The sequence below is a fragment of the Dreissena polymorpha genome, chromosome 7 (genome assembly GCF_020536995.1).
Source record: "Dreissena polymorpha isolate Duluth1 chromosome 7, UMN_Dpol_1.0, whole genome shotgun sequence".
Taxonomy (NCBI): Eukaryota; Metazoa; Mollusca; class Bivalvia; order Myida; family Dreissenidae; genus Dreissena; species Dreissena polymorpha.
The window spans coordinates 102,274,597-102,346,685 of NC_068361.1; the positions used below are offsets into that span (position 1 = coordinate 102,274,597).

The 72,089-nt window shown below is 35.8% G+C and overlaps 2 protein-coding genes, 1 long non-coding RNA gene, 4 other non-coding genes and 1 pseudogene across 7 annotated transcripts; 7 read left to right on the forward strand and 1 right to left on the reverse strand.

Annotated features, from left to right (window-relative positions):
- Positions 1-8,319: 8,319 nt before the first annotated feature.
- LOC127837100 (60S ribosomal protein L7a-like) lies at positions 8,320-30,886 on the forward strand. The gene is made up of 7 exons (XM_052363943.1): positions 8,320-8,350; positions 8,585-8,705; positions 13,644-13,793; positions 16,281-16,501; positions 26,420-26,550; positions 27,245-27,314; positions 30,726-30,886. The coding sequence occupies exons 1-7, from the start codon at positions 8,348-8,350 to the stop codon at positions 30,828-30,830; spliced, it is 801 nt and encodes a 266-aa protein (XP_052219903.1). The 5' UTR covers positions 8,320-8,347; the 3' UTR covers positions 30,831-30,886.
- On the forward strand, positions 20,815-20,888 carry LOC127840236 (small nucleolar RNA SNORD36). Its single transcript, XR_008030498.1, has one exon. It is a non-coding gene; the product is annotated as a small nucleolar RNA SNORD36 (small nucleolar RNA).
- On the forward strand, positions 24,088-24,164 carry LOC127840234 (small nucleolar RNA SNORD36). The gene has a single exon (XR_008030496.1). It is a non-coding gene; the product is annotated as a small nucleolar RNA SNORD36 (small nucleolar RNA).
- Positions 25,632-25,708, forward strand: LOC127840232 (small nucleolar RNA SNORD36). The gene has a single exon (XR_008030495.1). It is a non-coding gene; the product is annotated as a small nucleolar RNA SNORD36 (small nucleolar RNA).
- Positions 26,123-26,198, forward strand: LOC127840235 (small nucleolar RNA SNORD36). The gene has a single exon (XR_008030497.1). It is a non-coding gene; the product is annotated as a small nucleolar RNA SNORD36 (small nucleolar RNA).
- A 3,705-nt stretch (positions 30,887-34,591) lies between the features above and the next one.
- LOC127837093 (endoplasmic reticulum chaperone BiP-like) lies at positions 34,592-39,537 on the forward strand (annotated as a pseudogene).
- A 2,769-nt stretch (positions 39,538-42,306) lies between these two features.
- LOC127837092 (endoplasmic reticulum chaperone BiP-like) lies at positions 42,307-47,791 on the reverse strand. Its single transcript, XM_052363931.1, has 6 exons — positions 47,619-47,791; positions 46,619-46,752; positions 45,554-46,033; positions 44,831-45,221; positions 44,340-44,489; positions 42,307-44,058 (listed from the first exon to the last, which is right to left on the reverse strand). The coding sequence occupies exons 2-6, from the start codon at positions 46,747-46,749 to the stop codon at positions 43,234-43,236; spliced, it is 1,977 nt and encodes a 658-aa protein (XP_052219891.1). The 5' UTR covers positions 46,750-46,752; positions 47,619-47,791; the 3' UTR covers positions 42,307-43,233.
- A 6,874-nt stretch (positions 47,792-54,665) lies between these two features.
- On the forward strand, positions 54,666-59,478 carry LOC127837117 (uncharacterized). Its single transcript, XR_008029114.1, has 2 exons — positions 54,666-54,777; positions 57,885-59,478. It is a non-coding gene; the product is annotated as an uncharacterized LOC127837117 (long non-coding RNA).
- The last annotated feature ends 12,611 nt before the right edge of the window (positions 59,479-72,089 follow it).

Genomic DNA, 72,089 nt, shown 5'->3' on the forward strand with positions numbered 1-72,089 from the left:
TAAACACAAAAGATGCACGCTGCGCCCAAATTCCCACAAATATTCAAATATATCCATGGCAACGTTACACTCAAAAGCTAGTGTGTGAGAATGTCAAAAAGATATGCCGCTAATAACGCGATATCGAGACATTGTGGAGACTCGTGTGTGATAAAACATTGGACAGTCAGTCGACCTATACCTATGCTTGAAAGTATAAGGTAGCCTAATTTTTCGTAAATATCGTTCAAAATGTGTTAAGGTAGTGCAATACAATGACATGGTAGTACAAGGATCACACACGCATATAAGAGAAGTAGCGTTTTGGTTAAGCAGGATTTTTCTAAATTAACCCATATATTGCCCACATAAAAAAAAGAATATCAGTATATATGATATATTATAGTTGTTAAATTTATTCAACTACGCAATCATTTTGAATAGTTTTCATAAAAGCACAAAAATATAACATCTTTCCTGTATTCAAGTGGCACGAGTAATTAATTTTTTTTTCAAAAAAGGACAGACACATTGGAAAACATGATGATAAATATTGAATAACACGTAAGTTTAAAATACAAAAAAATTATGTTTGCTTGACATGAAGACATGAACCACTCGCCATGACTTGGTTCAGGTTCGATAATCCATGCGTATTACACACAACGCAATCTGTTTTAAAGATCTTATATGTATGTAAAAGTTTCTCTGACGTGGATACATGCATTAAACGAAAATAATATAACAAATTTGACTATAGATATTCAAATTGTATATAGTCTTATGTAAATTTCCATCGCACTGTTGTTATATTTCATTTCTAAAGATCTTATAATCTTAGCATAAGTGTTTTTGGCTTTTTGTCTAAGCGTCTATGAACTAAAGCGCAGACTTGATAATCTATGAACACTGTCAGCTTGGACATGCACATGCAATAAACACCAAAATTAAATTACTTACAGTACACATGCACAACTTGCGTAATTTGTGGTTGTCGATTATTTGTCAACATTAATTCCCATGCTTGCATTACATACGTGTGCATGAAAAATATGTAAAGCATACTGAAACAACGAAATAGGTTAACATGATTATCATACGACAAAAGAACAACGCTGCTTAGCTTTGTTTTAAAATGCGCATTTTCCTTCACTGCACATCATAGCCATGACAATAGTGTTGTCATCATCTTGTTGTTAGGCTCATGATAACCGCAACAATATACACACAACATACACAACATATACAGTTTATAAAATACATGGCGGTGTTATTATTCGTGCGACAAAAAGGAATAATACACTATCGGTAATTTAAATATATATATATATGCAAGCACGTACTCTATTAATTTAAACTGCAGCTAGAAACACATTAAACGCCAAAGTTGTTAAGTATTATATGTTTAATTATTTTGGTTTTCATATCGCAAAACTATATTTTTATTCTGGATAGTAAAAACTAACGTTCATGAGCGAATTGGTCAAAGAAACATTATTTAGAGCTAATAATTTCACGCCATGTTTGTATTTAAGTAGACACATCCCTTAGTTCAGGCAACATGTATTATGAACGAAACATTATACATATCATTGTTCATTGTTAGGTTTAATTCATGCTGCAGGGTTTTATTTAAATCCCTTGTGCGAGTAAATTGTGCCGAATAAATAGCAAAACACACTTTCACTAGCATGAAATGCGGATCAAAACGGTCCGAAACCATACCGGCCATGTACCAAAACGACCTGACAGTTGTCGGGCCGATCGTTCAAGGCTAAAATATTTACTAAGCAAGATCGATTATCATATTATTACACGGGAGTTGTTCAGAGTTTCTATTGTTTTGCGGCATTCAAAAACTGTTATTGTCCTAGCGAGTTAAACTCGTAAATGGTGGGCTGCTTATTATGAAAGATTATCGTTCAAGTTAAAAAGTAAGCTGTATAATGCTGAATTATAGATCTGCTGCTGATTATTTATATATGATTTTTTGCGATCGAGCTTTATATCGTAGAAAGTTGCCCTAGCATCGTTAAAATGCTATAAACACGTGAAACACTCTTTAATCTAATCCTGCGTTAACTTAAAAACAAACAAATGTACGTGAAGATTTAAAAAAAATGAAGTTGTGTTTCTAATTTAGGAGAATACATACACTAATAAAACTGTGTTTCATTTTTATATTTCAATTAGGTTACATAGCAAATAAACATGAAACATGGTTCAAAAATAAAACCAATATAATACAATAAACAAACTACAAGTTATACAACCCGACCAATAATATTTACAAAATCGTGTTTAGCTCGGACATATACGGGTTAATGGCAATGAAATATGACCACTTTGTTAACATATTCTGGTCGAAAAGAGATGACAGAGAATCGTTGCTGCTCTGATAATATTAACAAACTGAAAGGGTATTAAATGCCTCAAAATGAGATAAAACGGTAGTAGAGACAGTCAAATTGTGATCAATACTCTATATCATATTAAAATATAATGTTAAATAGCAGCAATAATACATCTGATTGTATATTCACGCTATTGGTTAATTAACTCATACGGTACCAGATGGTTTCTGCTGACTTAAAAGTGGAACAGTCAGTGTAATTACCGACACATGCCGGAAATTCGATAACACAAACGTAAATTAAATGAGGACGCCTGTTAAGTCTCCGCACTTTTCAACTTTGTTTGTTTGCTAGTTACTTCTCTTTCCATGTATATGTTTCACAACTTTTGCAGCAATTGATCCAGCGTTCGAATGGTCGACCTCTGATTTCGTTTGGTTTGACGGTATGTCAAAAACAGACCAAGAATTGAGAGGACGTACTGGTTATACTCTGTTCCTGAATGTAGAATACCAGCTTGGACGTTTCAACTAATGACGCCAGTGTGTGGCGAGTCCCGATGGCTCATCTGATGTGACGTGTTGGCGACAGAAAAGAAATACAGCGCTAGTACGACATACCACCTGACTCAAAGGCACGTCCCTTGATATCAACTTCTAGAAATCACTATCTGGTGACCGACCAGACCGATGTAATATCATAGTAATGTGCAAACAATACTCGTATACACGCCCCATATTTTTAAACAAAATTAACAGAACGGTATTGAATTCTTATCTTTGTATTTAAAGGAATTCACCATGTGTGTACATTACAATTAAAAATGCGTTTATATACGTGCATGCAGACTCTGTCTGTCTGTCTGTCTGTCTGTCTGTCTGTCTGTCTGTCTGTCTGTCTGTCTGTCTGTCTGTCTGTCTGTCTGTCTGTCTGTCTGTCTGTCTGTCTGCCTGCCTGCCTGCCTGCCTGCCTGCCTGCCTGCCTGCCTGCCTGCCTGCCTGCCTGCCTGCCTGCGTGCCTGCCTGCCTGCCTGCCTGCATGCCTGCATGCCTGCATGCCTGCTTGCCTGCTTTCCTGCTTTCCTGCCTTCCTGCCTTCCTGCCTGCCTGCCTGCCTGCCTGCCTGCATGCCTGCCTGCCTGTATGTATGTATGTCTGTCTATCTGTCTGTCTGTCTGGTTATAACTTCCACACAATACCACATACCTTTTTATATATGAACTGTGTTATTTGAATGTTTAAATTAAAAAAAATGGATGATATAACATGATGCATTCTAATATTTGCATTCAAATTGTTACTATAGAGCTAAGTGTATGCAGTTTAGACTGTGATTTGAGAATTGCTACAAAATGGCTAGTTTTTTAGTGGCGACAAAATTTAAACTATTCAACAATAGTTTGCGAGAGAAAATTAGAAACCTGCAAGATACCTGTATTTATTAAATATTTTAATTGCGAAACAAGCATGTATTACATGTATGCTGTTACACATAATTATACATTGATAATAAATAAGAAGGCAATTAGCGGTGTTAACGTTCCCCAACTGTAGAAATCATTCTTCTGATGTCAGTGGTATACAGACGAAAGCTCCATGTATGGCTTTCAATACGTAGTGTGGGTTATTTCTAAAGTCTAAAACTTATTGGTTTAAAAAAAATCCTGTCAAATTTGTCAATCAAAATTGATTTGACACATCACATGATTTTGATTATGTTAAATCAGTGTACTGTATGCTAAATGCAACTGCTTTAGCAAGCTGTCAAGTTGAATTGAGACATTTGATGAAACAAACTGTTTCTTGGGTAGGACCAGTACTTAGTGTCTATATGACGAACCATGACGTCGAAAGTCTACAAGACCTACTAGGTAGAGCGAGAAATGTACTTCGACGTACAATTATCACAGACCCGTGAGTGTTAGCCAATCAGAAGACACCTTACATCTGTTGCTTTAAGAGATATTTGACATTGAACATTATTATTATTATTATTATTATTTATACCAAATTATGCGACTATCGACCGCTTACTCATAGATATTGTGAGTATTTATTAAACATTATTATTATTACAATTTATACCAAATTATGCGACTATCGACCGCTAACGCATAGATATTGTGTGTATTTATTGACCTGGCGTGGCGGAATTAACCTCTGACTTATGCAAGTTATGGTTATCACAAAATACGACCAACGGGGAGGTTATTATACATTATTTATCCCGTTAATGTTTGGATCTGTTTGGTTATCGTTGGGAATTTCCTACACAGTAATGCGCTGGACGGTCGTGATACTCCGCCCCGCATGATCAATAAATACTCACAATATGCTGAATAATTTTAATTTTAAAAAGGTAACAATTGAATCTTCTTCAAATTTGTATAATCTATTTCAATGCATTAAATACTTGAAACTTTTATGTGTTTTTTTTGCCATTCTGATATTTATATTCATTTTGTCCTCAATTAAAAAAGAGATTTTAAACATTTATTATGAATAAATCTGCAGGAAAAGCGGCTCAAGAGACAAATGTTTTGATTGGTTGTTCAGAAAATGTGTACGTCAAAGTACAAACATGTATGTCGAAGTACAAATTGTACTTTGACGTACAAATATATACTTCCAAGTGTAGTTTATATTTGTATGTCGACGTACAATTATTGTACTTCGACGTACATTTCTCTTTTTACCTTGTAGGTCTTCTTGACTTTCAACCCAAATGGTACGCCATAGTATGTTTTTAGGGTTATATTAAGAATGCTCCCACTTAAGGGATCAATACAGAGACCTCCCAGTGACTAAGCCAGTTAGCAGACACCCCATCCACTATACCACAGCCACCGAACCAGCTTTAATTTCCTGTGGCTAGAAAACAAAAAATTATAAGATGCTAGATCTTTAAGCTAAGAACATGTAACTCGTTTTAAGATTTATTTTTTTGGATGAGTTACTTAATTATTGCAACAATTATAATATTTTGAACACAATCATGTCCATATATTTATTAAAAATACATGGTTATCAAAAAAAACTTCAAAAGCTTTTGCCCGTAAATTAGGTAGCACCTATAATCATATTATGTTCACGAGTGTCACCGCCACGAGTGAAAATATATTTTTTCTATGATCACGAGTGAATTAAAATCGATACTCCACTAATTCCAACAAATTTCCTTTTAATTGTATGATTTTTCGCCGATTTTGTACATTGTAAAAGAGTTTAACTGGATAATTTAGCTTGATTTATGACTTCATTTCGTAAAAAAAATGACGTCATTTCACAGTAAAACAGTGAAAATTATCGATCATTTTCAATAATCGATCATTTTACTGATATTCTTGACTGTTTGAAATATCAGTGAATTAAAACTGATAATTCACTGATATTTCTCTATAAACCACCGGAAAGCATAAAATAAATTGATATATTGTTAGATGCCAGTTATTTTTCAGACACAATATGAATTGTTTTAGTGTGTGTAGGGCCGTACGAAGGAATTTTTAACGGGGGGGGGGCAACCGGAAAAGGTGCGGGAGGGGTCTTCCCTCCATATTTTTTTTATAATTTGGCACTTTTCAATGTGAATTTTAATACTTAACCCTTTACCACTTAGACAGTTACATTTAATTAAATACCTTTCGTACTAGATTCAAGTGTTTTAAAGGCTTCATTTTCAACCCTCAGATACTGATAAGCAGCGAACAGATTAAAACCTGAACAGACTGCACGTTACTCCTGTATCATTTGCTTCTATTTGCTTGGCCAGTCAAAAGACGTGTTACATTGACCATCGATAGATGAAACATTCAGGATCGCAAGGGGTAATTGGCTGATCGGGGATGTGTGTACATGCGATAAGAAAATATTGCCTATGGGCTTGTCTCTACTGGCGAGTAAAATAGCGCTAATCCCATTGTTAATTAGGGACAATAAAACATATCTCCTCTTTTGTATTTAGGGAAAGTGTATTGTGGGCCCTTTCATCTGAGAAAACTTGAAGCATGCCCATTATTTAAACAAATCCATACTTGACAGCCAGCTGTGGGCCCGGGCCCCTGGGCCCAGGGCCCGCGTACGGGCCTGGTGTGTGTGCACGTGTTTGCTTGTGTACGTACGTGCGTGCGTTTGTAAATTGAACCCCTTAGTTTGATTAAGACGTATCATATAAAATTCACCTCGTGGCGGGTTTGAGTCATGACTCTTGCACCTAAGCAGTTGCATCAATGTTTATATTAACCGTAAACAAAGGGTACAAGTCTATGGGAGTTATTCACAATGGCACGATGTCACCAGCGGCATTCTTCAGGGTTCCGTTCTAGTACCTATCCTATTTGTGGTGTTCATAAATGACTTACTAAATTGTGTGAGCTCTAGTGTTTTTATGTTCGCTGACGATACAAAGATATACCGTGAGATTTCCACCAAAGATGATCAGTTAATTCTTCAAGATGATTTTAATAAACTTTTTGAGTGGAGCAATAAATGGCTGTTAAAGTTTCACCCAGACAAGTGCATAATATTGCAAACTTCAACAAAATCCCTTGAAATAAGATCATACACTATGCCAAAATATGAAGGAGGCCTCGTTTCTTTAGAAAGAGTTGAAAATGAAAAAGATGTTGGTGTAACAATAAACACAAAATTGAAATTTGATGAACACGTACAAAACCAAGTAAATAAAGCCAACAAAATGATGGAATTAATAAGACGTTCATTTAAATTTCTAGATATTAGAAGCTTCAGATTATTATTCAAGTCCATTGTAAGACCACATCTTTAATATGCGAGCAGTGTATGGAGTCCATCAAAAATTAAAGACATCGATAGCATTGAAAACGTCCAACGTAGAGCAACCAAAATGTTGCCCAAACTTAAGGATATGTCATACGGGTAAGACTTAAATTCATTAAATTACCCACTTTGAAATTTCGCAGACTACGGGGGGATATGATTGAAACATACAAGATCTTGAGTAATATCTATGACAAAAGAACAACAGCTGGAAATTTTACTCAGAACACAAACACAAATAGAGGTCATCCATTGACACTTTTATAGTACAGATGTGCACGTGACATTCGCAAGAACTTTTTCTCCAGCCGCATTGTAAACATATGGAATAATCTACCAAGTGCTGTCGTCACAGCCAAGAACATGGATACATTTAAAAGACGCCTGGATGAACATTGGGTCAACCACCCGATGATGTATGATTATAAATGTGACTATAATGTAACAACCGAGAGCAAAACACTGAGACTACTAAACAGTGAGGACGAAGAAGAGGCCACTACAGAGGCTCCAAAGACCTGCGGTGGTAAACCACCTAAGGTAACCCAAGGCATATCAAACAGGAATTAATACTTTCATAAATTTAACATTTCATTAAAGGGACCTTTTCACAGATTTTGGCAGATATTTAAGTTTGTCATTAAATGCTTTATATGGATAAATGTTAACATTGGATCTAAAAAGCTCAAGTAAAAGAAAAACAATAATACAATTAAAGAAAGAAACAAGTAATCCTCAACTGGGCTCGAACCACTGATCCCTGGAGTAAAAGTCTACCGCTTAGATCACTCGGTCATCCGTGCTCATTCAATAAGTGATTTATTTTATACTTTATATTAGCAATCCACCTCGTGTAACAAAATATAACGACAAAAACAGAACTCTCAAAATTATAATTTATAATGTTTAGGTTTTTAAATTGTCAAAGATGCATATAATGGATATTTGGAAAAATCTGTCCCATTTAAGTTGAAGTTGTCCTCCATCTTAGCGCATATTTACATATTATATTATAAAGGTTAAGCTGTTAAGCTGTTAAAATTGGTGGTTATTTTTTTGTTGCGAATTTGGATTATATTTGAATTGCACTCTTCGAGATCTAACATATTCGCTCATTGTTGCATTAAATTACTTCAGTGTAGCCTCTTCACTTTGCTTCAGTAAAGTAGCATAACCAGTCTTGATTTCCTTTTATCCGGTCTTTCCGGAAATATCAACATGGTAGGTTGAAGCGTATTCGTTGACTGCATATTATATCCATGTTTATCATCGCTTTTTATGATGTTTATCTTCTTATAATTGATACTTAAGGTGATCAAACATCATTTTGATTGTTTAAGTAGGATTTTTTCTTATCAAATGGAATTATACTTGTAATAACGCATCGAATCACTGTCACGATAATGATTTGTTTTCCATCCTCTGACGTTTAGATATTTATTGTGCATTTAAAAGCCAGCCAAAAAGAAGGGGAAGAAGAAGGTAGCAGCGGCTCCACTCAAGGCGAAGAAAGCCTTAGAGCCGAAAAAGGTTGTCAATCCCTTGTTTGAGAAGCGACCGAAAAACTTTGCCATTGGTAAGAATGTCGTTACCTTAAGTTACCTTAGGTGGTTTACCACCGCAGGTCTTTGGGACCTCTGTAGTGGCCTCTTTTTCGTCCTCACTATTTAGTAGTCTCGGTGTTTTGCTTCCAGTTATTACATTATAGTCACATTTATAATCATACATCATCGGGTGGTTTATCCAATGTTTATCCAGGCGTCTTTTAAATGTATCCGTGTTCTTGGATGTGACAACAGCACTTGGTAAATTATTCCATATGTTTCAGGCTTTTTCCGCCCCATTTTGGGAAAACGCCACACTGGAATTTTGGGAATTTCGCGTCGTGAAAACCCCCATTTTGGGAAAAAAATTAATCGCAAAATTGGCTCAATTGGGAAAAATTATCGCATGTAAATTATTTTAAAAAGTGTTTCTTATGTTTAAAAGAAGCCGTTAACTGGAAAATAACGACTATTTTAATAACTTATTATTAAAATTTCACAAAATATTATGAACATGTGTGATTAGTGCAGGTTTTTTTATCTGAATTTAGGGAAAAGGCTTGGCCTTTTTGAGGTGAAAAAAATCGCGGGAAGCGCCGGATTTTGAGATAAAAAAGGAAAGTCTTAAATAATCATTAACATATTTTACAGTTCTTAAAACAAATTCAAGGCAACAGATAATTTAATTATGCAATACTTTCTATTTTCTACACCAGATCAGGTCAACTTATATATTTAAAGGGTAAAAAAAAAAAAAAAAAAAATTTTTTTTTTTTTTTTGAATTGGGATTTTTTTTTTCAATTGGGAAAAAAACAACCAGATTTGCATTGGGAATGGGGCCGAATTTCGGACCCGTGGCATAGGGCGGAAAAAGCCTGTGTTTACAATGCGGTTGGAGAAACAGTTCTTGCGAATGTCACGTGCACATCTGTGTTTTAAAAGTTTCAATGGATGACCTCTATTTGTGTTTGTGTTCAGAGTAAAAATTCCAACTGTTGTTCTTTTGTCATAGATATTGTTCAAGAACTTGTACGTTTCAATCATATCTCTTGATGTTAGTAACTGCAAACGTTTAGTCCAGCTATTTACATGCCTTGCATTACGAAAGTATAGAGTAACCCTGGGTTATTTTGGACACCTCCAGGAAAGACAGCGTAATCTCGATGATTCACTATTCGAAGCGGAAAGCTTTTGTTTTCTTGGTACAGTAGCTTTCATGCAACAGTATGGAATGTTCAAATCTATTTTACACCTTTTAGTAAACTAATGAGATTGCACTTTATAAAGATCGACGCATCATGGTAAAACTGGACGTCCCAAGGCTTGTATCGGACACTAAAAAGGCTTAAATCGGACAGTTGTTTGTTGTATGTATTTCCGTTGTTGGGCTTAATCGTTATGTTATGAAAGCTGTGAAAAGTCTAAACATAGGTGAATTTGTATTTTGTAGTTATACTTTACAGAGCTCCAGATAAGGGTCGTATTTTCGTAATTACTCGTAATTTTCAAGTCCGTTACGTATTTATTTAAAAATGTTGTTGTACCATTAAGAATTACAAAATCAAGTTACGAATATTATTTTTACATCGGTTCGTATCGATTTTTATTGAGTCTTTTCGCGTATTGAAGATCTTTGCGGTGCTTATATAGAATGGTTATCGGGTTTGTTTAACAAAGCGCATTTTTTTCCAATAAAAGCGGCGTATACAGTCTATCTGTCAAAAAAAATGGCGGCGCCCAGAGAGCGTCCTAAAAAAACTGCAGAGCGTCCTAAAAAACGCTTTTAACATATTGTACGCAAAGTGAGCTGAAGTTAAATGTTTAGTAAGACATTATAGAAAAGATCTTATACGATGTTGTATGTTCAGTTGCCGACAGAGTCGGAAAAGCTAAACAAAAACGCGACACGACGGGTCCAAACTTAAACACAAAAAAAACATTGAACAAGTGGAAGGGACAAGTCTCGTGGCTAATCGTTGAAAAAATTGAAGGGTAGACCCGTTTTAAATGTGAAATATGTAAAAATTCATCTAAGGCATGCAATCTAAGAATAGTTTTGGCATATGAAGATATTGGAAAAATAAAATTGTATAATACTGAAAAGACACTATTGAACTCGTATAAATAAAGTTGCTAGTATGTTTATTTTGAAAAAAAAATTGCATGAAAATAATGATTATTATTTATTTTTAGGTCATTTAGAAAAAATAAGAATTATTTTCCAAAACTTAGTAGTAACGTTAAGAATAAAATTTCGGAGTTAAGAATTCTTTTTGAAAATCTGGTAGTAATTTAAGAATTTCACAAAACCTTATCTGGAGCTCTGACTACGTATACAGTACAGGCAACGTGTACTTTGACAAACGCCACTCGTCGCGGTGTTCATTTTACGGTGTTCGCTTACCAAACGACCCCCGCGATGGGTGTTCAGATCAAATATTCGCGGGGGCCGTTTTCAATAAGGTGGACACCGCGAATCACCGCGGACCCATTATATCTACCGCGGTGTTCATCGTGTTCGCAAAAAAAAAATAATTAAATATAAACGTAAATTATTGATCCCTTTCATTTAAAGCGGGTTTATACGTTGTTGTCAAATATTTATGAATTTATATAAAATGTGTAATAAACTTATTATATATATATTTAAATATAAATTAAAATAAAAGTTAAGAAGAACGTGTCGAAAAATGCGAAATAAGCCAGCTATTTAATTCTGAAATTTAAAACGGCTGTGCAGCCGAATTCGCTAGCATGTAAACCATACATGTACGATGTGAATCTAAACTTAGTTTAACGGTTTATTTGAATTCCTGCAACGATATCTATTCATACGACACACGAACACTAACTCCGATCCTAATGCAAAGACGAATGCTTCGGTTATTGTAGGAAAATATGTACGTCACAATCGACTCGGGGCGCTAATTTGTCTTTGCTGCATTTTATGAAATTCGGCTTTAATGTGTAATTTTTCTTGCCTATTTTGTGTTATTGTAACATATTTTATCAATGTATTACAATTAAACACATATAAAAAATCGTATATACCCGCTTTAAGCGATAATGAATACAAGTAAATATAGTCTATTTTTATGTACATGCTGGTCGAAGGATATTTTAAGTATTTAACGTAATATTATGCGCATCTAACAATATATGCAATGTTTATAGGTGTCTATCGCAACCGTCGGTTATTTTTTGGTGTTGTCACTTTACATAAACTTATATCTATGAATGCATCATCAACATTCTAAAACGATATCCCGGAAAAATCAAAAAATCATTTGAATATCAATTGTACTTTCGTTATGATTAGGGGTACGATGTTAACCTAAATTTCATTTTAGTGCAGATTCATTCATACGACACAAAGACACAAATTTGTTTTACGGATCATTTCGGCTTAGAGGACTGAACTGTCATGAAAAATATCGAATATTATATTTTTTTATTAACCACTGGAAGCAAGACGAGTTGTAGATAATTTAAAGTGATGGGCATTTTGTTACTGTTGAATTGAGCTGAAAAGAAATGGGTGAAAACAATAAGTTATAATGAATGTGGTATCTGAAATTATCTACAACTCATCTTGTTACCGGTTGTTTATAAAAAATTTATATTATTTTCGATATGTTACATGACTCACCCATCCCTCTAACCTGAAATGATCCGTAAAACCAAATTGTGTCATTGTGTGGTATGAAAGAATCTGCATGAAAACTACATTTAGACTCGCATCGTACATCAATTCATTTCTGTCGTAAGTTGTCAAAACGAAAGTACGGTTGATATTCAAATGGATTATTTTTCTTTTTGGGATATTGTTTAATTATGTTGATGCTGCATTAACAAATACAAGTGTATATCGAGCGAAAACACAAAAAACAAACAACGGTTACGATACACACCTACATTGTATATTGCAAATACTGTTAGTTGCCCATAATATCACTTTAAGAACGCATACATTTGCACATACATGTAGTTTATTATGTTCATTTGTACATTGTACATGTAAATTTAAAACTCTTGAATGACCATCGCAGACAGGTATTACATGTATCAATGGCCGCGCGGCATTGCGGTGATCACGGGTGTTCCAGTTAATGATAGCGTGCAATCGCGGCGATTTTGGGTGTTCGCCGAACACCGCGGTCAGTAGCGTGTCCGCCCCCCGCGAAATGTCACCCATCGGGAAAATTGAACACCGCAGACACGCGTTTTTGTCAAAGTACACGTTGCCTGTACTGTATATTTGCGAATATATGGCATATTTACATCGAATACGTTTTCCCTGTTTGGGCATAGCTGAAAAGCGCTCATATACAAGATAGACATTGTTATTTTTATTTTTTTGTAATTAGTTTATGGTCCATTTCTTCGAATGTCTTTATTTTGCAACAAGGCCATGATGGTCCTTGAGCTCATCTAATAAAAGTATAGCAAACACACCTAAGTTCTATAGGTCTTGCCATAGTATGGTGTCTGAAAATGTACATGTAATGTTTGTAATAGTTTTTTATTATGCTTTTAAGAAGATAAATATATCAGTTAAAATATTTCGTTTATTCACAACGGTATTCACTCATTTCACAACGTACTGTTACTTGTAAAATGACCGTTTTAAATGTTGCCTACTCTCGGATTTTCGCCAAGCTGAATTTGGGATGTCTTTCCAAATGAACTCGCATCTTCCAATCAAAATCGCCCATTTATTCCATCACCCAATCGGAGGATTGGTGAAATAATACTACGAAAACGTATTTATAGAATATAGACAGAGCTCAAACAGTTGAATGCGAGGTCGTTTTGTATGTAAGTATTCGACTTTTTGTGGTTGTCCAAAAAAAACCTGTGTCCGATATAACCCAGGGTTACTCTATTGTGTTTAACATTATTTCCGTACGTTTGAAAAGTGTGTAAGGAGTTTATTTAAGTGTATATTTTGTACTTTTTTCAAAATTAGGTCAGGACATACAGCCTAAAAGGGATTTGAGCCGATTTGTGAAATGGCCCAAGTACGTCCGTCTTCAGAGACAGCATGCTATCTTGTTGCAACGATTGAAAGTTCCGCCTCCAGTCAACCAGTTCAGACAGGCCCTTGACAGACAGACTGGTATTATTTGTAGTCTTCAAAAAAAATTAAAATGCAAGATTTATTGATGTTGAAGTGATATTATGGGCATTTTTCACTGTTGAATTGAGCTGAAAAGAATTAACAGGTCAAAAGAGTAAGTTAAAATGTGGTTATTGACAAATTATCTGTACCAGTTGTTTATAAAAATATATTTTATATTCAATATTTTACGTGACCCACCCAGTCCTGTAAGCCAAAATGATCCGTAAAACAAAATTGTGTCTTCGTGTCGTAAAAACGAATCTACACTAAAACTAAATTTAGGTTCACATACATGTACAGTCTTGGCATTAAATTTTTTAAGGCACTAGCCCAGCCGGGCTACCAACTTGGAAATTTCACTAGCCCGAATCAATTTTAACTAGCCCGAAATAAAAGTTTTAATTCTGTTACATTTGTAACTATGTTTGCATTGAAGCAACATAGAACAATAAATATTAAACAAATAAACACTTGATTCTGTTTTATGAACAGTTAATGTCTGACAAAAAAAATTATCACAAGGTCTCCAGACATCTTCATTCCTTCATGGTCATTGTCTGAGTCACCGACATCCAGGTCTGATATATCAGTTATGCTCTTAAAGGCGACCTAAAAACAAAAAAAATGTTTTAAGATGATATGAATTTTCCACTCAAATATCTGAATAAGTAAATGTCAAACTAGCAATAATACCTGTGCATAAGAAGTAGAACAAGAAGGTAACTTTTCTGCCCTAACTTCTGTGTCTTCTTATAAAACGACTTGTGTAGCAGTAGTTCCATTGCCTAGGCCACATCTGCTTTGTCGCTGATTGTACCAGCATCTAAAATGCAGTATGATGACACATTTGAATTTAATGTCAGGATTCGTTCCTTGACAGATTAACTTTATCTGTTAAAAACAATACTTGTAAGTTAGGGCATGATATTTAATTGCATGTTGTTTGCTTACATTAGGTATGAAATGCACTTACCAGCCAGCCAGTCAGCAATGCTAGCTCAGAATCAAATTCCCCAATACTTGGAGACATCAAAACAAAGCCATGACTGATTATTCTTCCATAACGGTTGCAATTCTCGTTTCATTGACTCTTCATAATTTTTGTTGCAACCTTCATTCTCATTTTGCAGTTGATATTTGTGCGTTGCGCCCTCAAAATAACGCATAAAAGACATTACAATAAATGTATCGCCGCATGTTCTCCACCCAGTAGTAATAAAAGTTATAGCATCTCGCGAGATTGACTTACAACACTGTTCGATAAGCGTCTAATCAATGAGCGCTCAATGGAAATAACAAATGCAGTTTTGAATAAGCATCTAAATGAATCTATTTCGGACATGTTACTAAGTTCGGAAATGAAAAAATGCACTCAACCGATCGGGCTACCGGCTTGGAATATGTACTGGACCGACACAAAAATCACTTGACTCGACGGTCGAGTGGGTTACGTCCAAGACTGCATGTACATGTGTGATCAGTTGTCAAACGAAATTAAGATTGATATTCAAATGCATTGTTTTAGTATGTTGATGCTGCATTAACAAATATAAGTGTATATGAAATGAAAACATCCAAAATAAACAACGGTTGTGATAAACACCTATAAACTGTTAGATGCCCATAGTATCACTTTAAGTTATTTTTTGAGCTTTAACATTTAAAATACCAAGGGCCAGGCAAGACCAAATCATTTTGTCTGTGTCAAAGTATTGATTAATAGCAATCAAATATCCCAAATCTAAAGCTCACCTTTATAATTATAGATTATTTTATTATTGTTATAATGCAGGTGTGTGATTTGTATGCTCCCCGAAAATCTGGTGAAGCAAAAAGCTGACCAAAAAAAATATGCACGAGTAGCATTTTTGTAAGGATTGATGTCATGATTGGCTAAAGAGAATCCATCTTATATTGTTTAACTCCAAAAGTGCTGAAATATTGACAAAGTAAAACAAAATGAGCAAAATAAAACTTGCCAGCATCTTTCATTCAGGATCAAGAACCAGAATGACAAAATGACCCGCAAGTAATGCTGTTATATTTGCATTTTAGTAGTTGATTTACAGAAGATTTTTAGAAATAGAAGATCTTGCTGTAAAGTTTTAATTTGTATGTATATATAGGATTGTCATCTCGATGTGAACATCATATTTCCAAAAACAGTTGTCACTCAGAATTGTCCTATCACTTACAGTATCAGGGTGCTCTTGAATCACACCATTGAAAGCATAGGTTACAAGTATAAAAACAAACTTTTGTGATGTTTACTGAAGAACAAATTCTGTTAATGCATCCTAAATATTCCATACCGATTATGTTTCGTTGCATGTGTTTATGATGATATTTCTTGGCTGATATCATTGATGTCACTTACCACCAAGATCGCTGAAGCACATGAAAAACATTAAATTTCTATGCAATAATATCTGTCTTTCTTTATTGCAATTGTTGAACATTAAATAATTATTGACCTCCATTTAGCTACACAATTGTTCCGCCTTCTGGACAAGTACCGACCTGAAACAAAACAACAGAAGAAGGAACGGCTCAAGGCGAGAGCTGAAGAGCGGGCCAAGGGGAAGCCAGATGCACCTACCAAGCGACCCCCAGTTGTGCGGGCTGGAACCAACACCGTGACAACCCTCGTGGAACAGAAGAAGGCTCAGCTGGTCATAATTGCCCACGATGTTGATCCACTAGAGGTGAGAACTGACAAGGGAAAGGTTTATTTCATAAATGGTGTTTACCTGGTCTGGTGATGATGGTTGATTAATCATTGGAACTGTTTACTGGTGCTAACAACTGGCCTATGGGGGTGTAATTGATATCATAGCATAAACGATCTGTAAAATACTTGAATAAAAGTAGGATTAATCATTTTAAATGACTTTGACCTGTACACTTTATAAAAATTGAAGACGGGACTTATAACCTTTAAAAGCTAGTGAATGTCGACAAAAGTTCAATCTGTCCCATGTGTACTTATAATGGCTGATGTTGCTGATGAGAACACACAGGTGTCCGGGCTTATGAATACCAATGATATGAGCACCTGTTCTGAAACAATAATCCTGACTGGGATTCAGCCTGTTACTTAACACAAATCTGCTTGAATCAGCTTTCTTAATCTGAAAGCTCAAAAGCATTGTCCATATTTGGTTTTGACCCCACCCACCCCCAAAAATACAAACTGTAGTCTCAAATATGGAAATTCATTATAATTTACTGCAACTTAGTGAATATATTTTTTTGCATAATCTGTTTACCAGTGTTTCTTTGATGGTCTTCGCACTATTTTAGAAATAGGGTTGGGGAAAATGGACCTTAAAAATTTGCTAACAAATGCTTTCAAATGTAGAATAAAAATTATTTCAATGTTATATTTACTTAGGTTCAACATATTGGGCAGGAAAAGGAAATCAATTAAATGAATATGCTTTTTTTGAGATTGTTCATGGGACCATAATATGACCACAAACACTGATGGTGGACAAATGTAGTATGATGAGAACTTACAGGTGTCCGGGCTTATGAATACCAGTGATATGAGCACCTGTTCTGAAGCGCTTGTCCTCTATACATCATTAACATGCACATTTTCAAGGTTCCATGCCTACAAACTACAAACATGCCTTAATTTTCTTCTTTATAATAAACAGAACACAAAATATAAAGGAAATGGAGGCTCATTATTGTTGGATTTGTCATTAGTAATATTGTTTCCCTTGCTGATGCTTATTAAATTTCAGAATAATATTAAACGGTAATTAATAAAACAATCTAAAATTATCTGTCATTTCATCATATTTTTAGTAAGAAATTATATCCTGACAGCAGCCAGTGAATTGTTCTTGATGAGAACTTACAAGTGTACGGGCTTATGAAACAGGCTTTTTCCGCTCCATTTTGGGAATACGCCACACTGGAATTTTGGGAATTTCGTGTCGTGAAAACCCACGTTTTGGGGGGAAAAATCGCAAAATGGGCTCAATTGGGAAAAATTATTGCATGTAAATAGTGTTTCTTATATTTCAAAGAAGCAGTTAACTGGTAAATAACAACTATTTTGATAACTTATTATTTAAATTTTACAAAGTATTATGAACATGTGAGATAAGTGCAGGTATTTTAATCTTAATTTGGGGAAAAGGCCTGGCCTTTTTTGAGGTGAAAAAAATTGTGCGAAGCTCCGGATCTTGAGAAAAATAAGGAAAGTCTTAAATAATCATTAACATATTTTACAGTTTAAAAAAAAAATTCAAGGCAACAGATAATTTAATTATGCATCACTTTCTATTTTCTACATTGGATCAGGTTAACTTATATATTTTAAGGTAAAAAAAAAATTTTTTTTTTTTTTTTTTTTTTTGGAATTGGGAATATTTTTTTCAATTGGGGAAAAAAACAACCAGATTTGCATTGGGAATGGGGCCGAATTTCAGACCCGTGGCATAGGGCGGAAAAAGCCTGTGAAAACCTGTGATATGAGCACCTGTTCTGAAACGGTTACCTAGGAATGAAAATGATTGTTCAGCTTGATCACACCAGTCTCCGCCAATTATGGCGGGACTCAACCCACATACAATTACTATAGGCCTCTACAAGGCAAAAAAATTGCAACAAAATGGCTGGAAAGTAGGTTTTTTGTCACCAAAAACAATTATAAAAAGTCACTGCTCATAAGGTTTCCTGGTCTTCTCCAGATGGTATCCATGTTTTCCCAACATGGTTATAAAAAAACGCAAATTTCTCCACAAGAAATAGTTTTCTGAAGAAACCCTGCTGAGAGAGTATGGCAGAAATGTGTAAGTTTGTATACATCCTTTAATTATTGTAGTGGCTTGCAAATTAAAGCAGTTTTTCTCCCCTAAATGCCTGAACATGGCCCAATTTGCCCGATCTTCTACTTCAAGGAGCCACATGCCGCTCATTTTTTATAGTGATCGGACTGTCCGTCCGTCTTTCCGACACACTTTGCGTTAAGGTTTCGAAAAATGCTCATAACTTCTATGTCCCTTGAGATGTAACCTTCATATTTGGTATTCATGTGTATATGGACAAGGCCTTTCCATACGCACACTAAATTTTTACCCCTGTGACCTTGACGTTGAACTTGGGGTCTGCGTTTAGGTTTCGAAATCTGTTTAGGTTTCGAAAAATGCTCATAACTTTATGTCCCTTGAGATATAACCTTCATATTTGGTATGCATGTGTATATGGACAAGGCCTTTCCATATGCACCCAAATTTTGACCCCTGTGACCTTGACGTTGAACTTCGGGTCCGCATTTATGTTTTAAAATCTGCCAGTGTTTTTTTTTCACCTATAGGGGAATGGTGGTGGGGCCCGTCCAAAGGAGAAAAACGCGTCGTTTTTTAGGAAAAGGGGAAAATAAAGAAGTCATTCTTTTATATGTAATGATATTTATTATATGAATAAACATGTATGTATGAATGTAATATTCACAGCTGAATGTCTCTGTTCTTTTTCTTAAATATATATCAATGATTTGTTCAACATTAGTTTCAGTCAGTTCAGCCGTCATGCACAGTATCAGTTTTCCAAGCCAATAAGAGTCTAAGAATTGGGATTTTTTTAATCAATAAAATGGTAAATTTAAGCTTTTTTTTCCAATAAAATGGGCCAAATTGGAATGTTTTTATCAACAAATATTGACACAATATAGATACATCAGGCCTTGGCCATTTTGGAAAAAAAAAATCATGAAGTCCACTGATTTGGGAAAACCTAATTTAATATAACTCTTTATAATAATAAAAAATCATATTAATTATAGTTATATACCTTGTTAGATGTTTATAAAATGAATTTGAGATATATCTATCATGAGGCAGTTGTTTCTATAAAAAAAAAAAAAAAAAAAAAAAATTTACTTTTGGAATGGATTTTTTCAAAAAAAATGGGAAAATATATACTAGTTTTGGAGGGGGAATGGGGCCGAATATCGGCCCCGAAATTGCCATAAAAAAAAACTGTCTGCGTTTAGGTTTTGAAAAATGCTCATTACTTTTATCTCCCTTGAGATATAACCTAATATTTGCGTTTCATGTGTATATGGACAAGGCCTTGCCATACGCACAAAAATTATGACCCCTTGGCCTTGAACTTTGGGTCCGTGTTTAGGTTTTGAAATCTGCGTTTTGGATTTAAAAAAAAAGCTCATAACTTCTATCAAGCTTTTATAGGGGGCATAAGTCATCCTATGGTGACAGCTGTTGTTTTTTAAGAAAATTTGTCAGGATTTTTTCTACATGTAGGCCAATACCTTTGTTATCAATGTTAATACACAGTTGTTTCAAATTGGACTTTAAAAACTTACCCTATGTAAGTTCATGTTAAAATACAGAACACTGCTCCAATGGTATTACACTGTATCAGGTTTCCTGGGGTGCAGTTATAAATCGGGTGATTATAATATTTAGCGCCGACGGTTCCTGATGACAAGAATAGGTCTTGTATGTGTTCCCATTTCACTTTACCTACTGTCCTATGAAAAGTTGCTTTGTTTGGGTTTGACTGATGATGAGACCTCACAGGTGTCCGGGCATATGAATACCTGTGATATGAAGACCTGTTCTGAAACAGTTACCAAGAAATGCAAATGCACTATAGTTTAGTTTGCTAGTGATTTATCAAGAAAAAATTAATTCAATCTTTTTTGCCCTTTTTCTGCATCCTTTTATAAACCAAGTTAAAACTTGTGTGTAACGTATTTTGGCAGGAACAGCGTTAATGTAGGTTTTTTTCTTGGCAATTTTAGGGCCGACGTTCAGTTTGGCTCACGTGTCTGTAAAATGAACTTCTTTTATAGAGAAATTGTCACTTTGGGGGGGTGCAGTGTTTTCAAATAAATTGGAAGCTGATATTTAACCGCGAGTGTTATTTAAGATAAAAACACTCTTGTGTTCATGTCTTCATATTTATACTTGATTTTATTTGCTAATTTTCCTTTGATCTCAAAAAGTCTGCTAATTTTCCTTTGATCTCAAAAAGTCTGCAGTGATGTAAAAAGTTTGAATTTCTTCACCTGAATGTTCCGAGAAGACATCATTGACAAAACTGAGCAGACAAGTGTTTAATTTGCCCTGTACCTTGTTTTGTTTGTGTGTTTTGTTGCCTTCCTAGAACCAGTGGATCTATTAATTTATTGTTTACTAAAGTAAGTGGATGATAATAAAAAAATAGAAAGGAAAATGTAGATGTCTATAAAACTATTTCTTGAAACTTAGTAGTTGGGTGTAATTGCATAGTTTGATCAAATTAGCAGGGATGATTTCCACGCCTCTAAAGAAACCTTTTAGCATATGCAAATTTAAGTCAGCAGTGATGTAAAAGTTTGAATTTCTTCACCTGACTGTAAAGAGAAGACGCTATTTGACCTACTGAGCCGACTTTAAACATTCATTATAGTAAACTCAAGTGTGGATTTTATTCCAAAATCATAATTTTCAAATACCATTTACGTGGAATTGCGTTTTTATGTCCCCCACTATAGTAGTGGGGGACATATTGTTTTTGCCCTGTCTGTTGGTCTGTCTGTCTGTCTGTTTGTGCCAACTTTAACATTTTGCAATAACTTTTGCAATATTGAAGATAGCAACTTGATATTTGGCATGCATTTGTATCTCATGGAGCTGCACATTTTGAGTGGTGAAAGGTCAAGGACATCCTTCAAGGTCAAAGGTCAAATATATGGGTCAAAATCGCTAATTTAATGTACACTTTTGCAGTATTTCAATATTCAAGATAGCAACTTGATATTTGGCATGCATGTGTATCTCATGGAGCTGCACATTTTGAGTGGTGAAAGGTCAAGGTCATCCTTCAAGGTTGAGAGGTCAAATATATGTGGCCAAAATCGCTTATTTTATGAATACTTTTGCAATATTGAAGATAGCAACTTGATATTTGGCATGCATGTGTATCTCACGGAGCTGCACATTTTGAGTGGTGAAAGGTCAAGGTCATCCTTCAAGGTTGAGAGGTCAAATATATATGGCCCAAATTGCTTATTTTATGAATACTTTTGCAATATGGAAGATAGCAACTTGATATTTGGCATGCATGTGTATCTCATGGAGCTGCACATTTTGAGTGGTGAAAGGTCAAGGTCATCCTTCAAGGTCAAGTATATGGGTCAAAATTGCGCATGTAATGTCACTTCTGCAATATTGAAGCTAGCAATTTTATATTTGAAATGCATGTGTATCTCAAGGAGCTGCACATTTTGAGTGGTGAAGGGTCAAGGTCATCCTACGAGGTCAACATCATATACGGGGACATTGTGTTTCTCAAACACATCTTGTTTGATACTTGTTATATTTTCTTCTTTTTTTTCCAACTGATTCTTCAGATACTGTAAAGTTTTTGTTGTCATTTCTTGGGTTTGCTGTATGCTAATTAGCTTCTAGCATTTTGCAGAAATGAGAAATTCACAGATTTCTGTACATGGGTTTATGCATCCTTGCATGGACTTGTTCAATTCTGAAATCGACATGCAATAAACCATGCCCACATTTGTGATAACAGTTTGAAACTGGAGTATTGTTTTATTCTCAATAGTAAGATTCGCTTCTTGGGTTTGCACTGATCACAATGTTGGTGACAATTTGCTGAAGCGATACAGTAAACAGGACTGTTTGCAAATTGGAATGTTCATAACTACTCCCAACTGCATCAGCTCTTACAGCCTCTCCAAAACCATTACTGGCCACAAGGTCTGTTGAACTATTGCTGGTCCGATGCAAATATACTGGCAAACGACAAAATGGTAGTAAGCATAAAAAAAATTACCCGTCATGAGGACCTGTATTCAGGGATGTTTTCCTTGACCTCGTGAAGTTTTTCTATTTTAGTTCGAGGACAGGAGGTCTTAACTTCTCAGTTATTATGATGGTTTGTATTTAATATGCTAAAGTTTGAACTTACACAAATGTATATTTGCAGATAACGAACGTATCATAAATTCAAGTTCATGCATAAGCCGTTTCTAAATCTATCTGGTTTGTATTAAGAAAAGATGAAATGTATGTAAGAAATATTAGAGACCTTTTAATGGCCACTTAACATGCTATGGAACAGTTTGCCAAATAAAATTAGAAATATTAACAGTTGCATTCCATTTCTCGAAGGTGTTTATTTCCAAGTAATGGACTAATGAAATATTTTTATGTCCCCCACTATAGTAGTGGGGGACATATTGTTTTTGCCCTGTCTGTTGGTCTGTCTGTCTGTTTGCGCCAACTTTAACATTTTGCAATAACTTTTGCTATATTGAAGATAGCAACTTCATATTTGGCATGCATGTGTATCTCATGAAGCTGCACATTTTGAGTGGTGAAAGGTCAAGGTCATCCTTCAAGGTCAGAGGTCAAATATATGTGGCCAAAATCGCTCATTTTATGAATACTTTTGCAATATTGAAGATAGCAACTTGATATTTGGCATGCATGTGTATCTCATGGAGCTGCACATTTTGAGTGGTGAAAGGTCAAGGTCATCCTTCAATGTCAGAGGTCAAATATATGTGGCCCAAATCGCTTATTTTATAAATACTTTTGCAATATTGAAGATAGCAACTTGATATTTGGCATGCATGTGCATCTCATGGAGCTGCACATTTTGAGTGGTGAAAGGTCAAGGTCATCCTTCACAAGGTCAAGGTCATCCTACAAGGTCAAACATCATATAGGGGGACATTGTGTTTCACAAACGCATCTTGTTAATTTTAGATCCATGATAATTTTCTGCCAACCATCACCATATTTTATGGATCGATATTTATACTGCATTTACAATACTTACAACAAAACTTAATAGTTAGAAAACAATTTAAAAACTACAAAAATAATTATAATATACGAACAATTGTAAAATGCAATGAGAAAACAGATTGCAGAACTTCATTTTTAGCGAGGCTGTTTTCGGAGAAAACCCGAGCTATTGTCATAGCCAGCTCGTCGTGTTGTGTCGTCCGCCGTTGTCGTGCTTATACCTTAACATTGACTCTAAAAATCAAAGTGCTTCCACCTACAACTTTGAAACTTCATATGTAGATGCACCTTCATGAGTTCTACACGCCACGCCCATTTTTGGGTCACTAGGTCAATGGTCAAGGTCACTGACCTTTAAAAAAAAAATCGGACAAGCTTTTGCAGCCGAGCCTGGCACCCGTTATGCGGTGCTCTTGTTTCACATAATTTAGGCTGTGCATCCCAAATGTTATATTCAAACATACTTTTGTCAAGTATTTCACATGCAAATATGTTTGCAGATGATGAAAACTTGTTGTTTTCTCCAGAACATGGTGATGGTAGAAAAACGAGCTTTTTAAATCTGAGCAAACTGCTTATTTATTTACCTCTTATGTCTGAGTTTGCTTAATTTGTGTGAAACAATCGGCAGCCTACTAGCATGAAATAAAGTTTTCTCCAGAATTTGATGATGGTGAAAAAGACTAATTGAATGTTCAATAATATTAATGTCTAGATTTATTAAAAACAAGACGAAGCAAGTTCAGACACTAATTAAAACCAAGTTCCATAGTTGCAATGTATGTGCTGTCAGTTGTTTTTGTTGATTACAGTTAGAAGCTTGAGTGTATTGACATGGCATTAGTGTGAAAAGATATGCTATGTTTTATTGTATTCTCGATAATAAGATTCGCTTCTTGGGTTTGCACTGATCACAATGTTGGTGACAATTTGCTGAAGCGATACAGTAAACAGGACTGTTTGCACATTGGATTGTTCATAACTACTCCAACTGCATCAGCTCTTACAGCCTCTCCAAAACCCATTACTGGCCACAAGGTCTGTTGAACTATTACTAGTCCGATTCAAATATACTGGCAAACTACAAAATGGTAGTAAGCATAATTTTTTTTACCCGTCATGAGGACCTGTATTCAGGGATGTTTTCCTTGACCTCGTGAAGTTTTTCTAGATTTGTGCGAGGACAGGAGGGTCTTGACTTCTCAGTTTTTGTGATGGTTTGTATTTAATTTGCTAAAGTTTGCTCTTACACAAATGTATAATTGCAGATAACGAACGTATCGTAAAATCAAGTTCATGCATAAGCCATTTCTTCATCTATCTGGTTTGAGGTAAAAAACGGATGAAATGTATGTAAGAAATATTTAAAGACCTTTTAATTGCCACTTCACATGCCAGGGAACAGTTTGCCAAAAAAAAAATATTTAAAATATCAACAGTTACATTCCATTTCTTGAAGATGTTTATTTCCTAGAAATGGACAAATGAAATATTTAAAATTCTAGATGCCATGTCACGCCATGATAATTTTCTGCCAACAATCACCATATTTTATGGAGCTATATTTATACTGCATTTACAATACTTACAACAAAACTTAATAGTTAGAAAACAATTTAAAAACTACAAAAATAAATATAAGAACAATTGTAAAATGCAATGAGGAAACAGATTGCAGAACTTCATTTTTAGCGAGGCTGCTTTCGGAGAAAACCGGAGCTATTGTCATAGCCAGCTCGTTGTGTTGTGTCGTCCGCCGTTGTCGTGCTAAAACGTTAACATTTGCTCTAAAATCAAAGTGCTTCCACCTACAACTTTGAAACTTCATATGTAGATGCACCTTGATGAGTTCTACACGCCACACCCATTTTTTGGGTCAAAGGTCAAGGTCACTGACCTCTTAAAAAAAATTCGGACAAGCTTTTGCAGCTGAGCGTGGCACCCGTTATGCGATGCTCTTGTTCACATAACCTAGGCTGTGCACCCTAAATGTTCTATTCAAACACACTGTTGTCAGGTATTTCACATGCACATTTGTTTGCAAATGATGAAAACTTGTTGTTTTCTCCAGAACATAATGATGGTAGAAAAACGAGCTTTTTAAATCTGAGCAAACTGCTTATTTATTTACCTCTTATGTCTGAGTTTGCTTAATTTGTGTAAAGCAATTGGCAGCCTACTATCATGAAATAAAGCTTTCTCCAGAATTTGATGATGGTGAAAAAGACTAATTGAATGTTCAATAATATTGATGTTTTGATTTATTAAAAACAAAGTTCGGACCCTAATTAAAGCCAAGTGCCTTTTAATATTGCAGAGTACATGTTTTTGCAGCAGTGCTGTTTGTTGTGTTTCAATTTTACTGTTAGAGCATCTACAATTCATGTGGTCAGATGTGTGTTATATATATTGTATGTTTTAACTTTTCATGTTTATATAATATTACTTATTTATATATATATTGTATGATTTAACTTTCATGTTTAAATTACTAATTTAAAGTATTCACATGTTATAGCATGTCACTGCTTACTGTGATGATACCAACAATTTTTCTCCAGAACATGATGATGGTAGAAAAACGAGCTTTTTAAATCTGAGTGAGCAGTGGTATTACTGAGGTGACATAACCCTTTTGTGTTCAAAAGCAAAGTGACAATAGCCTCTTAAATTGGGCCAATCCAGACATATTGGGTTTTTTTGCAACCAAAAACAGAACAGAAGTCAAGTCAAAACCAAAACTTAGGTAGAAAATGCTAAGAAATGTTTAAGGTGATGTGAGGGCCTATTTGATGTGTATATCAATACGCTGTTTATATCTTGCAGCTTGTGTTACACCTGCCCGCCCTGTGTCGCAAGATGGGTGTCCCATACTGCATTGTGAAGAGCAAGGCCCGTCTAGGACAGGTCGTCTACAGGAAGACCACCTCATGTCTGGCCCTGGCTGCAGTGAACCCGTGAGCACTTTCAGTGGTTTCCACTCGGATACCTAATTTGATGCTTTTGTAGTCCCTTAGAAAATCATGACTTGACTTGCTAGATTCAAGAAGTACATGTATCATTTCCAACCCTAAGAGGCTAGATACTGATAAGCAGCAAACAGCATCAAACCTGAACAGCCTTAGAGTTGCTCCCAGACTGTTCTGGTTTTATGCTGGTTGCATATAGTCATTGTTACTTCGTTTTTAAGTGGGGAAGGGTTACAGGCTGCAGAGATGTTGGTGTTATTTATTCCGCCTTTCAACTGGGAGTTCCCAGGTTAGATCTTTCATGGAGTGATTGTAAGGTCTTTTCAAAAACGCAAACACAACAAAGCTGTTTTTTCCAGGAAGCAGATTTCTTCTTAGGCTTTTGGTCTTAAGGTTGATAAAAGAAAAATGAAAGCCAATGATGTTTTATAAAATATTTGCTACTCTTGAGAGTGCAATGATGTAAATACATTTCTGAGGCTTTGATGATGAAATGTTAACTTTATATGTAAATGGTATCATATATATTAAATTCTGGCATTGGAAAAGATTAGCAATTATTCTTGTTCTAATCCTATTATCAATGGTTTCCTTTGTTCAATATGAACACAAGCTTTAGCAAGTCTGAAATACAAAAAAAGAAGAGATAATTGGTGTAACAACTGCTGCTTTGTTGTTCCAGTGAAGACAGAAACGCCCTCAACAAACTGACAGACGCTGTGAAGACCAACTACAATGACAGAGTGGACGAGGTAATGTGTTGTCTCAAAAGAATGTACTTTCTTGCAAAGTAACAATTATTGAAATTATTTGTTATGTGAAAAGATGATAAGAACAGTTAATCAAACCAAAATCCAACACAATCTTTATCCATATGTCTTCATTCCATGTCAATGAAATGGGTATCTTCTGTGTCATGAAAAATGGTCTGATTAACTTTTCCTGCATGAATCAAGGTAACGTTAAAAGAATTATTAAAATTGTCTAACATTGCAAGTGTAATGATGAAAACACCCTATGGTTTCGCAAATGTTTGTATGAAGAACCTTCACAGGTTTGATTATAAACCTGCCTATCTGACGACTTGCACATGATGTATTTTAACACGCACAACTTTGACCAGTTAAACAAATTTACTATTTATTTGTATTGAATATTTTTCTGCAGCTATGGATCTGGATGTTCAATTTTTAATTGCAAACTATATTTGCTTCTACATGTCTCAAACATTTTCACTATGTCCCTTCTCTCCTCCATCATCCTGCCCCTCTTTGAAAAGCAGGCCAAAAGACCATTTCATTTACGCTATCTAGTAGGATTTGACTGTCCTTCTTTCTGTTATAGAATGTGTGTACAGGGGTATAAACTAACAATGAAATACTAATTTAAGAAGTGAAGGTAAACTTGTATTTCATTTCTGTGTCCACACATTATCATAATCAATCACAACTTACTAGAGCCGGAAAGACCCTTGTCTGAAACAGTCCTAGTGGAGGACCAACAAGTTAACCCAGTTAATGAGAGGACCAACACACATTTTGGGGGCTGTGGCTCCTAAAATTTAAATCAATTTATATCATTTGAAACTTTAAAGAATATATCTCTCATTGAAATGCACTAAAATGTTTGTTTTATAAGCATTACATTTGTGTGCAAGTGTAATGATGAAAACACCCTATGGTTTCGCAAATGTTTGTATGAAGAACCTTCACAGGTTTGATTATAAACCTGCCTATCTGACGACTTGCACATGATGTATTTTAACACACACACAACTTGACAGTTAAACAAATTTACTATTTATTTGTATTTAATATTTTTCTGCAGCTAAGGATCTGGATGTTCAATCTTTGATGGCAAACTTTATATGCTCCTTCATGTCTCAAACATTTTCACTATGTCCCTTCTCTACTCCATCATCCTGCCCCTCTTTGAAAAGCAGGCCAAAAGACCATTCCATTTGCGCTATCTAGTGAACAGAGGTGACAAAATCTCAAAAAAATATACTTGTCCACGGACAACCATTTAGGAAATTTAACTTGTCCGTTGCTGAACTTCACTTGTCCGTTAATGTTTATATAAATTATAAACGCATTTATTGATTAATGTTACATAATGTGCAATATATCAAAATGAGTATGATTTGCTTGTTTTGTTTATAATTGTATTTAAATGGTACATTCATTATAGCAGTATATTATAAACAATATAAAGACTTTCTCAAACTTTAAATCTTGCGAAGCTAGTGTTATAAAAACATAAGTGCTGAACATATTGTAATCTTAACAAATTAAACTAGTCCAATATGTGAACCTCATCAGACTGAGGCTCCGCTACTCGTAGCAATTTGATTTTATCAACTGGTAACCATTGAAAATCTGTTAGCCAAGTTCTTGAAAAGTTCTGGTGCGTTTACTTAGATCACATATTTCATCATAATCTTTCTTAGTTTTTTGGGAGGTGGGCTGCTCAAAGCTTCGGGTTTCTGCTCCGTTGTTGAAGATTTAAAAAAAAGTTTCATCTTTACCATTAAAGTCGTCTTAAATAACAAGGTAGACCGTGTTTTGATTATTTTAGATTGATACTTTTTATTTCCGTCTGATTGTAAAAATAAAGAAACCAGTCTGTACACTGTCTAACAGACAGGCCTATTTTTGAAAATGCGGCATGCTCCCGGTCTCTTATAGAATAAGGGAGATCACTGCGCAGGAAAGTGCACGTATTTTAGGTTACGCATGCGCAATTAATTTCCTTCTATATTACATATAAAATAGTTGATGTTCGTTATCAATTTTTACAGTGACCAAGCGTTTCAACACTATATCATTATACATCATTGGAAAGATAAATGCATAATCTTTTGAAAAAAATGCATGCCATCAAATTCTATGTGTTGTAACTCAAAATATTTACCTTAGAATAGGCACACCAGTTTTGACACATGTGGAGGCGACCATTTTTACTCAAATAGTATGACCTACTTTCAAAGCCAGGAACCGTCAACAGAAAAAGTAGAGCACAAAAGTGGCTTTTTTTCTTATTGCTTACAAATATACCTTCAAATTAATACCAAAACGTACCATTTGCATTCTATTTTACAAATCCTAGGCAGCATTCACTGAACAATGTGTGCTATATATCAAATTGACTGCATGTAACCCTGTAAACAGGAGTTCCTGTTTGGGGTTATGTGACCTTTAGCTTGATTGCTCTGCAAATAGCACTGACATTGTAATCGCGTGTCAACATCCGGTTTTGTAAAACTTAATTACGGCTTTAATACAATGTATTTTTGTATACCTGGACGTGACTTAAAAACCTTGTTGTCCACGTACAACTTAATTGAAAAAAATCAGTTGCCCAGACAAGCAAATGTACGACTCGGGCAACTCGGACATTCGATTGCGCCACCCCTGGTGAAAAAATTTGACTGCCCTTCTGTCTGTTATAGAATGTGTGTACAGGGGTATAAACTAACAATGAAAGACTAATTTAAGAAGTGAAGGTAAACGTGCATTTCATTTCTGTGTCCAAATATTTTTATTATTAATCCCAACTTATTAGAGCCGGAAAAGCCCTTGTCGGAAACAGTCCAAGTGGAGGACAAACAAGTAAATGAGGGGACCAACACACATTTTGATGGCTGTGGCTCCTTAAATTTAAATTAATGTTGTATGATTTGAAACTTAAAAGAATATCTCTTTCATTGAAACACACTAAAATGTTTGTTTTTATAAGCATTAAAAGTGTGTGCTTTATAAGCATTAAATTTGTGTGCAAGTGTAATGATGAAAACACCCTATGGTTTCGCAAATGTTTGTATGAAGAACCTTCACAGGTTTGATTATAAACCTGCCTATCTGACGACTTGCACACAATGTGGGAAAGAGCTTGATTTTACTGAGGTCTTGCATACGATATAGGAAAAGAGATGTTGCTTTTGATTTTAACATGAACCATCAAACATCAAAAGTACCCCCCCCCCCCCCCCCCCCCCCCCCCCCAAAAAAAAACAAAAAACTCACATTTCCCAATTTTAGTCAACGTGTTTTTCCCCCTTCTGAATGGCCCCTGCCCCATTTCCGAAATGAAAAAAATGCATTGGTTATTGCACCCCTGTATATCTATGAGCTCTTCTGATGATTCCACCCTTTTTGTTTCAGATCCGCAAGCACTGGGGTGGTGGTATCATGGGCAGCAAGTCCCAGGCCCGCATTGCCAAGCTGGAGAAGGCAAAGGCCAAGGAAATCGCTCAGAAAATGGGCTGAGAACAGCACTGTGTATTTATTTGTCTGGCCAATAAAGCCCTTCTTGAGAGAGACTACTGATTGTGTGGTTGTGTTTTCTCCTTTGTTTTGTGTTTGTTGTTTGTATACAGTAATTGAGCCGTTCCCTAACAAAAAGTGATGATATGAGGGTTTATGTAGTTTCAAATTATTTATTTTTCCTTATAATATAAGGCAGGTTTTGAATCTTGTTCACATTGTGTCCAGAATATAGGTCACAGTTAAAGGCATAGAAAAATGTAGGCCTCAACATTTAGGAAAGTTTTTTTTTTACATTTGAAATGAACATTCCAGTCATATTTCAATGAGTATTTCCATTAAATACAACTTCAATTTGTTGTGGCATGACTGGCCCAACCGAAATACAAAACAACTATATCCGTCTTGGAAAGAGTTGTCCAGATAATCGTCACATGAAAGGAAACTCCAATGGTAACAAGATTTAAACATGTATTGAGTAAAACAAATAGGGCGTAGTGGATATGGTGTCTGCCTAGAGACCGGAAAGTCACTGGTTCGATCCCCACTGTGGGAGACTTTTAGATTCCTCGTGTAATTCACTGGTTCTAGTCTCGTGAAACAGACTATAGACCTATTCAAATAAGCATAAGACATCGAGCTACAATAGATGCGTTAAAACGAAGTAATAAAAAAACACTAATGGAGGTTATGCAATAGTGACCAGCAAAGCAGCCCCAGCTGTATGAACCACTTCCTATACTGCACCGAGCATTTTCTTCAAATCTATCATTAAAATGTAACACGTGTATTATTAACGATATTATCAGCACTGTCGTATATTCATACAAATAAAAACTATACAACCCGGGTTGTGAAATAAAACATTTTTCACGTATGGTCTACATAATTCTGATCATATTAATGATCAATCCCCATGCAAAGTTGTCGTTCCATGCTCTCGCAATGTAATGAAACCGTCATGCAAGAGATTGATTCACGATTTCCTTGTACATTCGGGTTTCGAAAAGATTCATATTATTTGAAGCAATAGTTACTTCACTCGGACTGTTCCAAATGAAAAAGCTCCAATTGAGAAAGAATTCAATCTGATGTTCTTGCACTTCATCTTCCATGTCTTCGGTATTTGGAGTTTCAAAGAATGGCCACGCAAATCGTTCTGTGCAAGCCATACCAATGCATACACTTGCAGATCGTCAATATTGTGAATGGACTAGAACAACTTCAATTGCTTTTTGTATTTTCGTTTTATATCGAAATTTCAACGTATAGGGTAAGGGTGTGGTATGAAAAAAAAACGAATACAGTAATTGACTGCTAAACACACTCAAATTAATGTGGATTTAAAAATTAACTTATTAAATTTTTACAAATATACAGTAACAGATACATACAATCACAAACCATTTGTAAACGTGAGGATTTGAGAAGTTGTGGCATAGAATTCTTAAAAGCAAATCGATGTCTTTTGCTGTGTGACGAGCAGATTTCAAGCCAATTAAATCGCTCTTTATATCAAATGATTGCTTTGAACCTGTGCACGTTAATGCGTACACAAAAACATCGTCGTCTTGCCGATCTCATAGATAAAAATTTTATTGGAGCTTTTTAGATCCAGTGTTTACATTTATCAATATAAAGCATTTAATGACAAACTTCAAAACATTCCAAAATCTTTGAAAAGGCCCCTTTAAGGGACACAAATCATCGTTTCAAGAAGAAGTATTATTGTATATTTATTTCGCGAATTGTCATACAAATATTACTGTCGATGAGTTATTTTGATAATTTTGAAAAAAAAAGTTATTGGTTTAATTGAATGTTACACATTTTTGGTATACATTTGTATATTGCACAATATGTTTTAATCAAGTTGGTGACTTCTTAATTGAGTTGATCACTTATATATTAAACAAGAAACCGTCGGAGACGGGTGATGCTCCCAAAGGTTTTTTGTCACAATATTGCACTATATATTAAGATAAAAGAAAACGTCTTGAGGGCACAGTAGTTGGGGGACAATATTTTTTATAGAAAATTTAAAGGGCCATAACTCTGTGAAAAATCATCCGACCAGAACCCGCTGATAATATGCACATCTCCTCTTGGTAGTGAAGCTTCCCATAAACTTTCATGGAATACCGGTCATTAGTTGCTGAGAAATAGCCCGGACAAAAATCGTGCACGGACGGACAGACGAAGCGGCGACTATATGCTCCCCCCCCCCAAATAAATTTTGGGGGAGCATAAAAAAACTACATCTTATTTATTATAGATTGTTGTCATGTTCGGTAAAGATTTGGGCCTTCGTATGTACGTTGAAAATTAAATTAGATATAACAAATAACATTATCTATCAAATGTACGCAATGTGATAATGTCATTGCGATACGAATGATTCATCATGCATTGGCGCCACCTCCTATCATCAGCGCCATCTCCTTATCATTGGCTCAATCTCTTTTGGAAAAATGCAAAATCATCTACTACGTCCTTAGCGATTTAATTGGGTCTCGTCACAGGAAAAACTCATCGACATTGATTTTAAAGCTTCAACATGCCACAACTTACAGAGCTTTTCACGTTTTAAAATGGGGTGAGAATGTATGTTTCTGTATATTTTTGGATGAATTAATCTTTTCTTAATGGCACTAAATTGCCCGATTTTAAAAATACATGTAATACGAAATATGTTGAAAAAACGTATACAGCCTAATCACCCTGTAAAATTTTCCATGGAATTTCAAAACACCCCGGCCTGAACGCCACCTCGGAAGTTGCATTGGCTCATTTATTAATGCATCACATAAAAGATGTGGCGCGCGTGATTAACGGCCGTGGTTGTCAGGATTACCACGAGAAGCTTATGACGAATTCGTCAGTCGTTTTCCATCTTGATAAGTTACCTAATTACAAATACCAAATTAATGGTAAAATTGTTACATTCAAAAGGAGACCTCTGTTATTTCTTTGAAAATTTTAATTGCATACATTAAGGAAATCGTTGTAGACAAGATTAAACAGGTTCCGTGTAAAACTTACAAACGTGTTGAAAAGATCATTTGTTCAACATTAATAGTTAGTTAATATTTATGCATACAAAACGACATAAATTAAGATGACAGTGCATTTCAGGCACTAATATTTTGAGAAAAGTGTCTCCGCGAGGGTACGTTTTCTGTAGTATAGCAGCTATGAACTGTGTTTGAAGCTTGATAGAAAACCTTGTTTCACGGAAACAGGCTGTGTAAAATAACAATAAATGAGCATCGCTCTATGAAAAAGGGGTTTAATGCATGGGCGTAATGTCGTCCCAGATTAGTCTGAGCAGTCCGCACAGGCTAATCAGGGACGACACTTTTCCATAAACTGGACTTTTGCCAAGAATAGACTTTCTGTAAACGAAAAAAACAAAAAAACGCGGAAAGTGTCGTCCCTGATGCGGACTGCACTAAATTTCTGACAGGTTAATTGAAATAGTGTATTTGTTTCACACAGTGTAAACATAAGCCATTATACAACAAACGCGAAAAACCTATATTCAATTCGATTTAAAGACCAGTCAGAGTTAACGATGAACATAATTTCTTAAGTTGCATCATGAAACAAGATAAGCTTTCAAAATACTTATATGTGAAGGCTTGAAAAGCCACGTCCACAATGTTAACAGTATTTGGGAACAATGTGATGAAATTCACTGTAAGTTCGTAAACATGCTATTTTTAGCCCATCGCTAGGCCACGTATGTTAAATGTGTTATATATACAGTGTTAAAATGAAATCTTACTATATCAACTTTAAAACAAACAGAAAGACGAACAGAATCAAACATACTTTTTATGAAATAGCGACTATTTTATTGGTGAAATTAAAATTGTATTAGTTATAATTACTTGTATCTGTATCGTTACTTTATTTTAAGCGACCTATAGTGTACGTATATCTATACTACAGCTACAGTTAGTATACAAAACTGCGATCCATCAACCATCAACTGGTAAGTCGAATTCATGCTTATAAAAAGAAAAACAACTTTTATGTCGCTTATAAAAAGAAAAACAACTTTTATGTCGATAAACTTGTTTTATTACTTCAACTTACATACATAAGTTTCTTCATTTTACTGGACATGACGAAGTAACCTTTATATGCCCCAACATTTTGTTCAAATTGAACGAAGATTTAGTTTAATAATAAATCGAGGGCTGAATGGACAACTGCTGTATCTCCTTTATTTAATATGAGTTAAAACAGTCTTCCGTTCACCCCTTGATTTGTGTAAAGTATAAGTGTATTACTTTTATATTGTTCGTAATTCGTATACATAGGACGCATTAGCCACGACGTCTCCCATATTAACATGTGCATTTCTCACCGACTCATCAGGGACGATACTTTCCACTTTTACGGATTTTTTAAGTTTAAACGAAAATTTTTATTTGACGGAAAGTTTTATCGCAGCTTATCGTGTAATCTGGGACGACACTTTTCGCATACATGCATGAAGATCAGTTTTCCGAGAGCCAGGCCTAATTGCGAGACTCGACTATTTACTTTTTTAAATCGTTAAATAACCACAAATTAGAACAGCAGAAAGTGTGTTTGCCGGTATAGAACAATCTTGAATGCATACTAGTAATACAATTAGTTCTATTTTGACATGATCTGACACTGGATCTGGCAATGAAAATGACCACTAGTGTACGGCTAACGATTAGGAACTTCCGTTACTGTGTGGTAGTCACAAGGGCGCAGTAAATAAATAACTTAAATTACTTAAAGTAAGTAGCTTTGTAATGTGTTTGTTATTTTTTCAGAAGGTATTCTACTGTTAACGCTACTCAGATCCACGACCGCGATGGTATTCAGACTGCAGTGGATAGCGGTGCTACTGGCCGCCACAGTGTTGCCGCGGACACATGCCGGGGCCCCGGACGACGCAGGCACAGTAATTGGCATTGACCTGGGCACCACCTACTCGTGGTATGTGTACCGGTAGCATTTGCCGGGCGATATAGTCTCTACACGTGGTATGATGTAGTATAATATAATAGCCTTCTCTAGTGGTCAGATGTCGTGTATTTCAGCCTTCACATTAGGTCCGATGGAATATGTTATAATAGCATTTTACGTCGTGTGTAATAGCCTTAACGCGTTGTTATGTGTATAATTTTCATTCCATTAACAAACTCGTAACATGCTTGAATAATTTCAGCGTCGGAATATACGAAAACGGCGCCGTACAGATAATTCCAAACGAACAGGGGAACCGCATAACGCCCTCATACGTCGCCTTTTCAGAGGATGGCGAACGCTTAATAGGTGACGCAGCGAAAAATCAACTAACGTCAAATCCGGAAAACACCGTGTTTGATGTCAAGCGTTTCATCGGACGCACGTGGGACGACCCGGTAGTGCAGCGGGACATGAAATACTATCCGTTTAAAGTGATCAACGTCAACAACAAGCCACACGTTCAGGTCAACGTCGGATCCGACGTGAAGACGTTTTCGCCGGAGGAGATTTCCGCCATGGTTCTGCGCGAAATGAAGCAGACGGCCGAACGCTACTTGGGCAAGAACGTAACGCACGCCGTGGTGACGGTACCGGCCTACTTTAACGACGCGCAGCGACGTGCAACGGAGGGACGCGGGACGGATCGCCGGTTTAAACGTCATGCGAACGCTTAACGAACCGTAAGTCTAAATACATGTACTGACTTAAACTAGTGGCATATAAATTCCCTACATGTTTTGTTTTCACTGTCCGCTTTTACCAGTTTTTTTATCATTTCATAGTAAAATATATGAAATACATGTAATGCAATCGTGTTTTTGAAAATCTGTCCGTGGCGTGCACGGTCAGAGAAACCGTACTTACGGATGGGGATAGGGGGATTCTATTTTATGATATGATAAATACAGAAAATAGTGAATGCAAAACAATGAACTACCGCAACAATAATATTCAAACTGCTTACAGGACGGCAGCCGCTCTAGCGTATGGTCTTCACAAGCGCGACCGCCAGGAGCGCAACATCGTCGTGTTCGATCTGGGCGGAGGTACGTTCGACGTCTCGCTTCTCACGTTGGACTCAGGTGTCTTCGAGGTGCTGGCCACAAACGGCGACACGCACCTTGGTGGTGAAGACTTCGACCAGAAGGTGATGGACTACTTCGTGAATTTGATCAAAAAGAAGACCGGAAATGACATCAGAAAAGATGCACGTGCGCTGCAGAAGTTGCGGCGGGAAGTGGAGAAGGGGAAGCGTTCTCTGTCGTCAGCACACCAGGTTACAATTTAGGTGGAAGCTCTTTACAAGGGGGAGGACTTCCGGGAAACGCTTACACGGGCGAAGTTCGAGGAACTTAATGCCGTAAGTTGGTTTGCTCGCGCGCACTGTGCCTATTTAACCAGTTTTACTCATCACTATTTACGGTATTTTACGCTCATGAAAATAAGTTTTGTATAATGCATGTCACATACGCCGTACACACATTCCAGTATTTTAGTAAGGTACTATATAAGGAAAAAACCGAAGAAGCATTACAAATAGTACGAGATTGTTATGGATATTCAATCAACCCTTTCCCATTCAGAAGCAAAGTGAAAATTGCTATGTGCAAAAAGCATAAAACTAGAACAGCCTGCGAATAACTCGCAGTCTGTTCAGGTTTTATGCTGTTTGCTGCTCATCAGTATTTAAGGGTTGGAAATGAAGCCTTTGAAAGTTGAATTTAGTAAGAATGGTCCTAAATTAAATCAAATTTTGTAAGGGTCTTGAGTCAAAATAAGTATCTAAGTGGGGAAGGGTTTATAACGCGAACTTACCGTACCGATACACACACGAGTCCTTAAACTTACAACCTGTAACACACCAAGCATCCATCGGCGGCGTGTTCAGTGAACGATGGTTTTCCTTTCAGGAACTGTTTGCCTCCACAATGGTGCCGTTAAAGCGCGTGCTAGCAGATGGCGATATAAAAGCAGACGACATTGACGAGGTGGTACTGGTTGGCGGCTCCACAAGAATCCCTAAGATACAACAGCTCGTGAAGGAATTCTTCCGCGGAAAGGTATGCACTACAGTTGCACAATTTTTGCTGTGTTCAATGGCTCAGCACGAACCTTATTATGAATGAAAATCACGCAATCATCACATCTTTATATTGATTCTATTTTACATCAGTATAATTTTAGTTGAACTAAAAAATTAAAAAGAATCTCTGCTTGTTTCCATGATACATTTATTTGTTTTATGTTATGGACATTTAAACGAAATCTATCTAAGTCGCACTTTTACATGTCGTTGTGTTAGTCTTTTTTCTTTCAACGCATTTAGTCTAGTTCTGTGTTCAAAATAAAAGGTTGATACGAAGCGATTATCGTCGAACGCATTATAAATGTAATAACGGTGCGTAATGATAAAATGCAGTGCTAATAGTAATACAGTATCATTCTGCTTTACCAGGCACCACACACAGGCATTAACCCGGATGAGGCCATCGCCTATGGTGCCGCCGTGCAAGGAGGCATTCTGGCGGGAATAGAAGATGACGTCATCAACGACATCATCGTATTGAACGTGAATCCACTTACGCTCGGCATAGAGACTGTCGGCGGGGTTATGACGAAACTCATCGGTCGCAATACAGCCGTGCCGACGAAGAAGTCACAGATTTTCTCCACGGCAGCCGACAACCAACCGGCAGTGACCATACAGATATTTGAAGGTCAGCCTCAATAAACCTGTTTGTTTAATTGATACACTCTCGCCACGTTTTTGATAGAGCGCTACATTCGCATGAGTCTGCATTCTACATTCAAAATAGAATTATATACATGTATAGCATTATATTGCGAAATGTCTTTCATTATATTTGGTTGTTTGACCTGGTCGTTATTTTTCGACGCTTAAGGAGAACGTCACACACAGTACCATTCCTTTTTCAGGGGAGAGAACCATGACGAAGGACAACAATTTGCTGGGAACATTCGAGTTATCGGGCATACCTCCAGCGCCGCGAGGAATCCCGCAGATCGAGGTAACCTTCGAGATCGACGTAAACGGGATGTTGCGCGTTAACGCCGAGGATAAAGGCACCGGACACAAGAACAACATAGTGATCGAGAACAGCCTGAACCGGCTGAGCGAATCGGAAGTGGAGCGAATGCTACGGGAGGCGGAGATTTACGCCGAGGAAGACCGGAAAGTGAAAGAAAACCGTGATGCGCGTAACGATTTGGAATCGTACGTGTATTCATTGAGGAATCAGGTGAGCGATCCACAGAAATTGGGCGGGAAGCTTTCTGATGATGATCGATCGACGATTGAGAATGCTGTGAATGAAGCGTCGGAGTGGTTGAGTAATAACCCGGCCGCGGATACGGACGAGTATACAGAAAACAAACGGGAACTAGAATCGGTTGTTCTACCAATAATTCAACATTTGTATGATAATAATGGCAAAACAAGTCATGGTGAACTGTAATTTTTATGTGATGTGATTACATTAGTTCTGTGATATTACCATAATTCGTGCAGCTTTAATATTACAGTTTTCATTTGCAAATACCGATGTCACGCTTTTCAAACATGTGTGTCCATGTGTTGATCACTATTGTGAACGTCATTTATTTATTATTGTATTGTCCTCATCATAATTCATGTTGTTATGAACGAATAAATGACTATGAATGTTGAATACATGATCGTTCTTACATGTTGGTATAATCATTTCCAAAACCTGTTTTGATCTGGTCTACCACGATTTTCTCAAGATATGATCTATAGACTTCAAAAAAAAAAAATAGTCACAGGTTTTCTTATCCAATGTTACATTGCTTACTACTCATTTGGTATGTGTGGTCAAAATACAGACGGGGTTTAGAGCAGATTCTGGGGTGGTATTCCAGAAACATCTTAAGTGATTTCTTAAATAATTTCACTTAAGTTCAAAATTACAATATTTTTTTTTTTACTAAATAAGGAAACACGTGATTTTTTTGGTATTTCTAAAATAACATTGGCATACATACTTTATTTAAAAGTATATCTTGATGCCAATCTATTGCAGTATGAAATGAAACACTTAAGAAAATTTCCCAATTTAAGGATAAGAATAAAATTTAACTTAAAAAGCTTCTGGAATACAACCCCTGGTGGTGACACTGACCACATTATAGATACACGAAATTTATTCTTTGCGCTACATACACTTTATGCTATATTTATTTAATTCAATTTGAGTGATGTATTATAGAGAAGTATCGGGGAAATAATTCCAGATATTTTTCTCACTAAAGGACTACCTTTAAACAACGACTGGCTGTTATTTATTTACTTATTTATGATAATTATTTGTATGTGTGTAGTTATTGTACACAACGCTTTGTCGATTCATACGTAGTATTTTGATGGGAAATGACAATACATTGCAGCGACGATTGAAGCAGACTTTGAGCGAGCGAAAATGTAACGCATTTTGTTCATGTTCAATTACCAAAAGATATCATATATTGGCTTGGTTATAACTTTCATACTGTACTCATATATTTGAATACACATTAAAAGGGCCTTTTCACGCTTTGGTAAATTAACAAAATTGAAAAAAAAGTAAAAGTTTTAGATTCACAAATTTTCATCGAAGTTATGATATTTGTGAGGAAACAGTAATACGAACATTTACCATGCTCTAAAATATCCATTATGTGCATCTTTTGACGATTTAAAAACCTGCAAATTATAAAACCTTGCAACGCAAAACGATTGAATAATTTGGAGAATTCTGTTGTTGTCGTTGTATTTTTTGATACTACGAGGATTGCATATATAAAGTAAAAAATACATCGAATGTGGCATGCAGCTGGAGTTTCACATCTTTATAATGAGAGCGGATGGTCTAGTGGATAGAGCGGTAGACTTTTGCTCCATGGCTCCAGGATGTCAGTGGTTCGAGCCACGATGAGGTTTTTTGTAATTCTTTATTTGTATTCTTGTTTTTTTTACTGGAGATTTTTAACCCCAATGTTAACATTTATCAATATAAAGCATTTAATTACAAACTTCAATACATGCCAAAATCTGTGAAAAGGCCCCTTTAACGAGCTTGCTTGTATAATAACAATAGTATGTAACATATCACGTCATCATTATTACAAGGACAGAAGCCGTTTAAAAAGTAAAAGTTGTATTAAAAAGGCAGCTCGATCATTTTAAAAATCTAGCCATATTCTGACACTTTGCAAAGTGTCCATATGAACAAGCTCCATAGAGTTCTTAGATAACCGCTTATCCGTTCCAGTCATTCGATAGTGCCCTAGCATCTTACACGAACGACCGAGTGGCTATATGCAATTTATGGTATATATGTACCACCATTCGCAAGCTACAAAGCTATTTAAATAGGTTTCGCACGATTCATTTAATTAATGTCGTTGTGAATTATATTTCACGTATAATATTGTCTCGCAATATTTCAGAATGTTGCCACGTGACCTTTGTGCAGCGAAAGCGAACACAAATAAGAAGTGACAACCATAGTTTGTGTGAACACTTTCACAACGAATGTGAAGTTTACGCACAATTAGTTACTATCGGTTCTTTTCAATTTCATAGTACTCATTTTCGTACATTCAACACATATGGCTCGATTGGTCATTGTCGGCTCGGGTACTACGTACATGTACCCCGGGTACGGTAAATTTTAATATACTAAAACGCATCCGCTAATTTTAACGCTAAATCGGTCGTCGGCGGCTTAAAAAATTTTGTTCAAATTTATGTAAAATTTTCAGTTAAACGGCGTCTATATTATCGAAACTCATCCTCAAAAAGCATGTTGATGCAGTTTTTTTTAAAGAGAAGTTTGTTTAAGATAATCATAAACAATATAGTTTTACGGTAATCGGTAGCGCCTTTTACGACATCGGATTTTGGGCGGGAATACAACTCAATAACAGTCTTATATCGACCGGGTACGTTTAAGTATTATCACCGTACCTGAGGTGCATGAAAGTTTACTTAAAAGAGTACCCGGAGTACATGTAAGTAGTGTCCGAGCGGACAATGACCAATCGAGCACAAATTAGTGGTCTTAGGAGAGATATGTCCTCTTATAATTATAAATTGATATATTGGTCGTAGCCGCTAGTATCAAAACCGAATTTTAGACCGATGTCATCAAAGCCATATAAAACTTCTTGCGTAACAAGCAAACCTGGCGCTTCCAATTCTCGAATTAATCTGTACAAGTATTCCCCAAGTCTGTCACACATGTTCAGCATGTGACGGTGTTGGAACGAAACAAGTTACAGTATTAAGTCCGGATAATCCGATTTGTAATACAAAACGCCATCATCGCCTTTCTGTATAATTGTTTACAATAGCTACATTTAATGATAATCTGGTAAATGGGTAATTAATGTACATATTTCGCAGTCAGTATCGAAAAAAGAAAGAAAACTAGACACGTGTCACTGTTGTTTTGTGTTTTTTATTTGCTGTCAATTTCAATACAACAATATTTATATGTCATAGAAAACAAATACAATGTTCATGATAATACACCATTCACAATGATCACAATATTGCATTACAGATACCCAATAATAACACACATGTTTGCAAGTTCATACTATAATGCAGCTATTTTTCCTTTTCAGATACTTTTTGTTTCAATAATATATAATTTAAGTATACATTTTTGAATGGATTTGCAAACCAATACGGAAACAGAGGTACACAACACTTCACAAGTGACCTAAATTTTTAACAAAAACAAACAAATGCATTATAAAAGTAACTTACAAGTTATAAATAACTTAACATAGTACTGAGATACTTTTCTAGATGTAGAAACGATTGTCCTATATACAATCAAACGACCATATATTTTCTATGCCCTTTCACTGAGAACCACATTAACCTAGAAACACGAATTTCATGTACACTCAGTCATGGAACAACATTTACCCATCAGTCATTTAGAAAAATAACCTTTAATAATGGTGATGTGGGTGATTTCATATGACTCCAATGATGATAATATGCTGAATGAAATAATGAAAATAAATCTAGATTTCCATGTTTAATGGGAAAAGATAATCAAAGTCCCAGTTTTTGTCAGAAAGGAAAATTAATCCAGTATTACTTTAAATGGTGGAATGTTCTACTTCATATTCATAAATAACCACAATAATGGTATGTCAAAGTCCACTAAAAGGCTGTCTTCAAAACGCATCAACATCAATATCTTTCGATGAATCAAGTCAGAATCCATCTAATTAACATCTACCCCCACATGATGCTTTCAGCTGAACCAGCCAAAGCAAGTGACTTTGAAAGCGCGATTAGCCCCCTACGTTTGTGATGATTTCAATTTGTATATCCTAAAACAGTTTATTCTTACAACTCATCGTGGTCTCCATCTTCACCAGTTGGAGGGGCACCACCACTTCCACCTGCACCCTGGTACAGTTTGCTCATTATCGGCTGCACAATTTCGTCCAATTCTTTCTTCTGCTCTTTGAATTCATCTGTGTCTGCATCAGCATGGGACTCCAGCCACTTGATCTTCTCATCAAGTGCGGTTTCAATTGTCTCCTTGTCAGCCTCACTCAATTTGGCTCCCAATTTTTCCTTGTCGTTTATCTGATTTTTAAGACTGTAAGCATAGCTTTCGAGTTCATTTCTTGCCTCGACTTTGCTCTTCTGGGCTTCATCTTCAGCAGCATACTTCTCAGCATCGTTAATCATTCTATCGATATCCTCTGGTGACAATCTGTTATTATCGTTCTGAATGACAATCTGGTTCTTGCTGCCTGTGCCCTTATCTTCGGCAGTGACTTTCAGAATACCGTTAACATCAATCTCAAAAGTGACCTCAATCTGTGGAACTCCTCTAGGTGCGGGCGGAATACCGGTCAGGTCGAACTTCCCCAGCAGGTGGTTATCCTTGGTCATGGGCCGCTCACCTTCAAACACCTGGATGGTCACAGTAGGCTGGTTGTCTGCAGCTGTGGAGAAAATCTGGGACTTCTTTGTTGGGATGACAGTGTTTCTCGGGATCAGTTTGGTCATAACTCCTCCCACAGTTTCAATACCCATGGTCAGTGGGTTGACATCCAGAAGTACAAGGTCGCTGGTGTCTTCCTGCCCACTCAAAACTCCGGCCTGGACAGCTGCACCATAGGCGACAGCTTCGTCAGGATTGATGCCTCGGCTTGGCTCCTGGATTGCAAGAGAAAGGAAGGGCATGGTTATTTCAAATACAGCCTTTTTCACAATAAGTAAAAATATGAGAAGATAAGTTTCTTTATTACAACATTAAAGTAAAATATTTACAATGAAACTTTTATGAATTTAAATTTGTTGTGATCCTTTTATTTTTAAATAACATTACAATAACAATATAATAATATTTTATTTTTCAAGACTTTTGAAACTTCCCTTAAATGCACAATAGATCCTAACTAATCACACAAAACAAGTCCATAAAACACACTGCCTACCTTGCCATTGAAATATTCTTTCACAAGTTGCTGGACCTTGGGGATACGTGTGGAGCCTCCGACCAGCACAATCTCCTGTATCTCGCCAATCTTCAGATCTCCATCCTCCATAACACGCTGCACTGGCTTCAGTGTCCCACGGAAAAGGTCCTGTAGAAAACAAGCAGGAATTGTAGCAAACATTCACTAAATTATCCCTAAATCCTCCCTCATTTGATATTAAACTATCATCACTTAAAAGCTTGAAGAAGTAGTTTCTTAATATTTCTTAGTTGATGGGCTTGCAACAACTAATACTGTGCTTTTGAAAAATAAACCTGAAAGTGCAAGGTTTAACTAAGTGTAGCAAGTGCCAGAAAGTCTCACATTGGTCTTAAATCTAAGTAACTGTCTTGATCACAGCAGATCAGAATTTAATTGTATGAACCCTGTTCAAACATTTCTTTAGCGCATATTGAATCATTTACTGCAACAATAAAACTTAAACTTACTATGTTCAGCTCCTCAAACTTTGCTCTGGTAAGGGTCTCACTGAAGTCTTCACCATCGAAGAGAGACTCAATTTCGATCTTAGTCTGGTGCTGAGAGGACAGCGCCCTCTTGGCCTTCTCAACTTCACGACGTAGCTTCTGGACGGCACGGTTGTCCTTGCGGATGTCCTTTCCCTTCTTCTTCTTATAGAGCTTCATGAAGTGTTCCATGACACGCTGGTCAAAGTCCTCCCCTCCCAAGTGGGTGTCTCCGTTTGTTGCTACAACTTCGAACACACCATCGTCAATGGTGAGAATGGAGACGTCAAAAGTGCCACCACCGAGGTCAAACACAAGGATGTTCTTCTCTCCTTCTTTCTTGTCAAGGCCGTATGCAATGGCAGCTGCAGTTCTAAAATTGGAGTTTACAGTATATTAAGAATGGATTTTATACAGGGATTTTACCAATTAACATCATAGCAGTGCTTTGTTGTTTTAAATTAATTTCCTTTTACCTTTTTCAAAAATACATTTATAGCATAAGTTTGTGTATGTGAATGACGGTAACTTGGAAATGCTGAAATGGTAAAATAAATTTGGTGAAGTAGTTTTACTTAAACATTCAGAATTACCTTAATTGTTGTTAATGGAAAAGATATTCATAGTTAAATTTATAATCACAAGAGTTCAAACATTTGAATCAGCTTTTTGTCATGTAGTCTCATAAATATATCAGGTACTTACGGCTCATTGATAATTCGCATAACGTTGAGACCAGCAATGACTCCGGCATCTTTTGTGGCCTGTCTTTGGGCATCATTGAAGTACGCTGGGACTGTGACAACAGCATTCTTGATCGTCTCCCCAAGGTATGCTTCTGCGACTTCCTTCATCTTTCCAAGAACCATGGCTGAAATCTCCTCTGGGGCGAAAGTCTTGTCAGTTCCTTTGACTTTGACCTGAACATGGGGCTTACCATTCTTGTTGATGACCTTGAATGGCCAGTATTTAATGTCATGCTGGACTGATGGGTCATCCCAAGTTCTGCCAACGAGACGCTTAACATCAAAAACGGTATTCTCTGGATTGCTGGTAAGCTGGTTCTTCGCAGCGTCACCAATCAGACGCTCTCCTTCTTCAGTGAAGGCCACGTAAGATGGTGTGATACGGTTTCCCTGGTCGTTGGCAATTATTTCCACTCGCTTGTTTCTGTACACACCAACACTGAAAAACATACGCAAATATGATTAATGCAAGACTCTTCTAGCAGCACGGATAAACAACTGGCATCAAATGTTGTTGTTTTTAACATTAAACCAACATCTTCATCACAGAAAAAAAAACTGGATTCAAAAGAGAAACCCTATGACAAGGAGATCTCAGGGAAGTGTTTTTTTAAAATTCAAATTGGAATAGCTCATGGATATATCACACAGCAATGTAAAAATAAATAGTCTTGAAATATTAAAGGATTTTTTGTGATTTTTGGTTGCCAGTCGATTTTCCTGTGAACAATTTGTCCCATCAGTATGATCAGAAATTGAGCTTTGTAATTGCAAGGCCTGCAATAGCAGATATTGTCAAAATCATTTCTGAGGACTATTAGAATAAATATTTGGACTAAATTAGTAAGCAACGCATCACTAATTGACAAACAAATTTTATGACAGACCAATATGTTATGATGTATTTAAGTGAACAGATCAAAGGTCAGCTCATGCAAAGCCTTTATGATAATCATTCAAAACACCCTTCTTTTTGAAATTATTAAATGGTTATAATCTACAGTGAGATATGTAAGCATCATACCATGAATAAGTTGTTCCCAAGTCAATACCGATGACAGTTCCAACATTTTCCTTCTTTTCCTTCTCATCATCGTCAGCATAAACGACTGCTAACAGCAGCACTGCTGCACAACACAATGATAGGACCTTCATTCCCTGAAAACAATAAGCAGAAGATTAGATTCAACTTTATACCATACATGATCAAACATCGAAATGCGTAAATGTTAAAGGGGCCTTTTCACAGATTTTGGCATTTTTTAACTTATTCATTAAATTCTTTATATTGATAAATGTAAACATTGGATCGTTAAAGCTCCAGTAAAAAATCAAGAATAAAATTAAAAAAATGAAAAGAACATTGCCCGGAGCAGGTTTCGAACCAGTGACCCCTGGAGTCCTGCCAGAGTCCTGAAGTAAAAACGTTTTAGCCTACTGAGCTATTCCGCCGAGTACACATACTTGACGTATTTTATACCTTATATAAGCAATCTTCGTAGTGTCCAAATAATTAACGACAAAAACAGAACTCTCCAAATTATTCAATCGTTTCGCGTTGCAACGCTTGATAATTTTTAGGTTTTAAAATCGTCAAAAGATGCATATAATGGCTATATTAGACCATGGTAAATGTTCAGTATTACTGTTTCTTAACAAATATCATAACTAAAACGAAAATTTGCGAATCTGAAACAACTTTTTTCAATTTTGTCAATTTACCAAAGCGTGAAAAGATCCCTTTAATCCATGTTCATCTTTAACTTCTACGACGTTCTTTTGCTCAGGAAATTCCACAATATTTACATTTATCGACTGACATGCATCAAAACCATATTTAAGTCATCAAGTTAGATTTATAAGTATATAATAAACAGTTGCAAATGTCATTTTTCAAGGAAGAGATATTCAATTCAGGAGTGCCATACGTCAACCGGTTACAGCACAAATGAGAAGCCGGCCGGCATTTTATATCAGATAAAAATGTGTCAATATCAATAGTAATTCTAAATGATTCTACAAACCGTTTTGTTATCCAAGTTCACAAACGTATAAACGACAATTTTCAATAGACAGTTATTCTTTGATGTTCTTCTAAACGTTCTTTCTACGCGTACTTATTTCGTTGAAATGTGTTGGGAGAATCCCTCAACGCTATGTAAGTTTTCGTATGCTACGTCGTGTTAACTTCTGATTGGTCAATACGTTCACTGTGGAACGATTTGATTGGACAACGTTGAGTATGCCCTGAGAGACACGTAATCTAATTTTGTTGCAAAACCCGGAAACGAACATTGTTGACGTATTATTATAGTTTCAGGCGATTCGCTGGTCTTGATTACTTGATAGTGTATGTCTTATATGTAAAACGAGTGTATCCATGCAGTTGTACGTTGAAAACATTTCTTTTTTTTTATAAAAATAAATAAATAAACGGACATCGCTTAATCGATTAATTTCAGCATTTGTCATGTCTTCACTGTACCTTTATATGTATATGGAATCCCGTCTCTCGAAACTGTTTTTGCATTTCATCGTTGTTCGTAGTGACGTGTAGGAACACTGCTTTAAAATCCACAAAATATTGGTAAGATTTCATTTGTGAAATATTAGATGGCTACATATGTGGAATCGAACAACATCGAAGGTATTGAAATCGTCGTGTTACAAGAGAATTTAAGTCTTAAATCAATATTATTTTTGTTATCGCTTTTACGGGTACATCTGCTACTGTTGCGACTACTTCTACATCTTCAATCACAATCTCTACTATTGCTTCCACTTACTACTACTATTACTTATACTACTACTCTACTACTACTACTACTACTAGACTACTACTACTACTACACTACTATACTACTTACACTACTACTACTACTACTACTACTACTACTACTACGACGACGACTACGACGACGAAGACTACTACTACTAGACTACTACGACTACGACTACTACTACTACTACTACTACTACTACGACTACTACTACTACTACGACTACTACTACTACTACGACTACTACGACTACTACGACGACTACTACTACTACTACTACTACTACTACTACTAATACTACTACGACTACTACTACTACTACTACTACTACTTCAACTACTACTAACGACGGCTACTACTACGACGACTACTACTACTACTAGAGTAGGACTACTACTACTACTACTACTACTACTACTACTACGACTACGACGACGACGACTACTACTACTACTACGACGACAACTACTACTACGACGACTACTACTACTACGGCGACGACGACTACGACTACGACTACCTACGACCTACGACTACGACGAGAGACTACGACGACTACTACTACGACTACTACTACGACTACTACTACTACTACTACTACTACGACTACTACTAAGCTACTACTACTACTAATACTACTACGACTACTACTACTACTACTACTACTCTACTACTACTACTACTACTACTACTACTACTACTACTACTACTATACTACTACTACTACTACTACTACTACTACTACTACTACTTCTACTACTACTACTACTACTACTTCTACTGCTACAACAACAACTACTACTGCTACCAGTGCCTTCCCCAGGATTTTTTTCAGGCGCCCCGGGGCCGATCGGGGATGGGTTCCGGAGGGGTGTCCCCTCCATACGTTGATTTTTTTTTACGTGTCAATTCACGTTCTGTGGTGCGTTATAACTCAAAGAAAAACAGCGTCAAAAGACGTCATTTGGTGCGCTATGACTCTTCAAAAAATTCCCCCAGTCATTTAAAAATATATTTTTTTTATATTGTTTAATTGTTTTAAAACTTTTCCACACAGATAGTAAAATCCCGACTCGAACGATTCGCCAATACATCCGTTTCAACCCGACTCTATTACTGTATACTTACTATTTTTCAAGTTTCTATTTATTATCCGATAATCCCGTTTATTCCGTTTTTATCAATCTCTTTCTGGTAAATATTTACGATAAAAGCTTTTAGTTATTTCTTTAACACAAACCTTGCCATTTTTTAAGTGACTATTTATAGATTTGATGAAATATTGCGTCTGAATATGCGTCAATCCCCTGACCTGTTGTGTGCTTGTTAAAACGCTCAATACACGCCATTTGTATGCAATAGACGCGACGTTGTACATGCTGCATAATTTTCGCGCTCTTTTTAATTGAGAAAAAGATTCGACACGAAATAAAATTTGCACTGCTAATTTGAAGCAAAAATATTTAACGTTGCGGTAACATTTACATTCGGAAGTGTGTTTCGGATTAAAAACGCGTTAACATCGACTTACGGGAATGGGTTTCGGATTACAAATTTAATTATTCCCATTTGAGATTTCAACAAATATTAACCGTTGCGTTATAAATTCAACGATAATTTGTTTAAACACTTTACGAGTCGAATAAATGTTTTGACGGAATTATGCATGAAATTCACGTTGTCCACGAGGATCACGGCCGGTTGCCATCATCAGTCTTCTAACTATCGATTATCGGACGAAACATTTACAAGTGTGCGTAATTTATTCAACGAAAATTTGTTAAAGCGCATTACGTGTCGAATAAATGTCAGAAAAACGAGGTTAATCAGTTCTATAAATGGACATGTTGAAATATACATGTACTGGAATTAAATAAATTGTTATCACATAATTGTAACCGGGAGTCATTTGCACAACTTACTCGCTATAATAGTTTACCACTTGCAATTAATTTCTCGTATTAATTATGAGTCATAGGTAACACTTGTTTACAGTAAAAAGGTGTGATGATGATGCCCGAAACCGTCTTTAATGTTCTGTACTGTACTAATAACCGGTTTATATTACTCAAATGGTACAACTTCTTACTAATCAAGCTGCGATAAACTCTCACTTCATGCCCGACGTCAATCAAAAATAATGGTCGATAGTTAACCACCCCGCCCTCATAAGCATTCGCGTAACCGATTGGACGATGAACTTCACAGTTTGACGACTGGAAAGTTACCAGATACATCCTTGTCAGCATTTAAATGACCGTGTAATGTGGCTAGAATAATCGATACGCGCGTCATGCTGTTCTCTTATCAGTGGATTATCCATTACCCCATGTGGTGTTTATGGCGATTACTTGTGAAAGTAGGTACCGAGTGCTCTTTTAAAACAGGGAATATTGATACACTGATAGGGAAACCTTGATTTTTTTGGACAATCTCCACTTTATTTTACTGAAGAATACACTTAAATGGCCTGGGGAAGACCCTGACTGCTACTACTACTACTACTACTACTACTACTACTTCTACTACTACTACTACTACTACTACTACTACTACTACTACTACTACTACTACTACTACTACTACTACTACTACTGCTACTACTACTTCTACTACTACTACTACTACTACTACTACTACTTTACTACTACTACTACTACTACTACTACTACTACTACTACTACTACTTCTACTACTACTACTACTACTACTACTACAACTACTACTACTTCTACTTCTACTACTACTACTACTCGACGCATGTATTATTCAAGAATACAACAGTAACATAGGTGCCTGTTGATTTGAATAAAATAGTTTGAACATTGTATACAGTAAGCAAAAATATAAGTTGTTATTATAGAACAATATTTTAACAGTATTTTGGCAAGGTTCTTCGCGAAAAGAATCAATACAATTGTTTTCCGCGTTTTTTGTTCAAATCATGTTGTTGATATATTATGGAAAATCATCCGTTGGTACAACGCATAACTGTGTTATCCACTTTGTGTTTAAGTAAGAGTTAAATCACTTGTCCGAATATTTTTGTCAAATGCGTCCGGACACGTAGTTTACTGGTTTATTGATGATAATGCGGCCCAATGTCAATCGTGCCTGCGACCCAGACAAAATTGCTGCCGCAGGCCACGGATTCTAGATTACACGGATAAGAAACGGGACCGTTACGCCAAATATCTTGTCGTGTCTAAGTCACGTGACCGTGTCGTAACTATCGATCTTTTATCGAAGCGCCGAGGTTATAAATTTGATGTACTCACTCACGTATTTTGTTAAATTATAGTTTCATTTCTAGGCCGATTTTGACAAATTATATATCATTAGAAAGCTAACGTAACGTAGTTTTCAGATATATCATTATATATTGAGTTTTTCTTCTGATTTCGGCAGCCCGGCGAGTTATAACTTTAACTTTTGCAAATAACATACCGTTTTGGAGTTTTAGAATCTAGATTTACGGTTGACATGTTCGTACTTTATACCGATTTGTAGCGTTTATATTTGGAGTTCAGTTTTAAAAATAACATCTTGCTTAGGAGAATAGAATTCTGTATACGATAGAAAAAAAATTGTTTAAAAACTAAAGTAATTAAGGAATGAAGGCGGGAAAATGTAGCGCGCGTTCCTAACGCTCTGAACTGATGCTACGGTCTTGGCGATTATGCTTTTGTTTAGATACCGGCCATTGAATTTCCTTTGCCATGATTATTATATTTTTTATGAAATATATTGAAATATTTTGTTCTAGAGACATATCCATAAAGCTAAGTATTAATGAAGCTTAATAAATTTACGATTTCAGCTCTTGATTATAACACAGAAAGGGTGTTAATTTTATGATGAAACAGCGTATACAAATGTATAGCGGACCCTCTTGATATTTTTCGGCTTTGCATACTTCAAATATAATGGGTGTCAAAACATTCATCGTTTGTTGTTTATTATCAAAAAGGTAATTATGTAAAATTATATGAAAGGTTATTAACCATAAATTATAAATTAATTAAAATTATTTAAAGATTCTTGAAAATCACGGTCAACTGTCTATGCATGTATATTGAAATATCTTTATAAGTTAACAGAGTTATAAATATATAAAATTCTAAATTAAAACACTGTATTATTTGTATTTTTCGGAAAGATTATACACTCTTTATAGGACTACGAAATGACGGAGTTTTTTTTACCGGTACCCGCTAAATACGTTAAATGTTAAGTATTAGATTTTTTAAATGTTTAAAATGTACATGTATAGGTATTAAGCACTTATAATTATTGTGATTTAGCTGGCTGACATCTATACAGTATTTAGTTTATGGCAATCTGTATGGGCAGATGACTATAAATGTTTTCAATACGCTACATATCTCATAAACGCAAAATTGAGTATTGGGCGTTACATTACTCCAAGAAATGACCACTAATACCACGAGAAGACATGGAGGTATCATAAAAAGTGTAATCTGACCAGACATTGCCACCTGTGGTTAGGGACCAATATACAAGTATAGGTCCCTGCTGTGGCGTATGACACCATAGTGTTATTTAGTATTGGTCGGCACAGTATCTGATCATAACGAGATAATTGGTTTGTGCTGAACACAGGGGCAATAAAACCACAGATCTATCAATAAACAAGATTATTGAGATATCTTTTTTTGAACACCGCGATAAAAATGCTCAAACCATGGACTCTAGAATACACGGATAAGAAACATGGCAACATTCTCAGAATCATCACTGCTATATGTGTAATCACCTAACAATTCGTCTAAAAATAATTTATATATTTGAGTTGAAGACGATGTACTGTTGTTTAAGTCTGAATAAACTATCTGTCTGCCTGTCTAAATCCAAGCCGTCATCGTCCCGGTGAAAAAATCTGATTTTCAATAGTTGGACATGATGCCCTGATGTCAAAATACGAAATGACCCGCGTAACACGGACCGTGATTTTCAAGAATCTTTAATAAATTGATAATTTAAGGTAAATAACATTTCAAATAATTATACATAATTACCTTGTTGATAATAAACAGCAAACGATGAATGTTTTTGACACCCATTTTATTTCAAGTATGCATGCGAAGCCGAATAATATCGAGAGGGTCCGCTATATACGCTGTTTCATCATAAATTTTACAACCTTTCTGTGTTATAAACAAGAGCTGAAATCGTTAATTTATTAAGATTCATTTATAATAAGCTTTATTGATATGTTTCGTGAACAAAATACTACAATATATTCAATAAAAAATATAATAAGATGGCAAAAGAAATTCAATGGCCGATTTCTAAACAAAAGCATAATCGCCAAGACCGTAGCATCAGTTCAGTGCGTTAGGAACGCGCGCTACATTTTCCCGCCTTCATTCCTTAATTACTTTGGTTTTTAAACAAATTTTTTTTCTATCGTATACAGAATTCTTTTCTCCTAAGCAAGATGTAATTTTTAAAACTGAACTCCAAATATAAACGCTACAAATTGGTATTAAGTACGAACATGTCAACCGTAAATCTAGATTCTAAAACGCCAAAACGGTATGATATTTGCAAAAGTTAAAGTTATAACTCGCCGGGCTGTCGAAATCAGAAGAAAAACTTAATATATATTGATATATCTGTTTACTGCGTAACGTAAGCTTTCTAATGATATATAATTTGTCAAAATCGGCCGAGAAATGAAACTATAATTTAACAAAAGACGTGAGTGGGTACATCAAAATGTATAACCTCGGCGCTTCGCTGTACGCTAATCGTAAAAGATCGATAGCCACGACACGTTAAAACGCGCGGTGGTAAAACATAAAATTTGTATTTTTTGTGTTTAACTCGCTATAAATCCATTAATAACAACAGGAATATACTAAAAGTTATATTTTTTTGAAAGAGGAATTAATAAGCAACAAGATAACGTATAAACCAATAAAATCGGATGAATAGTTTTTGCATAAGATTGAATTTACTAAAGTAAGGGTCAAATACTCGATTCATCTCCTGTCAATATACACTCCGTGCGCAGGCATAGTTTTCAATCTTAAAGTTTTTATGGTTTCCGGCAAAAATGCATTCCAAAATATTGTAGATTAAGTATGTGATATATAAAAGGACATATGTAACATGTGTACTGTGTGTTGTGTATTGGAAATAGCAAATATACATTCAAGTGTTTCTAGAATATTTTTGGGGTTGGTTTGACACGAAATGATCCGGTATTTAGAAAGATAACTATGTGGCGAACGTTCAATCAATGAAGTCTCATAGCGCATGCGTGAATGTCCTTTCCGACACGTGCAGTTACAACAGTTGAGAGGTGCAGTGAACAGGATGAGGGCGTGAAAACTTAACGTCTGCGACGGCGAGTTTCGGTACTGAAACAAGTATTGTAAGTTTATTTTTGCAGTTAATACAAACGTTGCGTGTTTGCTTTATATCGTGTTTAACTTTGTTTAACTCATTATATAATACTTAATTTTTTTTTAGCGTTAGTCCGTGATGTTGGAAATATTTGCTACTCATGATATGCGATGATGTATTCATATTTCGCTGAGGCTAATTTACTTACTTAATACACCGTTATATATTAATTATAAGAAAATGTACTATTTCATGCTTGTGTCATGCAAGATTTAAGCCAAATGAAGATTTTAAAACACGTGCTCCGCACGTGTCTTGACGAATGTTCTGGAACTTTAATCTGCACTTGGTCATTGCTTATTACAGTCAGGTAGTAAGTGATCACTATGCTTGGGACTGTTACATTGCACAAGGTGATTTCAATTAGTCTTAGTTTCAAAACCAACCTATGCTCGAAAATAAAAAAACTTAAATTGTCTCATGGCAGTGGTGACATTTAACCTGAAAGAGGAAAAAATCCTATTTGCAACTGAGATGTAAGTTGCAGGTTAAAACGAGATATATTCAGGTTTTTTATGTTAAGCACACCATGGTTAAAAATGAAATAATCAAGTTAATAATAAGACACCAATTGTTTAATTTCTTATTTATTTCAGCTTTATAGTTTTTATCCACCTGAAAGGGTTTAAATGCCAAATGAGGACAAAATGGTGCATAGTGTTTGCTATGATGACACAAAATATCACCTACCGAACTGATGGCATTTAAAAAATGTTAGATATTTACAAAAATTATCTCTTGGTCTCAGTATCTGCCCTCGTTGTTACGAAAAACCCTCAATATGTGTTAATGTTTTTTGTGCCCCCAAAGGTAGTCCAAATTTTTGACGCTCTTAAATATTAAGCTACTTTTTATATGGGTAATATTTGGAGCGTACAAAGGGTGAAAGACCAATTATGTGGTGGGAATTTTTTGTTCTTTGTCTATATTGTTGCGCAAGGATTTTGTGCGCAACATTCAAGCCCCGATATAAGACACTTAATAACAACGGATTGCAATAATATTTACATACCTGTGTAGATAATTCATTTCTCGATAATGTTCCGTAAAAATTATGTAATGACACTTTGAATTTTGCACGCCTGAGCAATTTAAATCCAACCACTATTCAATTTTTCAATATCTCTCGATTCGCTCGCTGTGTAGATATAAATCGATAACACGACCTCGATGTAAAGCATCTGGTTTAAAGTGGAAGAATAAACAGCGTAAAATACCGTTTGCGTTCGTCTGTTGTGGTGCAGCGCGTTACATAGTAAACCGATGTTATACTTTTCTGGATTAATTTAGCATTGTTTTTTTTCTAAATTGACAATTAAAAAGTTCTGAAATAAAGTACATCTTTTATTTTTATACTGAACATAAACAATATTGATACAGATCGTACAGTATACCGTCCTTTGTAACGTAGAATGTAAGTACATAAAACAACACAGACAGAGGTGCGAAAAAGACATGCATAAACACTTCCTGAAACTTAGAACAGTGAATAGAAACTGCATCATATCTGTTTTGAACATATGCTTATTAAATCGACAAAGATTAGCATACTAGATCTAGTTAGGTAAAAGTCGGTGTTAAAAGCTCATGTTAAATAAAATTACGCGTACACGTTACACCGTAATGCCTTCTTCTGATTGGTTCATATTTAAATCAGTTTCATGACATGGCTACAGGTCAGTGATTGTTTTGCGATTTAAGCAGAAGTTTAACTGAAGAATGTATGCCTTTTTAACTTCGAATCGACGATATTTGATGTAAAAATGAACTTCTGAATTAAAACTGAATGAGTTGGTAATGTTATTTTGCAATTTTACGCAAATTGATGAAAATTTAAACTTTCTGGTACCCACCACAAAAAAGGTCCTTCAACGATGAGACGTTCCAAAGAATTTAGCCCATATAAAAAGTATCTCTAAATTCTTTGCGCGTCTTATAAATGAGACTACCCCCAAAGGGTGGCATATAGTTTTTGAACTGTCCATCAGTCAGTCTGTCCGTCCGTCCAAAAAACTTAAACATTGGTCATAACTTTTGCAATATTGAAGATAGCAACTTGATTTTTGGCATGCATGTGTATCTCATGGAGCTGCACATTTTGAGTGGTGAAAGGTCAAGGTCACCCTTAAGGTCAAATATATGGCTTCAAAGCAGTGCAGAAGGGGGCATTGTGTTTCTGACAAACACATCTCTCATTAGCTCGGCTGTTTTCGGAGAAAACCTGAGGTATTGTCATACTCGGCTCGTCGTGTTGTGTTGTCCCCCATCTGCGTCGTGCTAAAACCTTAAAATTGTGTCAACCTTTTAAACATTGGCTCTAAAATCAAAGTGCTTTCACCTACAACTTTGTAACTTCATATGTAGATGCACATTGATGAGCTCTATACGCCACACCCATTTTTGGGTCTTTAGGTCAAAGGTCACTCTGAAAAAAATCTGAAAATTTTCATTTTTTCAAAACTGCACCTGCAGCCGAGCGTTGGCACCCGTTATGCGGTGCTCTTGTTTTTGTAAATATTTTTAATTTATGTTAATTAATGACTAACAACCATGTATTTTTTTGGAAACCTTCAATTCGTTATTTTTTTGATAGCAATTTGGAATTTATAATATTTATTTTTCCTATTAAAATTGGGAAAGTGATGTTTTCTGGTACTTCTTTATGAAGGAAAAAAAACTGCCCATTCGTGAAAAGATAATGGATTTATTTTGAGCGATGATGAGACATTGTCTCGTTCGTATGATGTACATAGACTTGTACAAAAAAAGATTACACCAGACATCTGAGCTCATTGATTTAATTTCCTTAAATGAACAAATGAACAGAAATCATGCAAAAGGCATGACTGGGCTAGTGAATAGATATTTGGCTTATATAGAAAATCCATTATTTATGTAAGTAGGGCAAGAAAAAATCTTGCTTCCTACTATAGTTGTATGATTTGTGCTATCAGATTGAAACTGTTGACGAGACTAGATTTAGTACAAGGTCAATCTTTCATAAGTTTTGCAACTCTTATTGCTTAATACTATGTTGCTCGATATGCATTTTGTTTAACATTGTATTTGTTGCAGGATATTGCAAAGATGTGGCCAAATTTCACAGAAGCTCAACAAAACTAGGTAAGACAGTCAGGGGTGGCGAAATCAAATGTCCGAGTTGCCCGAGTCGTACATTTGCTTGTCTGGGCAAATGATTTTTTTCAATTAAGTTGTCCGTGGTTGTCCACGGACAACAAGTTTTTTTTAAGTCCCGTCCAGGTATACAAAAAAAATACATTGTATTAAAGCTGTAATTTAAGTTTTACAACCGGAAGTTGACACGCGATTACATTGACAGTGCTATTTGCAGAGCAATCAAGCTAAAATACGTGCACTCTCCTGCGCAGTGATCACCCTTATTCTATAAGAGACTGGAGCATGCCGCATTTTCAACATTCAGCCCGACTGTTAGACAGTGTACAGACTGGTTTCTTTATTTTTACTATCAGACAGAAATAAAAAGTATCAAACTAAGATAATCAAAACACGGTTTACCTTGTAATTTAAGACGGCGTTAATGGGTAAGATGGAACATTTTGTTTTTTTAAATCTTCAACAACGGAGCAGAAACCCGAAGCTTTGAGCAGTCCACCTCCCCAATTAACTAAGAAAGATTATGATAAAAATATGATCTAAGTAAACGCACCAGAACTTTTCGAGAAACTTGGCTAACAGATTTTCAATGGTTACCAGTTGATGATAATCAAATTGCTACCAGTAGCATTGCAGAGCCTCAGTCTGATGAGGTCCACATATTGGACTAGTTTAATTTGTTAAGATTACGATGTACTTATGTTCAATACATGTTTTAATAACACTAGCTTTGCAAGATTAAAAGTTTGAGGAAGTCTTTATATTGTTTATAATATACTGCTATAATGAATGTACCATTGAAATACAACTATAAACAAAACAAGCAAATCATACTAATTTTGATATATTCCACATTATTTTACATTAATCAATAAATGCGTTCATAATTTATATAAACAATTACGGACAAGTGTAGTTCAGCAACGGACAAGTTAAATTTCCTAAATGGCTGTCCGTGGACAAGTATAGTTTTTTGAGATTTCGCCACCCCTGACAGTTAGTTGTCATATTACTGTATCATAACTTTCAACTGTTGTAGTGTAACTTTGAACACATGCACTTCAAAAAATGTATTACTTTTGGTCAATTTATGATGACAATACAATGGGAATCTCTAGGAAAAACTTGTGTGGAGAAAACAAAACTGAATTTGACCATTCATATTTGAATGTTAATTGTAATGGTTGCACGAAGATTTAAATAAAATTATAATATTTTTACTGGATATGTAAAACCATTTACAAAGTCATGCGTTATATTTTATGAGAAGTTCATTACATGGTGTTGAGCAATTTATTGTGTTATAGTTTTCCTCTGATTCTACCATGAACACGATTGTTTTTTGCAACATCACAGAAAACGGGATGAAAATGTTTTTTTGTTTTTTTTAGAGATATCAATAATTATACATGTTAATAAGGCAAAGTTCTGATCAATACACAAGTTCGCTCAAAGTGGCCAAGATAATGTGATGATCATCTTATGATGGGAATCTCTCTGCAAAAATATTTGAAGAGAAACATATCTGATTATATTGGCCCATCTATCAATGCAATTTCTTCATACTGATAGAATATTGCGCTGCTCGCAGCATGATCTTGAATCATAATTTTCATGACTAGTTCTGTATCATCCAATCAAACTTTTTGAAATCCGTCAACTAAGACAAACCTTACCATATCTGATAAAAAAATGATGCTGTTGAACACTATTCCTGACATGAATTTTCACAAGTTCACATACATGTGTAAGCATGCGTGTCATATGGCAGACAATATTATTTGAGAGGATAAGCTTTTGCTGGGTTAATTGTTTGTTGTTAATGTTCATTAGCCCTGTTGATAAAAATCAATGCACTGTAGACTGTGTTTAATCTTCCTGCACAACAGTGTCCCAGCATAGACTGGTTGCCCTGGTATCCTGGGGCCCAGTCCTGGTTGCTGTGGATGGTGCTAGGGAAGTAGAGCAGCCGTCAGTGGGCAGGGTATGATTTGTGCTGGACCTCTTTCTGAATGTCCTGTAGCATGAACCACCTGCTATCTGCAACATATTTTTAATTGGTGACAATTTACATTAATAATGCTGATTCACTTTGTTGTTAACCTTTTGTCTATCATATAAAAAAACACTTTCAGAGTAAATTATGTAGGCCTCTTCTTGACAATTTTAGGATTAATAATTTTATATCACCCAAAAATTACATTGATTTGGGAAAACTGAATTTATTTAACTTGTAATAATTAAAATTTTAAGAACAATTTGATGTAAATAATAGCTATATACCTTTGGATGCAGTGTAATGAAATTGAAATATAATGATAATAAAACATCATTTGGATTTTTTTCTAATTGGAATTATTTTTTTACAATTTGCTTTGGGAATTTGTCCATTTAACAGACCAGAAGGTACACCAGGAAAAGGCCTATTATTGCTTTGAGTTTGGTATTTTAAAATTATGCCTTTTATTAATTTCAAAATTGTGTACTTTCAGATCATTGTATTTGATATCAGTAAATATATGTAACACTTATTTCTTTGTACTCAAGTGTTCTATCTTTTTGTAACACTTCTTACTGCCTTGTATGCTTGTAAAATTAACTTCTTAGTTATACTTGATATGATGAAGTTATCTTGGCTGATGATAATGATGTCACTTACCACCAAGATCTGAAGTAGTTTTGTGGCAATGCTATTTAACCTGTGTACCTTCGTTATTGTCCCCTACCGGTGAAACCAGAGGGTACTTATGGTTTGCGCTGTCGCACTTTTCTGGATCCTGAGGAAAGTTCTTCATATTTTTTCATGAAACTTGAAACATGGACGGATGGCAATATGGACATTATGCATGGCATTGCATTTTGTTCCTACATCAAGAATTCAGGTTGTTATGGCAACAAATACACTTGCACAAAATTCAGAAAATGGTGGAGTTTCACCGGTAGCAGACCATATTGCTTGGCAATCTCTTGTTATTAATAACCTTAAACATTTACTAACTCTTGAATGGGTGTATGTGGTTCTTAGTAAACCTTTTCAAGTAACAAATTGGCTAGAAGGTAATCAAACAGACCAATACTGTCATAACAATCACCAATGTATCTGATGTAATGTATATTGTGTGTAAAGCTTTGTAACGCAGCGTGCCTGGTAGAGCCTAAAACATTTTTGCAACCCTACTTCCTTTTGAAACTCTCTGAACACTCTGTTAGTTGTTGTTTTTTAACCAGGTTTTCCGAAGGAAAAAACTGGTTTTTAGATTGGCGAATGCGGGCGGGCGGAACAAGCTTGTCGAGGCCATAACTTTGTTGTTAATTGTGAGATTTTAAAATCATTTGGCACATTTGTTAGCCATCATTAGACGGTGTGTCGTGCGAAAAAATTACGTCAATATCTCCAAGGTCAAGGTCACACTTTTGAGTTCAAAGGTAAAAAATAGCCATAAATGAGCTTGTCTGGGCTATAACTATGTCATTCATAATGAGATTTTAAAATCATTTGGCACATTTGTTCACCATCATTGTAAGGTGTGTTGCACGAAAGAATCACGTCAATATCTCCAATGTCAAGGTCGCCACGACTAAAAATAGATTTATTTTAAAACAAACTTACAAAGGGGGTTAATTTTGTTTGTTCATTTCAAAAGTTCAGTTTGAGTTGTCTCCCTTTATCAGATTTTTTTTCACAATGAAAACTTGGTTTTGTGACAATTTTGTCCCTTGTGTTTGATTTTTTTAGTAGGAAGATTTTTCATTGATATCCTGCAAAGTCCAATAAAAGAAACATTTTAGTCTGGATTGTTAAAATTGGGGATCCTTTCTAATGCTTTTTATACATTTTGTTAAAATTGCCATATTTTAACAGTTTTGTTTCACCCTGGGTGCAGCCATTTTGGAAAGAAATTATACAGCATCTGACGTGCTTTTTCTTAAAGCTATCCTCCCGGACTGAATACCAGCTTTTGAAATTCAATCGCTGGGCATAAACATGGGTTGAGCGGGAAACTATTGATTTCCATCCCTACCCTACCTGACTTAAAGAGTTAAGACTGTGGCCTTAAACACATGTTTTGTTTAGGTCTAATGTTTGAAATTAGTCTATTATCAGTGCGTATGATGAAAATACTAATCGCCCAAACAAAGTTCTATGAAAAGTTTTGATTAGTATGAATTAGTCTTTCTGATGCACTGAGTCCACATAATTATGTGCTTTTACTTTCAAGTCTGCAATTTTTAATCTAATGTCTCAACAAATTTTCTATTAGTTCAAACTTCTACCAGGTTGAATTATTTTCTCACATTGCCTTATTTCTTCTTGGGCAAAGTTATAAATGTTTATAGTGAAAACACTAATGTTATTATAGCTTATGGAAACAGTTAACTTGTTTGCTTGAAATTCAAGTTAGTGTTAAGTGTTTCACCTTTATTAGGAGTGATTATGGCAGAATACAAAATTGGTAATAAGGGCTCGAATTTAACTTTTTTTTTCTACTTGCAAAACATTGCGAGCATCTTTAATACTTATTCGCAAAATCAAAAACATTCTCGCAAATATTTGTTATTAATTAAGTTCTTTTTCCCACTTTTTAAATGTTTTTGTAGAAGGATTTAATTTCTGTTGTTTTTTTTAACTCAACGGTTAACTTTGCTTTATCTTACGTATTGTTATTTCCGTCTGTGGGCAAAAGGAAACTAGTTATTTTTCGCTTCGACGCCATGGCTGTTCAAGTTCAATGAACACGTGTGAATAATCGATTGTTTCATGTTCTATGTACCATTACAATCCGAGTATCTGTACTATAAGTATACCAGTCTACATACAAGGTGCGCGCTTAAGCATACAGGTATTAGGACGTTCTATTAATTGACCTACGGTTTAGCGTTCACGACGTCGAGCGCATTAAGCAATATTACTCTTTTTATGTCCCCCACTATAGTACACTGTAACTCCAATATAACGCGGATGACGGGGTCCAAGCCACGCAACAGCGTTATAAACGGACAGCGTTATAAGTTTTGAGCTTATTTATTTAAGGGGCTATAAAAACAGGTAAAGTATAGCCTATAATATAGGTTCTGTCTATCGTCATGCTGTGTTGTCATCCGCAAATACATGCATGTAAACCGAATCAAACAATAACAGTATAACTACCGCTTTTCTAATGTGCACATTTATCCGATAATCCAATATAATTACATCACTAACGAAAAAATAATGTTTAACATTTATGACAAGAACTTTGTAAACAAATTCATATGCCTACGCCATTTTTCAAAAATTAGTACGGTGCATTATGGGACACAGCTTTAATTGGACGAGCGAATTTAAATTTAGATTGAATGCAATACGATACATGTAAAAAAAATGTTTTATTGCGTCATATGCAGCATGTAAAAAACGTGCATCGTCATGCTGTGTTGTCATCCGCAAATACATGCATGTAAACCGAATCAAACAATAACAGTATAACTACCGCTTTTCTAATGTGCACATTTATCCGATAATCCAATATAATTACATCACTAACGAAAAAATAATGTTTAACATTTATGACAAGAACTTTGTAAACAAATTCATATGCCTACGCCATTTTTCAAAAATTAGTACGGTGCATTATGGGACACAGCTTTAATTGGACGAGCGAATTTAAATTTAGATTGAATGCAATACGATACATGTAAAAAAAATGTTTTATTGCGTCATATGCAGCATGTAAAAAACGTGCTCTCCGTGGACTTTCTGATAACGGGCAAAAATTTAAGTGTTAACTACCGTATTACACTGCGTTAGCATGTAAATAAATCGTCAGGATTTTTAAATTTATTTTTCGTATACGTACTGAAACATTAAACACACACAAAGATATTTTTATTTATCAAGCATGTGTAGCATATTATAATAAACGATAACACACTTACACAGCCATAGTTTATACAATGAAATACAATACACGATAAATACAAAACATAAACAGGTAATCGTTTTAAATAACTTTAATTTGATAAATATTCCGCTTGCACTTGCCTTTTTGAAATTAGCGCATCGAACCGCTCTGATACATGTAATAAACACCGACTCGCGAGTTTTCACACCTTTATTGACATTGCACAACAGATTAACGCCAATTAGCTGTCGAGTGTCGTTTAACCTCTAATCGATTAAAATCAGTTAAACGGACGGATAAAGCAATCAAGCTGTGATCGCCGGCTTCTTTGAATTTATGAAAATACATGAAGTTGCATAACATGGATTTGAATCAGAAATGGAAGGTTGGAGGAAAAACGGGATCCAAGGACCCCCCGCGTTATATTGGACACAGCGTTATAACGGACCGCACTATATTGGAGTTACAGTGTAGTGGGGGACATATTGTTTTTGCCCTGTCTGTCTGTTGGTCTGTCGGTCTGTTTGCGCCAACTTTAACATTTTGCAATAACTTTTGCTATATTGAAGATAGCAACTTCATATTTGGCATGCATACACATGTATGTATCTTATGAAGCTGCACATTTTGAGTGGTGAAAGGTCAAGGTCATCCTTCAAGGTCAGAGGTCAAATATATGTGGCCAAAATCGCTCATTTTATGAATACTTTTGCAATATTGAAGATAGCAACTTGATATTTGGCATACATGTGTATATCATGGAGCTGCACATTTTGAGTGGTGAAAGGTCAAGGTCATCCTTCAAGGTCAGAGGTCAAATATATGTGGCCCAAATCGCTTATTTATAAATACTTTTGCAATATTGAAGATAGCAACTTGATATTTGGCATGCATGTGCATCTCATGGAACTGCACATTTTGAGTGGTGAAAGGTCAAGGTCATCCTTCAAGGTCAGAGGTCAAATATATGTGGCCCAAATCGCTTATTTTATGAATTCTTTTGCAATATTGAAGATAGCAACTTGATATTTGGCATGCATGTGTATCTCATGGAGCTGCACATTTTGAGTGGTGAAAGGTCAAGGTCATCCTTCACAAGGTCAAGGTCATCCTTCAAGGTCAAACATCATATAGGGGGACATTGTGTTTCACAAACGCATCTTGTTTCACTATGTCTTTACTCGCCAAAAAATACTAGTGACTTAAAACTTAACTCGCAATCGATATTTTTCACTCGCATTTTGCTAGTGTGCGAGTGTTCATTTCAAGCCCTGGTAATTTCTTCAGACACCTGACTATAAACTGAACATATGTGCAGAAAATGATGATTCAATTGTTGGCTGACATTTGTGATGTCACTTACCACCAAGATCTCTGAGCTGAATGTTATGTAATATTGACTTGTGTTGCCTAAATAAGAGTTCTTCAGTGACTAAAATTGGTAGCACTTTTTGTAGATTTAACAGGTAGGATTTTTTTGTGTACATTGTCATATGAAGACTTTGTGGCCTAATATGTAGGACTTGTTGTTGTGGCTTAAAAAGCCAGGATGCTTTTTTGTCATTGCAAACTTCGGAAAACCATAAACATCAAGACAACAGTTTTATGATCTATACTTAGGGAAGCAGGTGCTAATTTATTCAAAGATTTCTTTATTTTCTCATGTTAGGATACACTATGCACTGCCTTTCTTTCCACGAAAAAATTAATTAATGCTTGAGAGAAATATGTTTGATGGAAATTAATTTTCATGGTTTTGTGTATATTATGAAATTGTTTATAAAATGATGTATAATTATTCAAATATAAAACAAACCTCATTTGTATGTTTTTCATAAGTCTTTAATTATTTGTCCTCTTAGGGAGTGAAATGATCTGTCCAAGCCGGCATTGGCTGTAAGATTATATGTACGGCAAATAATTTGAGTTTTTACTGAATAAGAGCTTACACCAAAGAAGTGTTTTTCGGACACTTTACTCTACTTAATATATATATGCAGAAAATGATGATTCAATTGTTGGCTGACATTTGTGATGTCACTTACCACCAAGATCTCTGAGTTGCATTGTATTCACTTCTGTCAGTTACAAGAAAGGCCTTGTTTAGAGTCTTTGTACTCTGTTAAATGTTTACAGTGATTTTTTCCCTTCTTTATAAAGTACCCGTAAAGGGAACTTTCCCAATTGAAGAAAACGTTCAAAATTCGTGATTGCTATCTGAAAATTTCCCAAAAGGTAAAATTTGTTCCAAAAGTGCACTATCTGAAAGTTGACAAATAAAATGAGCACTTGCACTGAACATTTCAAGCCAAAATGAATGTAAATCAATATTTGTGTTGATTTTTGCTTTCGATACCAAGAAATTTAAAAGGGACGATTTCACAACGCAAATTTTGCCAATGTCAGGGTTTTTCATGCTTATTTTTTATGTCCCCCACTTTAGTAGTGGGGGACATATTGTTTTTGCCCTGTCTGTCTGTCTGTTGGTCTGTCTGTTGGTCTGTTTGCGCCAACTTTAACATTTTGCAATAACTTTTGCTATATTGAAGATAGCAACTTCATATTTGGCATGCATGTGTATCTCATGAAGCTGCACATTTTGAGTGGTGAAAGGTCAAGGTCATCCTTCAAGGTCAGAGGTCAAATATATGTGGCCAAAATCGCTCATTTTATGAATACTTTTGCAATATTGAAGATAGCAACTTGATATTTGGCATGCATGTGTATCTCATGGAGCTGCACATTTTGAGTGGTGAAATGTCAAGGTCAAGGTCATCCTTCAAGGTCAGAGGTCAAATATATGTGGCCCAAATCGCTTATTTTATAAATACTTCTGCAATATTGAAGATAGCAACTTGATATTTGGCATGCATGTGCATCTCATGGAGCTGAACATTTTGAGTGGTAAAATGTCAAGGTCAAGGTCATCCTTCAAGGTCAGAGGTCAAATATATGTGGCCCAAATCGCTTATTTTATGAATACTTTTGCAATATTGAAGATAGCAACTTGATATTTGGCATGCATGTGTATCTCATGGAGCTGCACATTTTGAGTGGTGAAAGGTCAAGGTCATCCTTCACAAGGTCAAGGTCATCCTACAAGGTCAAACATCATATAGGGGGACATTGTGTTTCACAAACGCATCTTGTTTTGTTTAAGGTTTTTCACAAGTCAGGGCCCTCAATCTATAAAATCTGCGGCCGAAATTCGGCCACATCGGCCGCAATGCCCCACCAGAAAAGTAAAGATATGTCTCATGATTATTATATCTCAATTCTATTTCAATTTAATCTTGTCAAACATACTTAATTATGAAAAAAGAAATGAATATAGTGCAAACACGTACAAATGTAATAATGAGAGTCTGAGTAAGTAAAAAAATCCTCCAAAAAGGACAACCTCGCGAAAATTCACCTTCATGAGGGTAGCGACTTGCTTCCCCTAAAATGGATTGAGGGCCCTGCAAGTACCAGACTCTTGTATTGTATTGTTGCAATACTTTCAAAGTCTCGTTAATGGTCTGTTACTTGACTAAAGCAAAAGTCATATGATCGATTCAATCTATCAACAAACCAGTCTGTTCCCACTCTAGTCTGGTATGTCTATGATGATTACCTTGCTGTTCACATTCTGAAAGACAATGTGGATATCTTAATTTACATCTGAGACATACAGTGGCTACACAAATTGTCTTGAGTGTTTGGTACTCTTGTGCATCATGGCTTACATGTAATTGTCATTTGACTCCTTATTTAATATTTGTCAATTATTGTTTTTAGCTCGGCTGTTTTCGGTGCAAAAACTTTCCCTGGCATAAAATAGTAAATCGTGCTAAATAGGGGGCAAATCCCTGCATTGTCAACAGCCATATTTCAATAAATCCTTAATAATAATAATAACCACGATTTTTCTAACATACATGATAATACCTCGTTTGGATATACCAAAAGATTTTAATTCAAAAATGCCTTTAAACAATTATAGAACTGGATTAACTTACCCTACCGCAATTCAGTCAAATTTATCTGAAACTTTTCCAAGCAGGTCGACCTTTTCACATCAGATCAGGTTTCTGGGGGGGGGGGGGGAACACTGACAAGTTTTTCTCACCTTTATTGACATTACTCAACAGATTAACACCAATTAGCTGTCGAAGGGCGTTTTACCTATAAGCGATTAAAATCAGTTTAACAGACAGATAAAGCAATGAAGCTGTGATCGTCGCCATCTTTGTACCGGATTGCCGAATTTTGAATTTCAGGTTTCCAGTTTGAGATGTCATTTTTTGCCAATTCCCAATGGGTTGAATATTTATGCCCCCCTTCGAACATGTCGCTCTGTCCGTCGGTCCGTCTACCAGATGGTTTCCGGATGATAACTAAAGAACGCTTATGCCAAGGATCATGAAACTTTATAGGTACATTGATCATGACTCGCAGATGACCCCTATTGATATTCAGGTCACTAGCCTAGGTCAAAGGTCAAGGTCACAGTGACTAGACACAGTAAAATGGTGTCCAGATGATAACTCAAGAATGCTTACGCCTAGGATCATGAAACTAAATAGATACATTGATAATGACTGGCAAATGACCCCTATTGATTTTCTGGTCACTATGTCAAAGGTCAAGGTCACAGTGACAAAAAACGTATTCACACAATGGCTGCCACTACAACTGACAGCCCATATTTTTATTATTTCGGTTATTTACAATGAATCCTATTTTGAGGAATGCTTATTTCCGAAAAATTGTATATATATATATATATATATATATATATATATATATATATTATATAAATGAAAATTTGGAAGTCAAACAAAGTTAAATTGATTGTTATCTCATTTAACACAGAGTTTCCTCCGCGTTGCTCAACGTCGGTTCATCAGTTTTCCGCTTGTTAACCTCGGAGACTCCCAATAATGCAAACTCTGCGTATCGCGGGACATTCTTAATCTCCATCCATAAGAGTGCCCGCGGAGTAGCGAGGGAAATTGGGGAAAATGCTTGGACTGTACTGCAAGTTCGCACCTTCTATCAGGATAAGTCTTCAACAGTCATGTCCATGAACTCAGGTGATCGCTATAGGGACTTCATGTTCCCTCTTGTTTACTCGACCAATGAGCCAAAATTCTGACTCTGGCTTCAGGTTTTTATGCCCCCGGATCGAAAGATCGGGAGCATATTGTTTTTGTCCTGGCTGTCTTTCTTTCTGTCTGTCATTGTTTCAGTCAGTCATTATATGTGTGTGTGTCACAAAACTTAAACCTTGGTTAAACTTTTATAACTTTTGCAATATTGAAGATAGCAACTTCATATTTGGCATGCATGTGTATCTCATGGAGCTGCACATTTTGAGTGGTGAAAAGTCAAGATCATCCTTCAAGGTCAAATATCATTGTATTTTTCGTTCCTAAAACTTTAACCTTCGTTAAAGTTTGGTCATAACTTTTTGAATATTGAAGATAGCAACTTGATATTTGGCATGCATGTGTATCTCATGGAGCTGCACATTTTGAGTGGCTAAAGGTCAAGGTCAGCGTTCAAGGTCAAAGGTCAAATTTATGTGTTCAAAGTGGCGCAATGGGGGGCATTGTGTTTCTGACAAACACATCTCTTGTTAGTCTTAAAATTCCTAAGAGTGCCTCCGAAATATGTAAGATTACATAAAACAGTGAAAATTTGTATATGAAACTTGTTTGTTGGAATTATTTTCTATAACAGCTGTTAAAAGCTATTATTGAGGATTAATGAAGAACTCGTCATTTCTTCAAACTTTTTGTTCCTTTTCCAGTTTGACCAGTCCCTGTAGTTTAATGGTAGAACGCCTTTCACCTTGAAAGGAGGTCCAAGTTCAAGTCTTGGCAGGACTTCTAACACTGGGAGAGGTTTAGTTCTTAATCTGTATTGCATAATTAATTGTCAACACTTCTTAATATTGTAAGCTCCTCAGTGCAAGTCTGGAACACATTTCTCTTATGGACTCTTCATTGTAAGTCTGGAAATGCATGCAGTTTTTTTAGCTACAATAAATATTCTTCATGTATATAGATTCACAATTCAGCTGCCAAATGAGGACAAAATGGTGCATAGTGTTTGCTATGATGACACAAAATATCACCTACCGAACTGATGGCTTACTGAAGATTTGATAGGCATTTTCACAGTTCCAGATGTCATTATCTGGGGTACCAATCAGTGGTAAATAGCACAAGATTGCCACATCCTAACAGCGTTGTACTAGCACATTTTGGACCCATTTTTCTCAGATTTGCTGTAAAGCTGGGGGGCTGGTAACATTTTCTAGTATACAAAAAGTTATACAAAGTCGTGCTTGTTATGTTTTAAAAATGGTTAAGCAATCATATTATTGAACATTTGATAAGCTGTGAAAGTTACTTTTCCAGTTTTGAATTTTGTAATTGTTTGAATTGATGTATTTGACAGGAATTCACTGGGTTAACAATTACAAAAACACTGTCTTCCATAAAAATTTGATTCACCAGTTATATTTTCAAAGTAGCTAGCGTCTTGAATCTGAAAGCGGCGTTTTGCGCGGTTTTGAATTGATATTTTTAGGGAAAGTAGCCGGTGCCAAGATTGTTTGTAACCGATGAAATTGCTGGTTGCCGGTCCTTCCAAAGAACGCTGATAACAGGGAGTGTTTTTTATGCCCCAGGTAGGGTGGCATATAGCATTTGAACTGTCTGTCCGTCTGAAAACTTTTAACATTGGCCATAACTTTTGCAATATTGAAGATAGCAATTTGATATTTGGCATGCATGTGTATCTCATGTAGCTGCACATTTTGAGTGGTGAAAGGTCAAGGTCATCCTTCAAGGGCAAAGCTAAAAAAACAAATCCAAGGGAAGTAATAAGCTTTAAAAGGAGATAATTATCTTTACCTGCCAAATGATAAAAATAAATATATCAATCAAGGCGGTGCAGTAGGGGCATTGTGTTATTGACAAACACAGGTAGATTGGAAATTTAGAGAAAAATGCATTATTTCAAAGAAATGTATGTAGGGGAAAGGGCCTTTTTGGTTAAGGGGAAGAAAAAGAGGCCCCTTGTGAAGAAGGGTTTTTTGGCCTTGGAGTCAACTAACACCTAGTGTCCTGTGAAAAGTAGCCGTGGGTGACTGATGATGAGAACTTACAGGTGTCCGGGCTTATGAATACCTGTGATATGAACACCTGTTCTGAAACAGTTACCAAAGAATGCATATGCACAATAGTTAAGTGTGTTGGCTTTTTTCAAGAAAACATGAATTCAATATTTTTTGCCAGTTTTTCTGCATCCTAACCAAGTTAAAACTTGTATGTGAGGTATTTTGGTAGGAATAGCATTAATGTAGGTTTTCTTCTTTTTACTTTTAGGGCCCACATTCAGAAGGCACGTGTCTGCAAAATGAATTAATTTTTTTAATGGAGGAATTGCCACTTGAGGGGGGGGGGGGGGGCAGTGTTATAAACAAAATTGGTGTTTCAAGTTATAATCTTAAATTTTGCTCAGTCTCAAAAGTAGCCAATATGAAGTTTAGACACAGGGCCCTCAATCTATCAAAATAAATAAGATGTGTCTCATAATTAGCTCACCTGTTGTGCTCATGGTGAGCTATTGTGATCGCCTTTTGTCCGTCGTGCGTCGTCAACATTTACCTTGTTAACACTCAAGAGGCCACATTTATTGTCCAATCTTCATGAAACTTACTCAGAACATGTGTCCCAATAATATCTTGGACGTGTTCGAAAATGGTTCCGGTTGATTGAAAAACATGGCCGCCAGGGGGCGTGGCAGTTTTATATATAGCAAACCTTGTTAACACTCTAGAAGTCACATGTATTGTCTGATCTTCATGAAACTTTGTCAGAACATGTGTTCCAATAATATCTTGGACGAGCTCGAAAATGGTTCTGGTTGGTTGAAAAACATGGCCGCCAGGGGGCGTGGCAGTTTTCCTGATATGGCTATAGTAAAACCTTGTTAACACTCTAGAAGTCACATTTTTATGCCCCCCTTCGAAGAAGAGTGGCCATGCTTTGCTCATGTCGGTCGGTAGGTCGGTTGGTCCGTCCACCAGGTGGTTGTCATACGATAACTCAAGAACGCATGGGCCTAGGATCATGAAACTTCATAGGTACATTGATCATGACTCGCAGATGACCCCTATTGATTTTGAGGTCACTAGGTCAAAGGTCAAGGTCACGGTGACTCGAAATAGTAAAATGGTTTTTTGAATGATAATTCAAGAATGCAT

What these genes read in the sequence shown, in the direction of transcription:
- LOC127837100 (XM_052363943.1), top strand. An exon ending in ACGATGTTGATCCACTAGAG is followed by an intron (nt 16,502 to 26,419) that starts GTGAGAACTGAC and finishes TATATCTTGCAG; the next exon opens with CTTGTGTTACACCTGCCCGC. An exon ending in ACAATGACAGAGTGGACGAG is followed by an intron (nt 27,315 to 30,725) that starts GTAATGTGTTGT and finishes TTTTTGTTTCAG; the next exon opens with ATCCGCAAGCACTGGGGTGG.
- LOC127837092 (XM_052363931.1), bottom strand. Translation starts at nt 46,749, where the DNA reads ATGAAGGTCCTATCATTGTGTTGTGCAGCAGTGCTGCTGTTAGCAGTC. An exon ending in TTGGGAACAACTTATTCATG is followed by an intron (nt 46,034 to 46,618) that starts GTATGATGCTTA and finishes TATGTTTTTCAG; the next exon opens with TGTTGGTGTGTACAGAAACA. An exon ending in AGTTTGAGGAGCTGAACATA is followed by an intron (nt 44,490 to 44,830) that starts GTAAGTTTAAGT and finishes TGTTTTCTACAG; the next exon opens with GACCTTTTCCGTGGGACACT.